The following is a 72,089-nucleotide window of genomic DNA, read 5'->3' as shown; positions in this document are numbered from 1 at the left end:
AGGGGAATGTTTCTGAAATTCATTAAGAATAAAATGTCTAGTGCAGAACAAAGTTATCGATGACGTTCCAGATGTGGTCGATGCACCCTGAAAGGATAGTATAAGTATGGGTTGAAATCGGTACAACAAGAATAAATTGAGGATTTTCACCTTGAAAGCTTGTGCCAGAGTAGTGGCAGCAACTGATGGAGTGGCCTCACTTGGTGGTCATTTTCTTAAAGTGGACTCCTCGATGCATTAGAGCTTCTAGGTTGGGGGTATTGTGGCCGATCAGAGAGACCGAAGATACTGGTTGGATATCGAACGGCCGCCCACTTTTGCTCATCGATGGTGCCGGATTATCAACCTGTCAAAATAAAGAAGTAAGTTGCGGTAAAAGCTAGAAGTTGATAAAGTTAGAAGTGAAGAAAGAGTTGATTATCGGAAGGAAACTTACAACATCATCGGGAATTTCATGCTCGGAGTCGATCATGTTCCGGTATACATGAGCCGATGCTGTGAACAACTGTTCTTTCCATTCTTCCCACCAAGACTTGTAGGATTCGGTGATGAAGGAAGCTGGAACCCAAGCCGATAAATCAATATTTGCTGTATCAGCATCTGGTGGAAGTTGAGCTACCCTGATCCACTCAAGGCCGTTAGTGATTGTTTCCCTTGGCTTAATCACATCGGCGTAGCAGAGTTTGATTGGTAGTTGACCGAAAGCCAACTGACGAGATAATACCAATGGGTTGTAGAATTCGTAAGTTGTATTAGTATTCTTTCCACTGCCAAAGGTGTTCACTGGAATTGCCCTTGGGGTGATAATGGCCATCATCAAGTCATTGTCCTTGTTGAGTGCTTCATCGGCAGGATGAAACAGGAGAGGGAATCTAGACTCTTCATCTACATAAGGCTTCCAAGCCTGATGATCCCGGGAAAGACCATTGTAGAAGGTTTGAAAGAATCTGCCGATCTGGTTCTCATTTGCATCGGTCACAGGAAGGACTATGATGGCCTCGCCGAAGTTGAGGGGCGAAAGAGTTGTCGATTCATCTTCTGCCAACTCGTAATCCTCAGCAATATCTTGTGGAAACTGCTACGCGAAGAAGTCCCATTGCAGGTGCTTGTGCATGTGGGCATTAAGCCACATATTAATAAACCACCAGGGGCCTCCCAAATTGCCGATGGGTTCACCCAGCAAAAGTTTCTCGGCCACTTGATGAAGGAGATGATAGGCAGAACTCAGAAGGTATCGGCCAATGAGGAATCAGGCGCCATTGGCTAATCACTCGGCAGCTGCTAGGTAAACACTGGTGGGCCCTACTGATCGTCCGCAAAAGATGAATTTGTCTAGCCACATGTTCAAGAAAATGGCATGCTCTCTTTGGCCAACTGATCCGGTTTGCCGATACTTCTAGATATATCCTGACCAACCACGGATGTTACGGGTGTCTACCCTGCGCTCGGATTTCTGATTGAAAAGGCTACCATCATCGGCAGTTGAGATATCTAGCCTAGTGAGCATAAGAACATCAGCAAGTGTGGGGGAAGCCGGGCCATGACCAAACATAAAAGCATTGAAGGTATCTGACCAAAAGTATGCGGCTGCTATCATCATCAACTCGTTTTTCTCCATATCAGCAATGGAGAGTCTGATGCACTGGTCTAATTTGCATTCTCCTCAGTACACCTCATTAGCTCCACTAACTCTCAAGAACCAGTCCTTCCATCCCTTAGTGGTTTTCGGCTAGGATCGGAAGGTGTCATTCCATAGATCTAGGGATAAGTTTTCACCTCTAAAAGGAATTCGATTGGTTTCTGTGTTTATTATGTCAGTAGGATCTAGATTGCCCATTGGACCCAAACACTGGATGTGAGGTTGCTCAGTGGGGATAACTATTTTTTCACTCAGTTCCTAAGTTTGGGGAATCAAAAGGCTAGAAGAAAACAAAAAGAAAATACTGAGTATATGAACTTGCAAAGGTGTAGAGAGCTGTGGTAAGAAAAGAAGGGATGGAAACAGGGATAACCTCGGGTACGTTGAAGTTGATGGGCATTTCTTCCAAGATGAGGAGGAGACTAGGGGCTTGGATATTTTGGCTTGAAGGTACGTTGAAGTTGATAGCCATTTCTCGCTGAAGTTCTGGGGTTTCTCGTCGAGGTCACCGCCGGAAGAGATGAGGATGGAGATGGAGAATGGCAAGGTAGAGGACGAGTATTGTGGAAGGAAGTATTTATAGGTTAAGATGAGTGGGGGTATTTTTGACTTATCTCCTTACCGCATCCATGAAATTCGAGGTTGTTTAGAGGGATATGGTAACTGTTCGCACGATAATCAAGGGATTGTGCAGGTGATTCAATGGCAAGTAATCATGATCTTGAGGATATTTCACTGTGCGCAATATTTTAGTAAGTCAATGGCAGCACATTTTGACATCAAGGTTTTGCCGATGGTCGGTTTTCCGTATGATTTGGTGTTAGACGGAGTACGGGTGGTTGAGAGATATAAGGTGTTTAATGAGATGCAAAAATCAAGGCTGAGTTTATCTAGATTTGGTAACAGATTTTTGTTAGGAAGAGAGATAATTGTGCAAAGATAATCTTTGTCCGGAGGAAATTTCGGAGTATTAGTGATTTTATACACCAAAATTGGGGGGCATGTGTTGACACCATTTCTAGAGACAGGTCAAGATAGTTGAAGCGAACCGATCGGTAATAGAAAGGTCATTGTATCGTGACAGAGGGATGCCGATGGGAATCAACAGGCAAAGATAGTGCCGATGATAAGGGATGATCAGTAGAAGACTTCTGATGGTTCAGAATTGGTATAAGGACAGAAATGTTGTTTTTGTTGTGATTGCTGATGTCGATGGAGGAAAGTGTAGAGGCTGTTGCCGATGGGGTAGGACCCGATGAAAACTTAAGGTAGGGGCTGATGAGGACTTTGTCGTAGCTAGGGGAATATGGCAATAGATAGTTATTATTTCTTTTTCTATGATTATTTAAGTTTACCTTATATGTAAGAGTCTTGTCTACTTTGTTTAGGTCTTAGTCGTATTCGGTGGCAACTTGTTCTTATTCATTCTTTAGTTCACAACTCAGATTGAGTGCTTTGATCTTGGTCATTACTTCGTTGAAGTAGTATTTCATAGTGTAGGTGTGGTGCCTAGGCTAGGTTTACTTGTGAATGTCCCCTGATCAGCCAGACAGTGGTAGTTCACGTAGGTAACAGCTACGTTGATTCCTCTATAGTCCACTTCCCATTGATAGGATTAATAGGCGCCCCCCCAGAAGTACCATAGGAGATTACTCTGTTTCTTCTCCTATTAGGTTACTTGCCCGATAAGACGATATTATACAAAGTTTACCAGAGTCGGAACGAGAGTGCATTAGCTATTTCCTTTTTTTCTTGATATGATCTAGACTAATTGTATGGTTAAGTCTATATACTTTGTCATCATCACAACTATTCCCTGTGGATACGATATTTAAAACCTCCAGGTAAAATGTGACACTGGTATGATATCTATGCGCTTGCGGATAATCCTACTTAAATCTATTTATATGGAGTGCAGTTAATTTATATCAACAAGTATTTTGGCGCCGTTGCCGGGGAATGGTTTGCTGATTTTTGAATTAGTTTAGCTTAATCTTGTATTATACTTTTATCTTATTCCTATTTTTATCCCAGTCTCTTCATTATTTTTGTGTTCATCCTTATGGATGCTTTTAATTCTATTGCTATTTTCTTTATGGCATATGCAAAAGCTTAAAACATAAACCTTATCATAATATCTATAAGCTATGCCCATGTCCACATAATATAATAAACCCTTCTCAAATATATCATGGGATCATTAATCCTGACCTTGCTTTGCTAGGCCCCATGTTTATTCAACATCTGGGTCTTATCAAGAGTTACAAGGAATCCCTTGACTTATCTTCTCAAGAGTCCTTTCTTATCTTTTAAAAACAAGACATATGCTCAAAAGAGTTGCTCTAGCTATTTCTGAACTCCCCAAAAGAAGAAAAGGATTTATTATCCAAACTAAAAACAGAAGTCTTGGTAGCTACAACACAATCATTTCATTCCTAAGATTTAGCTATCAATCCTAAACCCTTAAAATTTCACTTCGATGATTTAGATTTCCAATTAGCTAAGATACTCCTAAATCAATGCATATCAGATCTTTTTAGAAGAGTATCTTGGAAAAAGCATCATCAACTTCCTTTCCATCCTAAAAAGATATTGGGAAAAATTCAAGGATGGCATGCCAAGTGATGCCATAGAAGGAGAGCCAAGCCACTCAGAAATAAATTCTATCTTCTCCCCTTCTATGCCCATATTAAATGTCTTTGAACCCATCTCTAAACCCATCCTTGACCCTAATAAATGTTTTTATGCTCCTTCTACTAAACTTCATAATGATCCTAGAAATCCATCAAGACATCCTAAGAATAGGAGTCATGAAGATAATAGGAATACCTTAGAAGAGCACCGACAATAGCAGGAACGCGTAGAACATATTAGAAATACATATGCTATTGTCAAAGAATGGATGGAAGAAGATGAAGCTTTAGCACCAGCATCTAAACTTGGTCTAAATTCAAATGTTAAGCTTAAATCGATTTCTTTGATAAACAAAACTCACCCAAGTTTAGAGAAATCTTTAGACGAGACCAACCTTAGGGACATCAATTCATGGGAAATTCTAGAAAATAAAATATCTAATAAATGTCATAGGCATGAAATAATAGAGACAAACTTATTGCCTATATACAACCATAAAGAGACACCCTTGGAGTTTGAAAAGGGAGATCATATTATTGAGCATGTGAATTATTTCATTAAACACCCTATCAGACCCATGCTCATATGAGAAATCTCCTAGATCAATTAGTCTCTAATATTATCACACATGAGATCCTCAACCCCCTTATTCTATCTATTAATAAAATCATTAAGAGGGTGGTTGTAGACACATATGTTTACCATAAATATTGTAGTTCTCGTTGTAATACACTTAGAGTGGTGTTGGATGGGAAACCATTTCGCCAAACCACACCTTGAAGGTTTCCCAAGGACAAGCTTAGTGTCCTAAAACAAGCACTGTTTAGACCATGACATGAGTGTTCTTCTACTGTGCTACCCTTGTTAATTGAGCATAGAATTATAATTATGAAAATATTCCTTCGGGTATTCTTGTCACTAACCCTCCAAGATTAGAGCAAGAAGATTGAAGGAGTGACAAATGCAAGGTATGTCCAACCAATCATTATGCAACATTGAATTACTTTCATCCAATCTTGATTTTTGAAAAAGTCAATCTTGGGGGATATGATTTCATAGATACATCTCTTGCAGTTGCTATACTATCTTGGTTGCCTCTACTTTTAAGATATGCTCAATTTGCTAAACAATAATCATTCTCTTTCATCACTGTTGGAGTACATATCTATAATGCTTTCATGTCACCTTTGTTTGCTATAGTATATGTTTAGGTTTGGAGTAGTTTCATTTATGTCTTAAATAAAGCATGTTGCCTAGTTTAGGAGTGATCATCTTGCTCTCAAAGGCTTTTAATTAGACATGGTTAAAATGCATTCTTTAATCAAATTAGACGTGGTGTCTAGGTTGATTTTTGAGCCGATAGTATGTTGTAGTAGATATTGGAATATTTTGTTAGACTAACCCCTGTAGGAAAACTTCCAAATTCAAATTGAAAAAGTCCTGAGATAAACTCACACTAGAGATGAAGAGATACAATAATTTTGCACAAGGAAGATACAACTCACTCGTAGCTAAAAAGAAAGAAGGATTGATAAGAGAAGAGCATGCAATGTTCTGCACTCTCACCTCTGAGGTCGAGAAGGAAGGCCAACTCCTCTAGCTAATCCAACTGAGTCCTTCCTCATCGCTCCACACGCTGGTTTGCAATCTCTAAATTCACTATTACTTTATTTCTATAAGTTTGAGCTGATTCGTAATGTCTATATTTGAGAATCAAAACATAAGATGGGAAAATAAATTCAAACCCTTAGAAAGAAGCAATTGTGAATAATAAATGCGCTATGCTAAGTATGCTCAAGTAAATTCCTTTTTGTAGAATAGAAACCTTAGCTGTGTTACAACAATATCCTTGTCATTACTTGTATATTCCTTCAGGTATGTGTTGTCCACTAATCTGTTGCAGCCATAATGATAACTAGAGTGAAAAGAGTCAACAGATTAAAGAAGCAAAAGATAGCAAAAGAATGAGTACAGCAGAGGAGACAAGATGTGTGTGAACAACTCAAGATGCAAGAGGAAGGACCACCAGTCATTTACCCTTCATCAGTTAGTGTCATCACGCTCTAATAACAAAGGTAATATTCTAAGATAAGTGGTCACTCTCTTCTCTTGATCTTGGTGTGCACATAAGTTAAGACACAAACATATTAAAGTTACAACTTAAATTGATTAACTCAATATGCTTTGCTCTTTAAAATTGTTTATGGCACCATTCTCTTAATCTCAGCCTTAACTAAACAAGTTAAAGCATTATATTCAATCTTGGGAAGATGATAGTCATACTTATTTGAAAATTTATATAGAGATAGACAATCCTTCCATTGGTTAAGCAATTTGTGTTTGCAGATCAGCTTTTGCATCAACACATTCTTTTCTATCATGTGAACTTAAATGCTACATTAAATGCTTAATCTTTTGATCTTACTACTCATAAATAAATAAATCATGTAACCCAACTTTATCTTGTTTAATGTGCCTAAGGATGGAGAAAAATAAATAAAGAAATTGATTTGGTTCTGTTGGTGTTTTTTCACGAGCAGAGCCCATGCACTTAATCTCTACCTTAGTTTTGCAAATAGGACAACACATCAAGCAAAGTTTATTAATTCTACAAGTGAAAGTTCTGTGAGCATACACACTGAGCAAGATGCTGCCAGCTACTATTAAAGCTCTACTTCAACCTACTGACCAAATCAAAGAACAAAAGTGACATTACCATCACTAGAGGTATGCAACCATCAAAAACTCCATCTCTTGAGATGAAGAGATACACAAGAGTGGAAGAAGAAGTCCTTCAGTAAATTTTAATTTTATCCTTGCCATAAGGTAATATGGTAGTTATCTAATTAATTAGTATTCCTATCTCCATTAATAATTTCACTTTAATATTTTCATCTGCATAAATATAAAAATAAAATAAAATAAATCTCTATTGCTTCATTTACTACATCATAAAATATTAAAAGCTCCACAAGAATAAACTCATGGTAACCTTGTAGGAATATTTGTTGTGGTGACATAAAGAATAATAACAATAATAATAATAATAATAATAATAATAATAATAATAATAATAATAATAATAATAATAATAATAATAATAATAATAATAATAATAATAATAATAATAATAATAATAATAATAATAATAATAATAATAATAATAATAATAATAATAATAATAATAATAATAATAATAATAATAATAATAATAATAATAATAGCTTCTGCATTTACTTTCTTGCATTATGAAAAGCCTAAGCCCCATAAGAATAAAGATTCTCTGTGGAGGCATAAAAATACAACTATATATATCATGCGTACATATTTAATTTCTACATAATTAAACTAGAAAATCCTAAAAAAAAGAGAATCCTGCTAGAATCTGTCAATCAACTCAAAGAACAATCAATCACTTACTGGCTGACTGCTAACTCATTATTAAATTCGAGCCTCGAGTTTTGGTTTTCTTTTTGGAGTGTAATTATGCAGAAACAATATTATGACAAGGAGAGAGTCTATTAGTGGCACCCATCTAGAGCGCTGCCGGTTAGCTCACTCTCAAGATCATCAACACCAACTATTGCAAACATCTAGCTCGGGGGAGGAGCATCCCCTAGTTATCAGGTAATTATACCTAGGTGATTATCGAGTATATTTTATATAGTCATAAAATACCAAAAATATATGGGCACATGAAGGTCTATATCTTTAGAGTCTTCTAATTTTTATTTGACTCTCAACTAGACTGACTTTAGACACACTCTATGATCACACCTTAATATATATATATATATATATATATATATATATGAAATAGGTCTAAAATAATTTAATTATGTATTTTTGTGCTCATGAAAATATATAGAAAATAATATTTTTTATTAAATTAAAATTTATCATAGGGATCATGGTTGTGCATATATGCCGGTGCATATGATTTTAGGTAATATTTCATTGTTGCTCTTTGTGTGCTGATAGTAAGAAAAGTATTTAAAATACATTTGGTAGATCGATCTTCCTTGACCAGTAAGTCTTTATCTTTTTCTACAATCAAATTCCTTGTCTCTCAGCTCAAGATTTCATTCAGAGTCTCTCAGAATCTTTTCTTTCAAACCCAAGTCACTCCTTTCAGTTTCTCATCCATCAAGAGATCACTATAAAAATTCTCGAGAATTTTTTCGGCCTTTTTTTGAGCATAATCTAATTTTTAGATTCTCCAAATTATCTTATCACGAGCTCTAAATACTTCATTTAGATTCCTCATATTCTAAAGTGTCTCTAAGAATTCTCCCCAAATTTTTGGATCCTTCAGAGAATTTTTTTAGACCCTAAATATCAGTTCTAGATTTTTTAGAATTATTTTTATTCATGAAATTAATTAATTCCGAAAATAATAAAATATCCAATTTTTCCATGACGTCAAACCCTAACACTATATATATGCCGACGTAGCCCTTGACGCGCTGATTCCAAAAGTGTGACTACTTTTCCGAGCCGCCACTCTTATCGTCTTAGATCTAAAGCCGAAGTTTCAGAACCTAGAGCTCCGACGAACTTATGTGTTCCGGCGAAAACGGCGAAAACGAATACCAGTACTAGATTCGTCTCGTTATTCTCTTCATTGTAGTGTCCTTATTTACATCAAACCGACCCCGTTTGATAGTTTTCTTTTCGTTTTCTCTTTCCGATGAACTCTTCCGGTGAACTCACCTTGGATGCTCTTCTTCTTGTTGTTTTCTGCCATGTCCGTTCGCGGTCATGATCCTCCTGGACAGTTGCTTCTGCGGGCTCCAAATCATTGCTGCTAGGCCGTCCCATGCAGCAGCAGCACGTCGGCAGTGCCGCCGGCCGGCCCTGCTCCCTCTCCCCGTGTGCATGGGCTGGGTGCACTCCATCCACCGCACCAAGACCATCGGCCGGACACGCTATTGTTTCCACCCCTCGTCGGTCACCTGCATTGCTGCACAGCCCCTGCTTCATGCGGCCAGCAGACTTCCGATCGACCATGGTCATAGAGGCCACCACGTTCTGTACGAGCTGCTCAAGATAGAAGAAGCAGGTAATTACGGTTTTGCCACTCCTCGTTTAATCCCTGCCGTTTATTCGTTTTACAACCGATTTGAGTGGTTTAAGTTGTGTTAGATTCATATCGACGTACTCTATACAGTAGTATAAACTTTTATTGTGTAACTCAATTCTGAATTTATTGATTTAAATATAAATTATTTAATAGTTAATAAATAGCTTTCTAATGAAAATTAATCTAGGGTTATAATTATGTTTTCGTTGCGTTGTGACCACAGTCACCACACCGACTTTAAGGTATGAGTTAGCAACAATATTTGTCACGTATTTATTAAATAAAATATTATATTTCTTAATGTAAATGCAACTAGTTTTATTATTAAAATCAACTTAGTGTTTTCACATCGGATCTTTTATAAATACTTTTAATTTGATTAGTGTCAACTAAAATATGTTTTCCTTAATTATAGTGTGCAGTTCAAACCCCATTATAAATTCGAGTTAGAGGCTCACATGTTTTTTTTTTAAGTTGTTAAACTTTGAATGGATTAAATAATACATACATGTTGATAAACATATGACTAGTTTAACTTGGTTTTCTAAATTAAATATATAAGTTGACTCCCATTTGGATATTTCTCTAAAATATTTTATAGAAGCTTTTATTTTGATAAAATAAATGAAGCTTAAAGTTTTCTCTTTTATAAAGACAATCTTTCGGTAGTCTTTGCATCGTAGCTTCATTTACTGTGCTCTTTGCGTCTATGAAATCGTAGCGATGTGTAGAATCATTTTATAAACTTTTCATACTGTTTTTATATGATTGGTGTACTGTTCTAATTGTAGCCTTGTTTGCTTCGTGCATGTTATCTTCGATTGTTTGTGTGTTGATGATTGCTGATCGAATATAGACGGTGAGCTGTATTTTGGTGATCAAGATCAGAGCCTTGGCAAGTAAGACCAGCAGAATCAGCAAGATTAGCAGGAGCAATTGGATTAAGGCAAGTATAGCATTTGGATTTTATTTCTGTGACCATGATCATGTGACTAGATTAATGTTAAGTAACAAACGATAAAAATGACTTTTTGGCCACTTGATGATTTATCCGTAAGTGATAACCGGGACAAAGTACAACCATGAGGGCTATATGGCTCTGGCTTTAGCTCAGTATGGAGACCTTTTCTAGCTTGTTAGCGGTTACCCGAAAGGGCGCTAGAGGGGCTTGACTGACACGGGTATAGTGCGAGCCTCTGTCCTTATGTGTATAGGCTGCGCGTCATTGTGCCATTCGGAAGGGGGGTATCTATATCTGCTCGCCGAGGAAACCTTGCGGCCCTAACATGTTAGACAAATTTTTGAAAGGCTTCATAGTGATCCCTGCCGACCTTCCTTGGTAGTGGGTTAAGAGGTCGACGGGTCTCGGGCGAAAGGGTAAATCATGACTCATGGGTAAAGATGTACAACCTCTGCAGAGTGTTAAAACTGGTATACTAGCCGAGCTCACGGTCAGCAGCGGCCTTGGGGATTCTTGCATTAAGGGTGATAATTCTTCTTGTGTTAAAATACTCATTATTTATTGTTTAATGCTCTACATTATTTATGTCACATTGATCATGATATTGTGGGAGCTATACAATCTAGTTGCTATACTTGTGGAGTTCGACATGGACTCACTCTTGCTATTTCCCCTAAACCTCTAGAGAAGTTTAGACCTGTGATCAACCAGTCAGTTAGATCCTATGGAGTGAAGTTAATACCCGAAGTTGGAGTTATCTTCCGTGGTTTGCTGCTTAAGGTTATCTCTGATTTATTATGTATGTTATATAATTTATGCATTGTCTCTTCATATTACCCCTTATTTGTAGCTATATATGAGATTTGGCTTCTAAGACTCACATATGGTGCATATCTGGTTTTGTTCTTAAAATCGGGTATTATAGAGTCAAATAAAAATGAGAGAATATTAAATTTTGTCTTGGAGATGATGAATAGTTGCTCTACAATAATTCCTTTCAAGTGCCTAGTTTTCAACCATGAATTCTTCTAAGTTTTAGACATGACCACTTTAATATAAGAATTTACTCTGAATCTAAAATTTGTAATTTATGGAGGCATATGTTTAAGCTGAGTCTAGGTGATTGATATTATACATGAAGGTCTAAGCTGCTATTTATCTTATTCCTAGCATTACTAAGTTTTGGAGATTTATTTTCAAAAACCCAAAATCTTACATGATGAGCTCTTGTATGATAAAGTTTAATTTCTAACAAAGCCATATATGATACATTTAGAGTTAGGAAAACCTTTGTGCATTCATGCTGCTTGCTTTACATTGAGTTTATTCGACCTTTGTTGTATACCATATGAGAGTCTTGTCATGCTTTTAAAATCAAGATCATTCACGCACGCCACCTACATATGCATTGCTCCTACTCTAGGAGTAAGCGCAAATATTTTCCATTTCCATCCAGATCCACCTTAAAAATGTTTTTTTCTCCTGCACTAGAGTAAACACCCAAAAATATAGCCTATAGGACAGCCTCCATTTAATTGCTCTAAGTTCTTATCATTATCTCTTCGATTATTTATATTCACAGAATGCATGTGGCTATGCAAAAGTATTTAAAAAAAGGGGGAGTAAAAGATGGACAAGTGTCCCAGCAATTAAAACAATGGATACATCGATGCCCGCCTCCCACAGTAATGAAAAAAAGAAAGAGAAAGAGAGAATAAAGATAGCCCATGTTTTCCTCCAAAAGTTCTAAGGGGGAGTAATTTTCAAAGAGCAAAAGTAGAAATAGGATTAGCCACTATACTATATATGCACCTATCCACCATATTCCATACACATACACATCTTGATTTGATTGTATGCCTCGATTCTCTGTGGATCCATTGTTTGACTTTACAATATATGTAATGCAAGTATGCTCATCCTTGTTATTGCCACTCCTATAAGCTCCACTATATATATCCTTAGTTGTAGGAAGGCATAACCTCATTAATGCCTCAGTGAGATTCATAAATACTAAATAATAAGAGACTTGAGGGTGTCATACAATTGAGCTCTGAGTTTTATTTCGAAAACTTGCAAAACTCTAGAATATTGGTACTGTGAAGAATTTGAGACATAGTGCTTGACTTGATTGTTCTATCTTTCGATTACTCAAGACTTATACAAAAGCTGTGAACCTCCATGGTTAAAGGTAAAATGGGTAAGTTTGAAAGTAAGACAAGAGGACAGGATATGTTTAAAAGCAAGTGCACTTAAAGGAAATGAAAGTATCATACAACTCCTGATCGAAGTTTATTAATTAGGCTTGGGTTGTTTGCCAAGGGACTGGCAAAAGGTAAGCTTGGGGGAACTATTGACGGTCGATAAGGTCAATATTTATTAGAACTTTAGACACAAGGGAACACATGAAAATACATTAGTCTAGGGTTTAATCTGATAATTTCCACGAGTTTTGCATATTCTATATTTTCTAGGGTTTATTGCAGAGAGAGCTGAAAAGAGGGATTCTAGTGCATATTTACCATGAAACTCATCCACGTCGGAAAACATCACGAGAAGAATCAGAAAGGGTCGAGAAGACACTCGAAGGAACGAGAGCCACAGAGGAGAGAAGGTGGGGCCGGCCGGCCCCACCCTAGGGCCGGTCGGCACCCTACTTCACCCGATGCCCGTTGCCTTCTGGAGTCTTCCTCCCACACCTCCTTGGAAGTCAAGCAAAGTATCCCTCCGTCAATTTTAAGTTGGTTTGATCCGACGGTGCACACAAGATGAAGACGCGGATCGCTGATGTGGCGGTTCCTTGCCCCCTACTCCACCTCGGCCTATATAATGACGCCCAAGGCTCCCCCCAAGAGGCATTCTACACCCCAATGCTTCATATTCTCTACATAATTAGGGTTAGGGTCTCTCTAGTTGATCTAGTTCTAGTTCATCTAGTTCTTGTTCATCTATATGTAGCAATTAGGAGAGACTAGTTCTTCTAGATCTAGTCTTATTTAGAGATTAGAGAGATTAAGTAGAGGAGTAGAGATTCTATAGGAGTTTCGGCATGTCGGCACTTCTTCGTGGTTGTATTCTTCTGGATTCAGTTCCCTCACCCGGAGCTGTGTTCTGAGGTACTTTTCTACTTACCCTTCTGATTTAAGTAAGCAACTTGTTCTTATTTGTTCTTTGGTTCACAACTCATATTGAGTGCTTTGATCTTGGTCATTACTTGGTTGAAGTACTATTTTGTAGTGTAGGCGTGGTGCCTAGGCTAGGTTTACTTGTGAATGTCCCCTGATTAGCCGGACAGTGGTAGTTCGCGTAGGTGACAGTTGCGTTGATTCCTCTGTAGTCCACTTCCCATTGATAGGATTGATAGGCGCCCCCAGAAGTGTCATAAGAGATTACTCTGTTTCTTCTCCTATTAGGTTACTTGCCTGATAAGACGATATTATACAAAGTTTACCGGAGTCGGAACCAGAGTGCATTAGCTATTTCCTTTTTTCTTGATATGATCTAGCCTAATTGTAGGGTTAAGTCTATATACTTTGTCATCATCACAATTGTTCCCTGTGGATACGATATTTAAAACCTCTAGGTAAAATGTGACACTGGTATGATATCTGTGCGCTTGCAGATAATCCTACTTAAATCTATTTAAATGGAGTGCAGTTAATTTATACCAACAGAATGTTCTCATCTTCAAAGGAATTCAGCCGAGCCTACCAGGTTGCCAGAGGGTTTTTCTCAAAGAGGCCTCCCTTCTTGAATACAGGATCAAGCCTGGTCTCCACTTCTAGTTTCAATCTTGGATTCAGAGTCTACAATAGTTTGTAGGAGTAGGCTTATTTTCTTTATTTCTTTCTTTGTCTCCCGAACTCCCTGTGCTGCTGCTGGTCCGTGTCTTTTTTTCCTATTTCTGTTTTTGTGTTTTTTGTATGTTTTTGTTCTGAACCTCTTTTTGTTTTAATATATTTCCTGTAGGGACTTCGGTCCCTCCAGTTCATTCAAAAAAACAATTGCTAATGAAGATGACAGGAGATTGCAACAGGAGTTATCAATTAGAGTTGAACTGGTACACTTATAGTGGAAGTTGTTGGATTCAATATATTATGTATGTGGTTTGATCTTAACTTCAACTTTGGTATTGCTGTTCTGTATTAAGATTTGTTTCTTTGTCTGAAACTTTGTGTAGTTCAGCATGGATGCTGTTTGTTCTTTTTCTCTTGCTTTCACTTTGGTAAACTGGTATCCCCAGTGTGTAATGTAACACCCTAAAAATTCCCTTGTTTTAAATAGTTGAATTTGATTTATTGAGTCAATTTTGTGAGCATCAAAATATAGGAAAAATAATAATTTTTGGGAAATTAAAATTTACTATAAGATTAGAAATATATTGATGCATACATGCTGCAACATTCATTTTTGTGATGTGTGAAGTTTTGCAAAGAGAATTTATTCAAATTCAAATTTAAAAAAATGAGCTTTGAAAATTTATTGAAAAATAAAAAGAAAAATCCTATTCCCTCCCCCCCTCTCTCATTCCAGCCCGGCCCAACTCGCGCAGCAACTGCCAGCCCGCCAGCGCCTTCCCACCCCTCTCCTCTCTCTCCAGCGGCTGACGAGTGGGGCCCATCTGTCAGCTCCTCCTCCCACCTCCAGCAACCGCCCCTCTCCCTCTTCTTGGGCAACTGCGCATCCCACTCCCCGTTTCCCCACGTTCTCCCCGCGCCTTGCCCTCTTTGGATGCGCCCGAGCCGTGTCGTCTCTCCCCCGCTCTCATTTCAATTTCTCCCTGCCTCGATTCTCTCGCGCGCGTGCAAAAACCACCGCCGGAGCCGCCGGATCCACCGAGCAAGTGAACCAGCGCTCCACTGCTTCTCCTTCGCTCTTGTTTGTCGAGGTGAGCTCTCCATCTTCCCCGCTCTCTTACCGTCCATTTCCTGAGCTTTTTGGTGCCTTGTATGTCTGTTTCCTTCGAGCGCCGACGAGCCGGCCATGTCCCCGCCGCGGACCGCCATGTTGGCCGCCCTCTCTGGCCGCGCTATACCCTAGGGCGAGTCCGCCTTCGCTCCCTCTCTCTCCCAATGCCTTCGGCTTGGCCAATCGAGGCCTATAGCTCCCTAACTGGCTGCTCCAGCGAGCTTCACGCCGGAGGCCATGGCGGCCGCCGCCGCCCCCTCCCTCAACTCCAGCCACCGGCACCCCCTCTGCCCCCTTCCATCTTTTCTGGGCCACTGATTTCGAATCCGACGGCCAGGAGCGTCCCTTACCTCTTCGCCGATCTTATTTGCTAAAGAGTCCTTGCGCTTTTGCCAAATTAACCCGCAGTCCGTAAGCGTCTTTCGAGAATACGCTTTCACTATTAAAAGACGTATTTCAGTACGGTTTGATTCAAAATACGTTTTCTAGTATTTAAAAAACTGCCACTGAGTTTGTTTAGCACATAAAATATTCATTTTAGCTCCGTATTGACCCATTCAAATTGCGTTATGTTCGTCTTTGCGAGCTCTACATGTTAGTAATCTTGGTTCATCAGTTTGAAACTTTTTAATTTTGTGACCCTATTTAATTAATTACTTTTCTAAAGAAAATCTTAGAAAATTCATATATTCTCTGTTTTAGCTCTGATTCGATCCGTTTAAGTTGCGTTAGATTCGTAATTAAATTCCCTACATGTTAGTACTACTGTTACTGTAGTTGGCAACTTTTTAATTTCAGGGTTAGGTTTAATTAATTAAATGCCTATAGGAAATCGCTGTAAATTCGTAACTTGATCGTTTTTGTTCCGATTTTCGTGATCTTCGTATCTATGTGATCGTAGCAAAACGTAGATTCTGTTTTTAAACATTTTATTTTGTTTTTGATATGTTGGTGTACTGTTCTAATTAAAGGATTGTTTGCTTCGTGTATGTCTGTCTCCGATTGTTGTGTGTTGATGATCGATGATCGAGTCTAGTCGGTGAGCTTTACTTCAGTGATCAAGATCAGAGCCTTGGAAGCAAGTAATTTCAGCAGGACCAGCAGGAGCAATTGGATCAAGGCAAGTATAGCATTTGGGTTTTAATTCTATGACCATGATCTTGTGACTAGATTGATATAAAGCAACAAATGATAATAATGACTTTTTAGCAACTTGAGGATTTATTCGTAAGTGATAACCGGGATGAAAGTGCAACCATGAGGGCTATAATGGCTCTGGCTTTAGTCAAGTATGAGTAATTTTTCTAGCTTGTTAGAGGTTACCCGTGTGGCGCAAATGGGGGATAGCAGACCGTGGATTCCCTGCGAGTGGTAGAATCACACGGACTGACTACCGAAACCAAGCGGCCCTAACTTGTTAGACGAACCTTTGAAAGACTTCATAGTGATCCCTGCCGACCTACCTTGGTAGTGGGTTACGAGGCTGATCACCTCAGGCGAAAGGGTAAATGATGACTCATGGGTAAGATGTACAACCTCTGCAGAGTGTTAAAATACTGGTATACTAGCCGTGCTCACGGTCACGAGCGGCCTTGGGAACTCTTACATTAAGGGTGATGAATCTTGTGTTAAGAAACTCATTAATTATTGTTTAATGCTCTATATTATTTATGTCACATTGATCATGAGATTGTGGAATCTATATAATCTAGTTGTTATACTTGCGGAGTTCGTCTTGGACTCACTCTTGCTATCTCCCCCACACCTCAGGAGAAGTTTTGGGCTTGTGATCAACCAGTCAGTTGGATCCTGTAGAGTGAAGTTAACACCCGAAGTTTGGAGTTCTCTTTCGTGTTTGATGCCCAAGGTTGTTTCTGATTTATTATGTACGCTATATAATTTATGTGTTGTCCTTTGATATTACCCCTTATTTGTAGCTATATGTGAGGCTTGTCTTCTAAAACTCACATATGGTGCATATCTGATTTTGTCCTTAAAATCGGGTGTTACATGTAAGAACCATATAGCTTTATCAAAAGCGGAGTTAATCTCCTTTCAACAATAAAAAATTTGTGATTTGTTAACAACATATAAACATATGGTCAGTTTTTTATCTATACTATGTATGAGTAAACTAATATTCATTATCTACATGAAGTTGGTTTCAAATTCATTATGTGTATAAAGTTGGATTCAAATTGTGACAATTGTTTGAAGGGGCGTTGGGAATTGATACTTGGGCCAAAATAAAATATTGTGTGTATAATGAGTTATAATAATCTCCCAATGCAAGCAGTTCTCTAGGAAATGGGTTTAATAGAAAATTATAAAAAACAGGTTGGCCCTCAAAATGGACTTGGCCCAATCCAATTTTATGTGTGAAAATGGGCTAAGACCAAATAACTAATGATGATAAAATCAATCACAAAGTTTTGCCATATGACATGTCATGTCCCTAAGCCATGTCATTATCCATGTGAGAACAACTTAGGAAGTTTGCAATGGTGCTAGCTACGTGCCATCTTACGTGAAAGTGAGAGATAAAAATAAAGATTATTTTATACATTTTTATTTTTATGTACTATTGGACCCACATGCTTCTCTCTTGTATTCTCAGACTACGTAAAATAGATCAGCTATTTGTTCGTTGCTAGTGAGTACTCTCTCTTCTACTTTTTCCCTATCCACGTTATAATAGCTAACCAAATAGCTACTAGTTGTTGGGGATGCCCTTAGGCAAATAGGTAAAGACTTTTTTCCTTTATTTAAACTAGCAAAAAATGCCTTGCATCAGTTGTGTCTGCATGGTCATCAACTGCTCCACAGTCATAGGTTGGTTCAGAGGTGGAGCATTGGCATCAGTCCCACTATGGCCATTGTTGTCGTTGTTGTTGTTATTATTATTATTGTTGTTGTTGTTGTTGTTGTTGTTATCAGAGTGGTCATTGTGTCGACCATTGGTACCGCTTCTGGTGTTGACAGGCATCTGATGTACAAAAATAATATAATATAATCAGGTGTCGTTCATATGTGTAAGTCTGATCTAGGAATATAAATTGCAAAGATACAATGTTTTCTCATAGTGTAAGCTCATCTGACAGTAACTTCCCTTTTTCAGTTGATATAACATAATAATTATGTCAGATGAAATACGTAGATAATGAACTAACCATGATAAAGTGAAGCTGATATGATAAAGCGAAGTAACATGATACTTAATCTTGTTCTTGATGCGTTGTGGACATAATAAGTGAGACTGAAGATATCCCGAACTAACTAATTCATAATATCTTAAACTTAATCTTGTTCTTGATGCGTTGTGGACATAACCCACAACTCATCACACACATGACAAAGAGCCAAATCACACCAATAACACAATAATAAATCAAGTTCTCACAAAGACCAGACAAATCACACTAAGCAAACCAACTAAACACTAGACCCACCACCGACTCGCATTACTAAGATCGTGCTAACGTTCTAAGCGTGGCACTTATTTATTACACAAATGGGGGAATAACTCCTATTCAATCATAGTGCGTCCACTGGCTTTTCCATAGGCTGGGTCTTCACGGGGCGAGGAGAAGGCATGCCACTAGGGTGAAGGTGGTGATACGCTCATGATCTGAGCCTCCAACTGAGCAATCCACTTCCTTGCCTCATTCAATTCATATTGCACCTACTTCAGCTCCACTAGTGAACTGTTGAGCTCAGTGTGAGTGACCGCCACCAGCTTAACAGTCCTGTGCATGCGGGGATTCTATTCATCAGCAGTAGAAGCCACAGTCATCGCCAGCTCTCCACGGCGACGACGAGGGTAGTAGCGGCACGCATCCTGACTGATGTGCTCAAAGAAGTGATCCATGTAAGCATAGAGCGCCTAACGGGCAGCATCATTAATACCTGCCATCTGTGTAGATCTATCTGCAAGAGCTTCATGGATGGATATGATCCTCAGCACCCTTAGAGTCGAGTTATGTCTCTCAACATGCGCCCAGACTTTCCAATAAGCTAGGTAGTCAGGATGGCTCCAATGCTCACTACGGTACTCCACTGCGAACATCCCATGGCCCAACTGCTGATCAAGAAGGCGTGTCAACTCAGTGTGGAAGAAACACTCTCCACCATCATGTGTGCAGATCAACACAATCCACCTATCATCAGCATCAAATGGGCCTTCCTGTCCTCATGGTCCATTAGGTCCTCCAGGCCCACCGGGTCCACCAGGTCCTCTAGGTGCTCTAGGTCCAGGGACGTCCACTAGATCATCATCACCAAGAGGGTCCTCTCCTCCAGGACTCCAGCAAGGCGCCCTTCCATGCACCACCAAGGCCCGAGGTGTTTTCTGTTCCCCATCCTAATCTGGTACCATCATTCGAATGCTGACGACACTGGAATTGGATATTATTAACCCGACCAGTCAAGGGGAACTCCACGGCGCGAGTAGGCAGAAATGGATGCATCTTTTATAGCACGTCAAACGGCGAGTCATCTAAATTTATGCATAAGATCACAAACATGCAAGAAACGATTAATAGATCATGATGATGATAAACATGTGAATGAAATAAATGAGGATAATGGTATATGCATAATGAAAAAGAAACAAAATTCTTCAGTGGTTGGACATGAATAACAAATGAATTGAAGGCAAATGCACTTTGTGGTATTTATGGTCAGATATGATAATAGAGATTGATGAAGGAACAAAGTAAGTAAGGTGATGATATTGATGACATGGCAAAATTAAAAAATGATCAAGTAATAATGAAGAGTAATAAACGAGAAGGTAATACGGGTAAACTGGTAATGAAAACAAGGTATGAAAAGATGTTCAAATAATATGTAATAGAAATTGAAAACAAGAACATAGATGTGATATAAGAGGTTGAAAGTAATAGTTGAAGACAAGGTAATAAATGCAAGAATTAAGATAGTAAATGATGAACTGATAATAAATGCGAGGTAAAGCTAGAAGATAAAGTTTCATAAGAGATAGACCAATAAAGTAGATAATGGATCAGGTGGTGTAAAATTACCCAAAGGGACATACTAAACGGTCGTTTCTAACTAGGCTGCATGATCCTACGGTCAACACGGCTTTGATACCATTTCTGTCACACCCGGATGTAAGAGAGCATACGCGTGTCAATCACATGTGCGCTAGGATCTCAAATTCACACACATGCGTCGACATCATCAATGGTACAAAACACAGTGTTTAAACGAATAACATAAACAAGTATAAAAGTACCATTATTACAAGCTTTAATCAGAGTGCGGACGAAAACTTAAATTGAATCTTTCAATAAATAAATGTGAAACTAGAAAAAAACACTAACATAGCGGGACCACCTCACCACAAGAAGGTCGACGACATGAACACATGAGCCTAACACCCAGGTGACTCAAGGTAATCCTCAGGGAAGTCGAAGTTGTTTTCTTGATCATCTGAGCAACCTTTAATGTGATTATACCAAGGGTGAGTTCATGTCGAACTCAGCAAGCACAAACGGAAATTAATGACATGCAAAGCTTAAAACAAGGTAATAGCTGACACGGTTTGACTACGGTAGCTTTTTAATTAGTCTTTTTTATTATAACAACCTATTACTATTAGTGAGTAGTAAAAGCCCAATCCCTTATTTAATGAAAGAAATTACTAATATCTTTTAAAAGACTATCCTATCAGTTATTATAATCCAGGGATCAACCCCGATTAAGTACACTGAGATAGCCATCCTAGCCAACACGGAATAGCCATTCTGCCAAAGCACGAGGTAGCAACCTCAACCAAGATCCTTCTCCAAGTACCATGTGATTCTAATTTGCTCATCATGTGGGAGTCTGGGCCGCTCGTGACCGTGAGCACGGCTAATATATAGGTTTTACACTCTGCAGAGGTGTGCACTTTCACTCCAAGTCATGATTCCCTTTGCCTAGGGTCGCAACTCCCCAAAACACTACTAAGGTGAGCAGGCAGGGTTTCACTATGAGACCTTTTATAGGGTCCAGCTAATAGGATGCCACTCGTAAGTTTTGGCCAAGGCGCTCGGCAGTCGTGCCCATAGCCATGGTGCACCAAACAACCGACAACTTAATATCCATTACCCAAGTTACTTCCTTATGCCTACCTAGAAAGTAACACTCTACTAGCGGAGGTTCTGATAATTAGTCAAGCCAGAGCTATATAGCTTGGAGCTGCATTGTATGTCCCAGAGGGTCGCTCCATGACTAAGTCCTTACGGAGAGCAGAGATAGGTACGCCCGACAACCAGGCCAACCACCAGTACCTGCTCCCCCTGTCACCACCACCATCATGATGCTCGCAAGCATCCAACATCTCTATCACCGCAATGACCAATGTCCAGCACATATTAAACATCAAGTTAAGTAGAGATGGTTCTTTATTAATACCTTGTGTATAAGATTAGTGGAGCAGCTAAGCATTACTAATGTACCCTAGTCTACCCATACACATAACCCCAGGTGATCAAGGAATGATAAGTAAAACTAGTTGGGTCCTTAGGGTTTGCATTTATTAGACATATGCATGGAAAATAAATGACATTAAATGTATAGGATCAAAATGATCAAATTGTGTCTGCACTTACCTTGATCGAACTCGGGTTGCTCAAACTCAGCGGGGTCCTACTCCTCTTCCTTCACGAACGTCTCATTGGCTATACGTGACAATCATCACACATAGAAGCAATACATGCAAGCAAACAAACACTAATTAGGAATAGTACACCAAAGCAAGTGAAAATAGTAAACTGTTGCATAAGAGTAATCTACACGTCGATATGAAACTATAGGAACAAGAACCACCTAAATCGGAGTTAAAACGTGAAAGTTATGGCTAAAACAAGTTAGAGTGGCAATTCTGCACTATGAATGAACTAATTTCGTAATTTAAATAATTAAAAACTGAATTTAAAAGTGTTTGGATTAAAACTACAAATACCAATGGCGTCAAGGTCTAGACTGCAAAAATTGGGACCTAGATCGAATTACTTTTGAACTACAGTGGACCGCAGGTTGATTTCTAACAAACGCGAGGGCTTTTCTGCAAAATTGCTAGGGTCAACGGGGTGGACCGGCTGATAGGCCACGTGGCGGCTCGGGAGAGGGCCGGTCCATGGCGGCGCTGTGGACCGATATGGCTGAGGCGTGGTCAACCGGTCCATGGTGGACCGGGGAGGGGCGGTCGGTTTGCGCGCGGCGGAGGGGGCGCACCGCAGCGGCGGCGCCATGGCCGCGGTGGCCAAGCTCGCCGTGGCGGCGAGGCAGGGCACGGGAAAACACGACGAGGGCACCGGCGTGATGCGCACACTGAGGCAAGCGTGACGCGCTTGTTGGCAGCGTGAGAGGGTGGTCGAGGAGAGCGGGCCACGCGACGGGCGGCTCGGCGGAGGCGGGGAAACTCTGGCGAGGTCGTGTGTGCGATAGAGAAGGGGAGAAAGTGTGCTGAGGGCATCTACGCGCTCGTCGCGACCTTGCGAGCTCAGAAAGTGCCTCACCTTGGCGAAGAACGACGGCGAGAAGGCAGATGGCGGTGGTAGAATCTCGGCGAGATCGGGAGCTAGGATTTGGGCTCACACGTGCGGTGAGAGTGGCGGCTAGGGTTCTAGGGGGCACGTGGCGGCTGAGGGGTGCCATTCAATAGGCGAGGACAAACCTCGGTTCGCATGCAGCGCGGAAGCCGAGGTCAGGGTGGCGTCCTTCTCCGATTCGGCCGGAGGAAGGGGATGAGAGGTGGTTGCGGGGCCCACTCGTCAGTGGCAGCGGAGAGAGGGCAGGGCGCACGCGGGGCGGGAGCTGGTCCCGCGGTGCTGGGCTGGCGGCCCACGCGGGCGGCTATACGCGTGGCTTGGGCCGGCCTGCTTGGTAACATGGGGGAGGGAAAACTAGGGCGAGGGGAGGGAGAAGCCGGCCTAGAGAGAAAGAAATACCTTTTTCTTATTATCTAATCTGATTTTTGCCTCAAAATTAACTCAAACAAAAACTAAATATGTTGCAGCATGAATGTGCCAAACAAGGTTTCTACCTTATATTTATTTTTAGTTGTTTTTATAAATCATTCAATAATGCCTAGAATGCCAAACTCTATTGAATTGAAATCAAATTTAAATCCAAATTTGAAATTCAAAAATTGGAGTGTTATATGTTGCAACAAGATACATAACATATTGTACAGTTATCTAGACAATTTTTTATTTAGAGACTTATTTAACAATTGTGTCAATCTACTTTATTTTAGAATCGGACCAACAAGTGTTTTTCTAACTCGTATAAGCACATGTTACTCTTATTTTTACGCCTACCAGAGAGTGCGTGTCATTATTCCAATTCATCTTAGTCAGATTGTAGGCGGGGCAGGTTGTTAACATAACCCGCCCGCTCGCTCCGCAAAATTTAACTTCGTGGCTGTTGCGGACGGGCTGCAATTTTTTCGTGGCCTAGTGACTCCAACCCGCCAAGCCCGTTGGGCGAACAAGCAATCTCACAAGAACCCGCAAGAGTGAAGAGTAAATATATACTCCCTCCGTCCCTGAAAGCTGCAACTTCTAGAGTTGTCCTAAGTCAAAATTTTAAAACTTTGACCAAATTTATTGAAAAGAACGCTAAGATTTATAGTATTAAATTAATATCATTAGATTTATCATTGAATATATTTTCATAAAATACTCATTTTATGTTATACATATTGAAGCTCTTTTCTATAAAGTTGGTCAAAGTTAAACAAGTTTGACTGATACGGATTCTAGGAATTGAAGCTTTCAGGGACAGAGAGAGTACGTTATGTCTTTATTTAGTAATAATAACTTTTATTACAAGATATGTGTCCTTATTTCTATACATGTATTTCTTGATGTTGTTATATTTGAGAACGTACAATATATAGATAGCCGGGATATGAAAATTAAAATGATCAATGCAAAGTTGTATCATCTGTGTTCATTGATTAACTGGATATAAATGTTTAGCTTATAGGAGTAGATTCTAAATTCTTACAGCATATACGTGGAGAGAGACATCATCCACATAGTCTCCATGTAGTATAGCGGGTCTTGCGGGTTGAGCAGCCTAGTCTGTTATGTCCGTGAAAAATTTACCCGCGAAGTTTATAGCTTAGCGGCTGACTGTAAGCCCGCAGATAAACCTTTGCGGCAAGCGATGCGGGTTAGCGAACAGCCGCGAATGAGCCGCCTGCAACCTGATATCTTAGAATTTGACTCCAATACGCACCTGAATATGTTGAAGGTGTGGGAGAATATATATATATATATATATATATATATATATATATATATTCAACTAATTGCATGTTTTATGTATTAAATCAACTCCATGCATGTGAACGGAGCTCTTGGCAAATGTATTTTTGTTAACCTCTAGTTAGAGGCGCGGATTTTTGTTACATATGCTGGTGGAGATCGAATCTCTTCTTACAGTCTGGCACTTAGAGCAAGTATTATAGTGAGCTGTAAGCTGGCTAGATGCTGAGGTGGAGGAGAGAAGGGAGGAGAGAGAGGAGAAGCGGGCTGTAAGCTTACAGCCAGCCTGGGCGCAGGAACCAAAAAAACTTTGTGAGAGAGACAAGTGGGCCATGTATTAATAGTGAATAGCTAACTATTGTATGGGTGAGCTGGGAGGAGGCTGCAAAGAACCTTACAGCCAGCAAGTGGGCTGTATTATTAAACTCGCTCTTAGGGCACTCACAATTAAGACTCTATCACGGAGTCCAAGATAATTAATTACATATTATTTATGGTATTTTACTGATGTGGCAGCATATTTATTGAAGAAAGAGGTAGAAAAAATAAGACTCCAAGTCTTATTTAGACTCTAAGTCCACATTGTTCGAGGTAATAAATAACTTTAGACTTTATGATAGAGTCTGCATTGTGAGTGCTCTTAGTCTGACAACATTGGACACGGCAAAAGTTGACTGAGACATGCCTGTCCTAGTGGGTTTAAAGTAGATTAAGGCCTTGTTTAGTTCACCCCGAAATCCAAAAAGTTTTCAAGATTCCCCGTCACATCGAATCTTGCGGCACATGTATGAAACATTAAATATAGACAAAAATAAAAACTAATTACACAGTTTGTCTGTAAATCACGAGATGAATCTTTTGATCCTAATTAGTTCATGATTGGACAATATTTGTCAAATAAAAATAAAAATGCTACAGTAGCGAAATTCAAAAAATTTTCGGAGGCCTAGTTTAATCTGTGATATATGGATAGGCTAGACGAAAAAAATCCAAACAAAGATTTCCTCTTTAGTATTAGTTATATATACATTATAGATTATAGATATAGATTATGACGATTTTGTGCATCATAGTATCATGACCATCATTTGCTGTCTATATATTTGTAATTTGTATATATACTCCCTTGGTATCGGATTTAAAAGTCGTTTAGGACAGCGGCACGGTCTCCAAAGAACAACGTTGACCTCTTATTTTTTAAAAAAAATATTTAGAAAAAATGATATATGTATACTTTATGAAAGTATTTTTCAAGACAAATATATTCGTATAATTTTCACATTTATAAACTCAACAATTTAAAAGTTATTGATGATTTATATAATGTTTGATCCAAACATTGTCAAAAACGATTTTTAAATTCGACACCGAGGGAGTATAAAAATATATGGAATATAGTATTCCTAGGTCGTTCCTTAGTGGTGGTCCACTGTCACCTGCAGGACTAGACACCCGTAGCTCTTAATCTCTATGGACCCCTCTTAATTTTCTACGGATAGGGCGACCTTAATTAAATATGTTTAGCTAGCTTACAGTGAATCGGTACAACAATTCTGCACAAGAATGTCTCGATGATATCTAAAACATCCAACATATTTATACAACTTAATTAGCTTGGTTTTGGTGCCGTGGCACCAGCGTGGTTGATCAAATAAAATTGAGAGGTGTACTCAAGTATTAACTTTCAGCCACGGTCTCGACTCTCGACGCATTTGGAAGCCCAGTGAAGCTAGCGAAAGGGGGCCCAAAAACACCCTCTTGCTAAAAATTAACTTGACCCATCTCTAAAAGTATGTGCAGCATAAAAAAAAGTTCATAACTTTTATAAATGAAGACAAATAGAAGATGAACTTTGCGAACTGATCATAGATCAGCTGGTTCGGTTCTTTGTGATATGCCTACCCGGGTTTAAGTTCTTGACTTGACATAGGTGCTCGCAGTTTCATGAATTTATTTTAGAATTTAATGGTGCTATGCTTTCAGTGGTAACCAACGTCCCCATCGACAGCAAAACGCCTGTGGTGACTTTGTGAATCTTGTGATCTGTCGGCTCAGTCTTTTAGAGATGCTCATAGGGATAGGGTGAGTGTGCGTGCATTATGAGTGTCTGCGTTGTATTGTGTAATTCTGTCACACCCATATTTTAAGAACAAAATAGGATGCATAAAAGACTCATATGTGCCCCAGGAATAGTCGCACACATAAGTAGACAAATCTCAAATGTACCATTACAGTGTTTATTACATAGCGGAACATAATAAATCACATAGTCTTACATAAAAATGATAGCATAAAGTAAACAACGCTCTCGACGAAAGCTCCACACAGGGACACTATTGACTGGTTGACTCCAAACCTAGTACTCGTAACGGTAGTCCTCATTCCAGTCATCTTCATTATCATATCCTGAGGTGTTGGGAAATTGCAAGAGTGAGCACATATCGTACTCAACAAGTATAACCAGGGGTTCATGAGGCTCAAATAGCTGACACCGGTTTGACTGCATTTAGCTTTTAATGGTGGAAAGCATGTTCATAATTAAATAGCAATTGTCAAGGAAGCATAAATAATCCATTAATCACATGATCAAGTGTAAGCATAATTAACTCATAGCATAAACGATAATCAAATGAACATAATAACATAATAAGCTCATCATCTTAATGTAGATGTCCCCAAGGCCGCTCCTGACCGTGAGCTCGGCTAGTATACTAGTTTTAACACTCTGCAGAGGTTGTACATCTTTACCCATGAGTCATGATTTACCCTTTCGCCCGAGGTGATCAGCCTCTTAACCCAATACCAAGGAAGGTCGGCAGGGATCACTATGAAGCCTTTCAAAAGTTCGTCTAGGGCCGCAAGGTTTCCTTTGCGAGCAGATATAGATACCTCCCTTCCGAATGGCACAATGACACGCACCCTATACACATAGGGACAGGGGCTCGCACTATACCCGTGTCGGTTCAGCCCCTCCGCCCTTTCGGGTAACCTCTAACAAGCTAGAAAAGGTCTTCATACTGAGCTAAAGCCAGAGCCATTATAGCCCTCATGGTTGCACTGTTATCCCGGGTGATCACGTACAGACAAGATCTCATACAGTTATTTGTCATTCTTTTATGTTCATTGCATAGCTATTAATCATCTTACAAGATCATGGATTATATCAAGCACTAGCACATCTACACCAAATGCATATCAAGTAGGTAGCAAGGAATACAGGTAACAATCATCTATGATTTTGCTAAGGTCGACAAGGTGATAGCATGCATATGATATATATGTGTACTTAAGTGAATAGGTAACAAGGATGATCCCAAGTTATACTTGCCTTGATCAAAGCTCTCCTGAGCCCGCTGCTGGTCTTCAAAAGATTGACCTTGATCACCAACGTATCGCTCACCGTCTATAACCGATCATCAATCAGCAACACGCAATCCAATGTAGACAATCATACACGAAGCAAACAAGATATAATTAGAACATTACACCAACTAGTGGGAAAACAAAGATAAAAGTTTATGAAAATATTCTACGCAGCGCTACGATCACACAAACGTAAAGTTCACAAAAATCGGAATTAGAATAGAGAAGTTATGCATTTTCCAAGATTTCCTATAGAGAAATAATTAATTAACTAGTACCAGGAAATTAAAAAGTTTCAAAACATAAAACTAATAATTCTAACATGTAGTGCTCGTAAATACGAATCCAACGAAATTTGAACGGGCAAAAACGGAGGCACGGTGGCGCGCCATGGGCGCCACCGGGAGCTCGTCGGCGCACAGTGACTTCTCGTTTCCGAATACCGTTTCGAGAAAGAAAAACTCCGGGAAGACGAGCAGCTCACCGCGAAGTCGACTGCGTCCTTGGTTCGGTCCAAAAGGAAGTAGGAGGAGCGCGCGGCGGCGGGAGAGCTCACGGTGAGATCCGCTCCTAGGAAGAAAATATACGGCGATTAGGGCTCGGTTTCTCCACTTGGACGCAAAGAGGGAGCCGCGGGGTTGACCTATGACTTTATGGGGCTCGGTTTTGCGCGTGTTGGCAAGAAATCACGAATCGAATCCCCAGGATTGGATTCGGTAGTGCTGTGCCCGGCCTGAGTCCCGATCCTTCACGGCTGGGAGAAGAAGGAAGGGCTCTGGCGCGTGGGTCCCGCGTCGCAGTGAGAGATGGGGCAGGGCCCAGCTGGCAGTGAAGGAGGAAGGGGAAATTAGCGCGCGGGCTTCCTGGGCCGCGCTGGACCGAGGCGAAGGGGAAAGGGGATGCTCGGGCTGCGGCCTGAGAGGCTTCCTTTCTCTTTTTTTTCTATTTTCTTTTTCGAATAGAGTTTTGTGTGCAAAATAAATTCTCATAAAAAAAACAACAAGCATAGAATAAAATGTGCTCCAACATGAATGCAACAACATGTTTCTAAAACTTATGATAAATTTTATTTTTCACAAAATTATTTAAGTGCTAAATTTAAATGCTCTCAAAAATACTTAATTAAATCAAATTAAATCCTATTAATCCGAAATCAAATTTTGGGTGTTACAAATTCTCAAAAAAGAAGAAAATGAAGTTTATTTCAAAGCTATAGTTCTACAATTTTGTTGTTGATAACATTTTATTTGAAATTATTTAGGGTCACAAGTAGAGTTATCATAAGTCAAACTATTTTAAGTTTGACTATGTTTATAGAGAAAACTACCAACATCTTTCAATAAATCCACCATGAAAAATATGTTTCATGGTGTATCTAATAATTCTAATTTCATAGCATAAATATTTTTTTGAACAAACTTGATAGCATAAATATTGGTGCTCTTTTATTTAAATTTGATCAAACTTAAGAAAGTTTGACTCAAAACAATTTGAGAAGTTGATTTATTTGGGATGGAGGGAATGCATCTTAAGTTCATAAATTTTAAAAATTCACTCGTTTTCAAACAACCTATGATAGAGACACGTCCTATACCAATGTTGTAGTGCTCAATATAAGATTTGTAGAGAAGGCTCCCATGAAGAAGAGATCATGTGTCCAAATCTTAGAAAATGCACATGCACATATTTCGCACAAAAAATCATGTGACTTTTGCCTTGTGATGCACATCCATGCTCTTAGCTAGTAGGTTTCTTCTGAGATTAAAATTGTTGGCTATTTTTAGCTGATTTTTATTTTCTGGAAAATAATTTTATTTATTAGGAACGGGCCACACGTTACCATCCTAGAATCAGTTTCTAAGGTTCCGTCGTATACAATGATTTTCAGAGGCCTTGATAGAGTCGCAACCGTCTGTATTAATCTGATCTGATCATTGCCAAACAAACGGTGGCTATAACAGTGAGATGCATATGCCACTATAGCTGCTAGAGTTTTTCATTTATGTTTTTGCTTTGCAATAATAAACCTTCCTTTTGCTAGTGTCTTATTCGTTCCATAACTAATTTCAAAGAGAGAAGCTGGTGAACAAAAAATATCAGGAAAACAAATATTTTTTTTCAAATTAAAGCCAGTGAAAACCAACAACTTCACTAAAATAAGTTCAGTTCAATACAATCTGTATAGGTAGATAGCTAAAGCTAACCACGCTTCGTTGTCTAATAAATCAGTATTCCATGACTGCGAAAGGCAATGTAAGCAGTTACATAGTGCAGGTACTCCATATTGTGCAGAAATGCTCTGCTATCTAGCTAAAACATACATAGAGCTAACACTAGTCCTGTGGGTGACGATTTTTTCTTTGTTTTTTTGTATTATTCATGTTGAACACGTAGATAACTATATCATATTTGTATATATGATATATGTACTATTAGATCAGACTGATTCCATTATTGGCATCAAGTGTTGACTCCATTCTTGCTGGACTACTGATTTCTATGTATTATTTGAATGCTATATGTTTATGTGAAAATTATATTAAATGTATTATTTTCTAAGAGAGGTATATATATTGTGGTCTTGTAATTACTGTATGGACAATATATTTTAATATGTTGTTACTGTTTTACAATAAATTATTTTTCCTGTGCTTTTAACTCTCTTTTCTATGAGGATGACTACATAGAAACATTATTCTTAATCTAGGCAAAAAAAATTATACGTGAGTTCACCTAAACCGACAAAAATATATATATATTTTCTATGTGTTTATTTCTTTTTCTTGTGTTTGGATATCCATATAGAAAAAATATTTTTAAAATAGGTGGATGTAATTTTTCTGACGTGTAAGACTGACAGAAAAACTATTTCTAACGGTGAACCGACATAAAAACTTGCTTTTCTGTGGGTTATTTTCTTTCGGTACATTGTCAGAAAAATAGTTTTTTTTATCACGACACGTATTTTTCTGTGGGTTTTTGCACGCACAAAAGTTTTCAAGTTTCCAACTGCGCAGATGACTCCGAATGCTCCTTTTTAGACAATGGACTTCAATTCTTTGTGACTAATGGATGGAAGAAATGTTTGAGATATATATTTCCATAGAACTACACATGCATCAAGCGGGATATATTATCAGAAATCTTGTCTTTGCTGAGTGCTAAATTGTTTGCCGAGTGCAATATTTTAGACACTCGGCAAACAAGATCTTTGTAGAGTGGAAAAGAAAACACTCGGCAAAATCTTTGCCGAGTTTTTTTTTCGCACTCGGCCAACTTGCTTGTTTGCTGAGTGTTTTTCTGCACTCGCCGAGTGTTTTTCTTTTGCACTCGCCAAACAACTGCTTTGCGGAGTTTTTTTTTTGCACTCGGCAAAGAGCTGCTTCACATATTTTGAAGCAGTAAATTAATTCAAATGAAAAAAAAAGTCTACTAAAAAGCTATATAACTTTTTAAGATCTATAACTTTTATTTTGGTCATTTCTTCATTCAACAAAACGATAGTAATGTTGTTTACAAAATCTACATCTGTCTCATAAGTTTTATGAAACTACAAGAGAGATATATATGGTTTCTGAACAATGTTAGAACCACCATGTCAGATGAATAAATGACCAAATAATCAAAATAAACTTTATAGATCTTGAAAACTTATAGAACTTTGTAGTTGGCAATTGTTTCATTTGAGTTTATCTTGTCATGCAAAACTACGTTTGAATTTTAGAAATTTAAATTTAAATTTTACAATGACCCTGGACGGAAAAAATAACCACAATAACAACTGTAAATCTCAAAAATTTATGAAACTTTGTAGTTGACAACTTTTTTATTTGAGTTCATCTTGTCATGCAAAACTAAGTTTGAATTTCAAAATTTTAAATTTTGAATTTTTCAAATGACCTTGGATTAAAAAACAACCTAAATGAAAATTTAGATCTCAAAAATTTATAAAAATTTATAGTTGACAACTTTTTCATTTGAAATCATCTTGGCATGCAAAACTACGTTTGAATTTCTCAAATTTGAATTTTAAATTTCATAAAAGACCTCGGATGGAGAAACCTCCTAAATAAAATTTATATGTATCGAAAAGTTATGGAGCTTTGTAGTTGACAACTTTTTGATTTGAATTAGTTTAGGTCCTCAAACAATCAATTTACACTTGATTTGGTATAATATGTGGGGAACCAAAACGAAATATAGACATAAGCAATAGTGTGGTGCCCTCGTTAGAGAGGGGGACATGTAAGAGCAACTCCAGCAGGGCCCTTACTTAAGCTCTCATCCTACTTTTGAGAGCTAAAGTCAAAAAAACTTACTCCAACAGAGTCTCTACTAGAGTCCTCAAATTTAAGTGAGCCCTCATATCTTTCCTTTGGCCCTCAATCCTAGTGGGAGGTCATGGGTTCAAATTTCATCACCTATGTAGGTTGGTCAAACAATGAAAAATCTGGTCTTTTTTAGGTTTTTTTTCTGTTTTTTATTTTGCTGAGTGTTTTTTTGCAGTAAAAATTGTTTTTAAGGTTTTTTGGTTTTTTTATTTTGCTGAGTGGTTTTTCTACTGAGTGTCTTTTTAGCACCGAAAAAATAGCTCTTTGCCGTCAAAATGTTTGGCGATTGCTCTTTGCCGAGTGCATTTGTGGCTTTGCTGGCCAAATTCGGTTATAGGAGCTAGCTAATCACTCCTTGAAAAACATCTGCACTTATTGAAAATTCTATTTGTACCGATAGAGAAAACTTATGTTCACAAAAATAAATTAAATCCTTAAATTTACATTCACACCAAAACGATAAATGCTTATGTAGTTTCGCTTACAAAGTTTCCATTGAATTTGGATACTTTTTCCTTTTTTTATTGATTGTTGGAAAACTGCATAGTTCCTCGTAGGTTGATCTAATTTCGTTTATATAGTTCCCATAGCTCATGAACTGTATAATATGGCTAATTGACAAAAATATAATCTAGATAATCCACTAACGAATTGCATATACCTTATGGAAAGTCATAAAAGCTGGTTTTGCAAACAACCAAGAGACGGGTCCAAAGTGGTGATGAGTGGTAAGCTGTGCTTAGCCAAAAACAAGTCCAACTTGGCTAAATGCATGTATCTTCGAGACATTACTTAGGCGGTAGGTAATTTAAAAAGACAAGTGTACACAATTATATTCTTGTTAAAAACATAGTCTAGTCATGCCTTAGACTGAATATAACCATGATACAGTTATGATATCTCAACTTGGATTAGCAATTTGAACTACAATCACATAAGAGGTACACAAACAGCTGAAGAGTACAAGATTCGATGCAAGCAAGATAGGCAAACAATGTGATTAGATTCTCGATGATTTATCATGAGATCACTCCTCAGTTATTAATTAGCGGTGTCGTTACTCCCTATGAAGTGGTCAAGTGTACTTTTGTTTGAATTAATTCATTGTATACTTATGTGACACTATTGGCAAATATGGTATGTTTTTACAAAATTTCAAGGGCGGTATATCTACTTTCTCAGTAGTTGAATGATTTGATATTGGAGAACACCCGTCTATTAAATTTTGCATCTTTTAAGGCTCGTTCAATGGCCGATGTTGTAGTTTATTCGTTAGAATGAATCATATTCTTTCCTCCCGAGCTTGTTCACATCCACCTTAATTCACATATGTTATAATGAATTGGGTAGAAATTGCCTAGTCTGCACCCAAACAAGCCCTTAGAGAAAAATAGAATTTGGTGAATTTCAACATTCAAATAACTGTAACTTTGCAAGAAGTATATGAAAGTTTGAACTCAAGTTAGTTCCTGATCGCGACCAACATCTTTCTTTTTATCTATGAATGTAATTGCATGAATAGTTCCTACAAAAATATTCAAAATTCCATCTCTCAAGCACTAGATGTTAGTTCTTTATTCCAACTCTTATTGGATTATATATTATAGTAAAAGTATTGCTGAACTCATGTATTTTGAACAATTGTTCTGACGTACACTACAAATAGGCTTGTGGAGACAATATACATTTGCCTTTGTGAAAGACATTTCTTTGTTTCTTATGTGTGCAACTATTGTGCTGTATATTTCAACTGTTGTGGATTCTTATTTTTGAGTTACATATGTATAAGTGGAGCTTGTTCTAGCAATATATTTATTTATCGTTTCAAATGACTTTCAGTTCAATTACAGATAGGTATTAACTACTGTCACACCCATATTTTAAGAGCAAAATAGGATGCATAAAAGACTCATATGTGCCCCAGAAACAGTCGCACACATAAGTAGACAAATCTCAAATGTACCATCGCAGTGTTTATTACATAGCGGAATATAAAATATCACATAGTCTCATACAAAAATGATAACATAAAGTAAACAACGCTCTCAACGGAAGCTCCACACAGGGACACTGTTGACTGGTTGACTCCAAACCTAGTACTCATAACGGTAGTCCTCATTCCAGTCATCTTCATTATCATATCCTGAGGTGTTGGGAAATTGCAAGAGTGAGCACATATCGTACTCAACAAGTATAACCAGGGGTTCATGAGGCTCAAATAGCTGACACTGGTTTGACTGCATTTAGCTTTTAATAGTGGATAGCATGTTCATAATTAAATAGCAATTCTCAAGGTAGCATAAATAATCAATTAATCCCATGATCAATGTAAGCATAATTAACTCATAGCATAAACAATAATCAAATGAACATAATAACATAACAAGCTCATCATCTTAATGTAGATGTCCCCAAGGCCGCTCCTGACCGTGAGCTCGGCTAGTATACCAGTTTTACACTCTGCAGAGGTTGTACATCTTTACCCATGAGTCATGATTTACCCTTTCGCCCGAGGCCCGTCGACCTCTTAACCCACTACCAAGGAAGGTCGGCAGGGATCACTATGAAGCCTTTCAAAAGTTCGTCTAACATGTTAGGGCCGCAAGGTTTCCTTTGCGAGCAGATATAGATACCCCCCTTCCGAATGGCACAATGACGCGCAGCCTATACACATAGGGACAGGGGCTCGCACTATACCCGTGTCGGTTCAGCCCCTCTAGCGCCCTTTCGGGTAACCTCTAACAAGCTAGAAAAGGTCTTCATACTGAGCTAAAGCCAGAGCCATAATAGCCCTCATGGTTGCACTGTTATCCCGGGTGATCACGTACAGACAAGATCTCATGTCGTTATTTGTCATTCTTTTATGTTCATTGCATAGCTATTAATCATCTTACAAGATCATGGATTATATCAAGCACTAGCACATCTACTCCAAATGCATATCAAGTAGGTAGCAAGGAATCCAGGTAACAATCATCTATGATTTTGCTAAGGTCGACAAGGTGATAGCATGCATATGACATATATGTGTAGTTATAAGTGAATAGGTAACAAGGATAATCCCAAGTTATACTTGCCTTGCTCAAAGCTCTCCTGAGCTTGCTGGTCCTCAAAAGCTTGGGCTTGGTCACCAACGTACGGCTCACCGTCTAATCCCAATCATCAATCAACAACACGCATTCCAATGGAGACAATCATACACAAAGCAAACAAGGTATAATTAGAACATTACACCAAACAGTGGTAAAACAAATATAAAAGTTTATCAAAATATTCTACGCAGCGCTACGATCACACAAACGTAAAGTTCACGAAAATCGGAATTAAAACGTGAGAGATATGAATTTTCTAAGATTTCCTATAAAGAAATAATTAATTAAATACTACTGCAGAATTAAAAAGTTTCAAAACAGTAAACTAATATTTCTAACATGTAGAGATCGTAAATACGAATCCAACGGAATTTGAATGGATAAAAACGGAGTTAAAACGAATATTTTATGAGCAAAACAAAATCAGTGGCAAACTTGTAAATAGCAGAAAAAGCATTTTTTTTTAAGCGACCGTCACCAGCTCCGGTGCGGTGGCCACCATGGCCGGAGAGCCGAAGCTCGCCGGAGCTCCTCGACTTCTCCTTTCCGAGCACCGTTTTTTGAAAGGAAAATACCGGGATGAAGAGGAGCTCACCACGATCTCGTCTAAGCGCTTGGTTGGGTCCGAGAGAGAACGGAGAGGGCTTGCCACGGAGAGGAACAAGATCGGCCACGCCGAGATCCGAACTCCAGAGAATACGGCGACTAGGGCTCGGTTTCACAACTTGGATGCAAAGAGGGAGCCGCGGGGTTTACCTAGGGCTTTATAGGGGCTTGATTTGCACAAAAGGCAAGAGAATCCCGCTGTTCCCGGGATTGAGTCGGCCGGTTCGTGAGTCCGGGTCGACTACGAACAGAGGTAGGGGACGAGCGTTTTTTTTTTTTTTTTTTTTTTTCTCAAATTTTTTTTTCAAAAAGGATTTTGGGGACAATTAAATACAAACCAAATACAATCAACACAAAATAAACTATGTCTCAGCATGAATGCACATAATCATGTTACTAAGCTTATGATAATTTTTAATTTTCACAAAAATTGTTTATTTGCTACATTAAATGCTCACTAAAATTCTTAAATAACTCAAATTAAATCCTATTAATTCCAAATCAAATTTTGGGTGTTACAAACTCTACCCCCCTTAAAAGAATCTCGTCTTCGAGATTGAACGGTGCTTACTCGAACAGATATGAGTATGACTTCCTCAGATCATCCTCTCTTTCCCAAGTTGCCTCCGCTTCCGAATGCCGATTCCACTGTACTTTGCACATTCTGATGACCCGACTTCTGGTGACTCTCTCTGCTGTCTCCAATATTTTGACCGGATGCTCTTCATAAGTGAGGTCACCTTTAACGGAAAGTTCTTCCAATGGTAACTGCCCCTCAGGTACACGCAAACACTTCTTGAGTTGTGACACATGGAACACATCGTGCACACCAGATAAACTTTCCGGCAATTCTAACCGATATGCTACTTCTCCACGCCTTTCTAAAACTTTAAACGGACCAACATACCTTGGAGCTAGCTTTCCCTTCATATTAAACCTCTTCACACTCCGCATAGGTGACACTTTCAGATAGACATAATCACCCACTTCAAAAGCCAGCTCTCTCCTACGCGTATCTGCATAGCTTTTCTGACGAGATTGAGCAATTCTCAAGTTATCCCGAATAGTCCGCACTTGTTGTTCTGCATGTCTAAGCACATCTGTCCCAAACACCTGAGTTTCTCCCGTCTGATTCCAAAACAAAGGTGTCCTGCACTTCCGACCATATAGGGCCTCGAACGGTGCCATCTTCAGACTTTGCTGATAGCTGTTGTTGTAGGAGAATTCTGCATATGGCAAACTCTTGTCCCAACTAGCCCCATACTGCAAAGCACAAGCTCTCAACATATCCTCCAATATCTGATTGATCCTCTCAGTCTGTCCATCTGTCTGTGGATGATATGCTGTGCTGAAATTCAACTTGGTTCCCAATGAATCATGCACTGCTTTCCAAAAGTGAGATGTGAATTGAGTACCCCTATCTGACACAATCTTCTTAGGTACCCCATGCAAACAAACAATTCTCTCCATATACAGCTCAGCTAGGCGTTCTCCAGTGTACTTAGTTTTAACGGGTATGAAGTGAGCAACTTTGGTCAAACGATCTACTATCACCCATATTGAGTCATACCCTCTCTGTGTACGTGGTAAACCCACTATAAAATCCATACCCACTTCTTCCCACTTCCATTCCGGAATCTTCATTGGTTGCAACAGTCCAGCTGGCCTCTGATGTTCAGCTTTCACTCGCTGACAAGTATCACACAAAGCAACATACTCAGCTACATCTCTCTTTAAACCATACCACCAGTACTTCTGCCTCAGATCTAGATACATCTTGGTGCTACCAGGGTGAATGGAATATGCTGACTCATGAGCCTCTCTCAGAATCGTATCACGAATAGCCTTCACTTCCGGAACACATATCCTTTTTCCAAACCACAATACACCATTGTCATCTATTCTGAATCCTGGTGCTTTGCCTAATGCCACATTCTGTGCTATCTCCTTTAGTTTCTCATCTTCCAACTGTCCTTTCAATATCTCTTCCTCTAGAGTAGGAGTGACCTCAATTTCCATAGCATTCACTACAATTCCCAAGTTCAAATGTGCAAATTCAGCACACAACTCCTCAGATTCAGGTGTCGCCTGTAGCTCATTAGCATATTTCTTTCTGCTAAGTGCATCAGCTACGACGTTCGCCTTTCCAGGATGATAATGCACTTCCAAGTCATAATCCTTTATCAGTTCCAACCATCTTCGTTGCCTCAAATTCAGATCTGTCTGGGTGAAGATATACTTCAAACTCTTATGATCAGTGTATATGTCACTCTTATGCCCAATCAAATAGTGTCTCCAAATCTTCAATGCATGAACCACAGCTGCTAACTCCAAATCATGAGTAGGATAATTCAGTTCATGTTTCCTCAATTGTCTAGATGCATAAGCAACAACTCTACCTTCTTGCATGAGAACACAACCCAAACCCAGACGAGAAGCATCACAATAGATAGAGAAACTCTTACTCAGATCTGGCAAAACCAACACAGGTGCAGTAGTCAATCTCTTCTTGAACTCCTCAAAACTAGCTTGACACTTATCAGACCATACAAACTTAGCATTCTTCTCTAACAGAGCTGTCATAGGCTTTGCAAGTTTTGAGAACCCTTCAATGAATCTACGATAATAACCAGCCAAACCAAGAAAACTGCGTATTTCACTTACATCAGTAGGTGGTTTCCAATTCAACACATCTCTCACCTTACTAGGATCCACTGCAATACCACCATTAGAGACAACATGACCAAGAAAAGAAACTTCCTCCAACCAAAACTCACATTTACTACGCTTAGCATACAACTTATGTTCTCTAAGTTTCTGTAAGACCAATCTCAGATGTTCAGCATGTTCTTCCTTGGTTTTAGAGAATACCAGAATATCATCAATAAAGACCACCACAAACTTATCAAGATACTCCATAAATACTTTATTCATCATGTACATAAAGTAAGCTGGTGCGTTGGTCAAACCAAAGGACATAACTGTATACTCATATAACCCATACCTTGTTGTGAAAGCTGTCTTTGGTATATCTGAATTCCGAATCTTCAATTGATGATAACCAGAACGCAAATCAATCTTAGAGAACACACAAGCACCTCTTAACTGATCAAATAAGTCATCGATCCTAGGCAAGGGATATTTATTCTTGATAGTGACCTCATTAAGTGACCGATAATCAACACACATCCTCTGACTACCATCCTTCTTATCAACAAAGATAACCGGTGCACCCCATGGTGATGAACTAGGACGAATGAACCCTTTATCTTGCAATTCTTTAATTTGTTTCTTAAGTTCTTCTAGTTCATTAACCCCCATTCTATATGGTCTTTTAGCTATGGGTGCAGTACCAGGTAGTAATTCAATAATAAATTCAATGTCTCGGTCAGGTGGCATACCTGGCAATTCATCTGGAAAGACATCCGGAAACTCATCCACTACCAAATTCTGAGGATCAACATCTTCATTCAGTTGGTTCACCTTGGCTGTGAGTGGTGCTTGCACTGTTACATTAACACTGATTCGTTCTCCCTTTGGTGTTGTCAGAGCCACTACTCTCTCTTTGCAATTAATATTTGTTTCATGTTGCTTCATCCAATCCAAACCCAAGATCACATCTATGCCTGAAGTTCTCATAACCATGGGACTGATAGGAAAATCTACCCCCCTTAACGAAAGACTTGCCGAGGGGCAACATAAAGAAACTGGTATAGTCCCACCCGGTGAATTAACTAGCATAGGAGTTTTCATTGCAACTAGTGGAAGGCTATGAACTCTAACAAATGCTTGTGATATGAATGTATGCGAAGCTCCAGAATCAAATAAAACTGTAGCAGGGATAGAGTTGATGCTGAACGTACCCATCATGATTTCGGGTCCCTCCTGAACAGTTTCTGCTGCCACGTTGTTCACCTTTGCTGAATTAGGAGTGGATCTCCGGTCGTTGTACTGCGGATTAAACTTCTCTGGGCAATCATAGGACATATGTCCTTCCTTCCCACAACGGAAACACCTGGTAGGAGTGTTAGAGGCACTTCTTTTTGTGGAGTTGGCATTTGGGTTCCCTGGGCGAGGTGCCTGCTGGCCATGCTGCTGTTGATTATGGTTACGTTGTTGGAATGGAGGACGTTGGTTCCCACTCTGTGACTGATTCTGGAAACGCTGGGGTTGTTGGTTGCGGTTCCACTGACTAACTAGTCCCTGGAACCTCTGCTGATGACCTTGATGAGAACTGAAACGCTGACGGTTGTTGCTCCCAGAACCTTGTGCCAGCATCCTTCTCTTCTTATCCTGACTCTTCCGCATATTATCAAGCACGATAGCACGATTCACAAGAGCCTGGAAGGTAGGATAGGTGTTTCCAGCCAACTGCAACCTGAGTTCATAGTACAAGCCCTTCATGAATAGACGCTGCTTATCAGCATCTTCCCTGACATCATTCGGAGCATAGCGAGCCAACTGTTCAAATGTGTCATGATATTCTGCCACAGTCATGGAGCCCATCCTGAGTGATCTGAATTCTTCTTGTTTGAGCTCCATCACTCCTTCATTTATATGTCGAGCTCTGAAGTCCCTACAGAATTCCAGCCATGTGACAGGAGAAGCATTGTTGGGGCGAGCAGCTTGATACGACTCCCACCATGTCTGAGCTGCACCTTGAAGCTGTCCAGAAGCATACAACACCTTCTCCAAGTCGTTGCACTGTGCTATGTTTAGCTGCCTCTCCACAGCACGTAACCAATCATCTGCCTCCATGGGATCAGCTGAGTGTGTAAATACCGGAGGTCTTCCCTTCATAAACTCTCCACGCTTGTCCCTCACATGAATAGGTGGTGGTGTCGGTGGAGGTTGTTGCTGCAGGTGCTGCATGAAAACGTGCATCATCTGATTTTGGGTTTGCATGAGTTCCTCCACGGTGATTGGGGCATTGCCACCATTACCATTGTCATTGCCATTGCCACGGCCTCTGCCTCTGCCTCTTCCTCTTGCTGCCATCTGCATTCCAAGGTATATAAACACATCTTAGTAATGTCCAACATGACAATTACAAGAGTTAACCGAATCTGAAATTTTCTGGGTAACATCCAACGTCAGCAGGTCAGAAAATCAGTAATATCTCGAGTTCCAGAATTCAAAAGGATACATACTGTACACCGTTGGAAAGATAAAGAAATTGTCTACAACTTTCATTTAGATCATATCACCAGATTCCAACGTGAGATTAACCAAAAACTGGGTACAACCGAAACTGTTCCAGAATTCCAGACTGCGCAGAAACCTCAACTTTAAACAGTCATAACTCACAGCTCATAATAGATAATATGGTCATTCTTGCGGCATTGGAAATATATGAAAGTCTACTTTTTCCCAGAAAAATTTGATGAACATTGCACGAGCATAATTTGATTTATTCCAGAATCATTGCAGACTGGTCCAGAAAACAGCAAAAGACAGAAACAGGATATGACCCCAAACTACTATTTATTCATGTTCTTACTTAAGGTTCTTAATTAGAGAACTTGTGGACATGCCCACAAATTCCCAGCACTCATTACAAAAATCCAAATCACACATATTCATAATAACAAATCAGCAAGCACACCAAGTTCACACCACACTAGCAAAAGACTCTAAATAACTCGCAACTACTAACGTTACTATTACATATGGGTTCTTTTCTATTCTTCGGGTGCAGCATCCTTCAAGATGGGTTCAACATGCAGCCTCTTATGAAGTTTGGGGCGGCCTAACTCCGCTCGAAGGTCATCCGCTTCCCTTTGCTCTTTCTCCAGCAGCTTCCTCTCACGGTGTAGTTCATTCTCCAACTCTATCACCTTGAGTGTCAGCTCATAAGTCAACTCCACTTGTGCTTGAAGCTTTGGTTGTGAAGCATCTGCAACTTCTATGGCCCAAGTCATCTTCTCTGGTACAAAGCGAGGATAGTGGTATGTTGCATTGTACTGAACATCCTCAAAGCGTCTACCACGGTAAAAGATCAATGCCTGGTAAGCTGCATCTGCCATGCTCTCTCTCATCGTGTCCCGGCTGATTCGAGCGAGGTGTTTTGATTCCACCTTTCGAATCCCCTTGGTGGCATCCAGTGTCTTGACTATCAGCTCTGCAACCCAAAGTGATCTCTTCAGCGGGTGTTTGTGCTCAGTGCAGTTATACTCCAGTGTGGCCTGCAAATCCGGGTAATGGTGTTTCAATGTCAACACCAAATTCTCATGGAAGAAAGCCTTGGGATCTGCCTCTGGAATCCACAGCTCAGTAGTCCATCCCATCCTTGCATTAGCAGACTGTGATGGAGGTGGATCTTGCATCTCCTCATCTTCAGGCCCTTCCTCCTGAGCTTCCACCCTTGATTCCTCATCTTCCAGCTCAGGAACTCCATCCACACGTTGTCCTCCTAGGTTGAACATGGCACGGTACTCCTCAGCAGCCATGCGTGCAGCACTGCGGGTACGAGGCGGCATCTACAAAAAGTTTTTAGACATAGATCAGATGGATGCAATAATTTCACAATAGAGCAAGATAGAGAAGCATAAATTTTTAGCAAATAACAAGACCATAGTGGGAAGCATGAAGTAAGTAAAATAAGGACCTAAGTTTTTGACCTTTTGCTAACTAGGTTTGCGTCCTACAGTCAACAAAGCTTTGATACCAATTTGTCACACCCATATTTTAAGAGCAAAATAGGATGCATAAAAGACTCATATGTGCCCCAGAAACAGTCGCACACATAAGTAGACAAATCTCAAATGTACCATCGCAGTGTTTATTACATAGCGGAATATAAAATATCACATAGTCTCATACAAAAATGATAACATAAAGTAAACAACGCTCTCAACGGAAGCTCCACACAGGGACACTGTTGACTGGTTGACTCCAAACCTAGTACTCATAACGGTAGTCCTCATTCCAGTCATCTTCATTATCATATCCTGAGGTGTTGGGAAATTGCAAGAGTGAGCACATATCGTACTCAACAAGTATAACCAGGGGTTCATGAGGCTCAAATAGCTGACACTGGTTTGACTGCATTTAGCTTTTAATAGTGGATAGCATGTTCATAATTAAATAGCAATTCTCAAGGTAGCATAAATAATCAATTAATCCCATGATCAATGTAAGCATAATTAACTCATAGCATAAACAATAATCAAATGAACATAATAACATAACAAGCTCATCATCTTAATGTAGATGTCCCCAAGGCCGCTCCTGACCGTGAGCTCGGCTAGTATACCAGTTTTACACTCTGCAGAGGTTGTACATCTTTACCCATGAGTCATGATTTACCCTTTCGCCCGAGGCCCGTCGACCTCTTAACCCACTACCAAGGAAGGTCGGCAGGGATCACTATGAAGCCTTTCAAAAGTTCGTCTAACATGTTAGGGCCGCAAGGTTTCCTTTGCGAGCAGATATAGATACCCCCCTTCCGAATGGCACAATGACGCGCAGCCTATACACATAGGGACAGGGGCTCGCACTATACCCGTGTCGGTTCAGCCCCTCTAGCGCCCTTTCGGGTAACCTCTAACAAGCTAGAAAAGGTCTTCATACTGAGCTAAAGCCAGAGCCATAATAGCCCTCATGGTTGCACTGTTATCCCGGGTGATCACGTACAGACAAGATCTCATGTCGTTATTTGTCATTCTTTTATGTTCATTGCATAGCTATTAATCATCTTACAAGATCATGGATTATATCAAGCACTAGCACATCTACTCCAAATGCATATCAAGTAGGTAGCAAGGAATCCAGGTAACAATCATCTATGATTTTGCTAAGGTCGACAAGGTGATAGCATGCATATGACATATATGTGTAGTTATAAGTGAATAGGTAACAAGGATAATCCCAAGTTATACTTGCCTTGCTCAAAGCTCTCCTGAGCTTGCTGGTCCTCAAAAGCTTGGGCTTGGTCACCAACGTACGGCTCACCGTCTAATCCCAATCATCAATCAACAACACGCATTCCAATGGAGACAATCATACACAAAGCAAACAAGGTATAATTAGAACATTACACCAAACAGTGGTAAAACAAATATAAAAGTTTATCAAAATATTCTACGCAGCGCTACGATCACACAAACGTAAAGTTCACGAAAATCGGAATTAAAACGTGAGAGATATGAATTTTCTAAGATTTCCTATAAAGAAATAATTAATTAAATACTACTGCAGAATTAAAAAGTTTCAAAACAGTAAACTAATATTTCTAACATGTAGAGATCGTAAATACGAATCCAACGGAATTTGAATGGATAAAAACGGAGTTAAAACGAATATTTTATGAGCAAAACAAAATCAGTGGCAAACTTGTAAATAGCAGAAAAAGCATTTTTTTTTTAAGCGACCGTCACCAGCTCCGGTGCGGTGGCCACCATGGCCGGAGAGCCGAAGCTCGCCGGAGCTCCTCGACTTCTCCTTTCCGAGCACCGTTTTTTGAAAGGAAAATACCGGGATGAAGAGGAGCTCACCACGATCTCGTCTAAGCGCTTGGTTGGGTCCGAGAGAGAACGGAGAGGGCTTGCCACGGAGAGGAACAAGATCGGCCACGCCGAGATCCGAACTCCAGAGAATACGGCGACTAGGGCTCGGTTTCACAACTTGGATGCAAAGAGGGAGCCGCGGGGTTTACCTAGGGCTTTATAGGGGCTTGATTTGCACAAAAGGCAAGAGAATCCCGCTGTTCCCGGGATTGAGTCGGCCGGTTCGTGAGTCCGGGTCGACTACGAACAGAGGTAGGGGACGAGCGTTTTTTTTTTTTTTTTTTTTTTTCTCAAATTTTTTTTTCAAAAAGGATTTTGGGGACAATTAAATACAAACCAAATACAATCAACACAAAATAAACTATGTCTCAGCATGAATGCACATAATCATGTTACTAAGCTTATGATAATTTTTAATTTTCACAAAAATTGTTTATTTGCTACATTAAATGCTCACTAAAATTCTTAAATAACTCAAATTAAATCCTATTAATTCCAAATCAAATTTTGGGTGTTACAACTACTGAATAGTACTCTCCTCCATTTTAAATTACAAGTCGTTTTGGCTTTTCTAGATATATAGTTTAGTTAGAGTGTAGCTCCTTTCCTCTCAATATGTATTATCTAATATGTATCTCGACCTAATGTATATTTAAGTGTGTAGCAAAATTTTGTAGCTAGAAAAAACAAAATGTTTTATAATTTAGAAACGGAGGGAATACTACATCCGATTCTCGTTTATTTGTGTCTATGCATCTTTCTAGCTTCACCCATCTCCTCAATTCGTTTTGCAGTTCTTTAGTACACATTCTCCTCTTGTTTTCACGTAATGGTGATGCATATATTGCTCTTGATTTTTCTCATCGATTTACAAATTATTTTGATTTCAATGTGCTTAAAGAAATGCTTTCAAAATATTGGAGAAAAATTAATCAAATGAGTTCACCACCGTGATTCAAAATATATTTTCCTTCTAGTAAAGAACAAATTGTTAGGCATGCTTACGTCATCAATAAAAAATCATAGCATGAAGGTCCCAAACTTACTTTTAGCATCTTCGCTGCTGTTGAATAATCCTAACAATATTTTGCGTGATAGGTAGTTAGGTACCTATACGGCTATAACACAGGCCATGTGGGAAAAGTATATTATGTGAGCTGAGCTCATCATCAATCTACTCTCTACTCTCTAGGTCATCAATAATTTCCCTCCTCAAAAACTATTCATTGGTATCCAGGTTGGTGTCCAGAGTAAGAGATCCCTTTTATTAATTTCTGCAGAAGTCATGAACTTAGATTGTGTGCGCGTCATTATATAAAAGAAAACGAATCCTGGGAGCACAATTGAGTTCTAACTTAGAGCGCCTCTAATGGTGAGCTTAGAGCTAACCAAATTATTATTTTTTTGGTAACTGAATAGTGCAAAAGATAAGAGACTAACGTGGAGCTACAAGATTATACATCTGTCAGGATCACAACGCGACAGTCAAGGTTGTCTATATAGTCTCTTTCTCCATCAGTTTGAGCTAATGTTGGCTCATATTATTAGAGACGTCTTAGAGAACGTGATAAAGAAAGATACCACTATTTAAATGAAGATTAAGTGTGGACATCGTTGCACAGTCTAGCAGATAGTCTTTGTCTTTTTTCTTATCGTTGAGACCTGGGAGGCATCCAAAATTTTGAACGTATTCAAATTACAGAAGTTTAATTTAACACTACAGCCCATCTTAAATTATAGTTGATTGTCTAATTAAGTCAAATAAATCTATATTTGACCAAACTTTTAGAAACAAATATAGTAGCATCGACAAGTTTAAATAATTACACTTTAGACAAAAAATATTCTGTGAAGAATTAATGAAATAAATTTGATGTTAGAGATGCGTAGTTGATGCGTTTCTCTATAAATTTGGTTAAAATTAAAGAAGGATAGTTGAAGACAAAAGCTAAAGTGAACTCTAATTTAAAACAGAGGAAGTAACTTATACTCCTTTCACAAAAAGTCCTAATAAACGCTTATTTGTAGCCAAACAATGTAACAGCTGGTTGACTGACTCACAACTCACAAGTCACAAGGGTTGTTTAAGAAACATAGTCTTGTTTGCGAAATATATGCTCACTCGCTCCTTTTGTTGGGCGTAGACGACTGCAATCTCCTAGCACCCATCTTTCAAACAACCAAGTAGCCACCAGGAAACTATAGCTCTATTTGTCTTTTTGTCCACACGCATTCTAGAATCCAAAGGCATGTTGGTAACAAGTTGCGTGTGCATCTGACACTCAGGCTAGTTTCAATGCATAGTTTCATGGCATAGTTACCAAGACTATAAACTAAGTAACCGAGCCACAATAGTTTCATGAGGATGAAACTCCTCTCTCATCTGATGAAACTCCTTCATTTAATGACCCTACCAAGTCAGCAATTTTGCTTATGTGGCACCATATTTAATGTGCATGACATTCTCATGAAACATACATTGAGACTGGCCTCATAAGGTCACTCACAATGCAAGACTCTATCACAGAGTCCAAGACAATTAATTACATATTATTTATGGTGTTTTGCTGATGTGGCAGCATATTTATTGAAAAAAGAGGTAGAAAAAATAAGACTCCAAGTCTTATTTAGACTCTAAGTCCACATTGTTTGAGGTAATAAATAATTTTAGACTCTATGATAGAGTCTGCATTGTGAGTGCCCTAATGCAGACTCTATCATAGAGTCTAAAGTTATTTATTACCTCAAACAATGTGGACTTGCCCTAAGACCAGTCTCATGGACAGTGTTATTGTACGGTTTCACATACCAACACGTCATCAAGATTGAAATGAAATCATCTATGAAATAACTCCAGCAATGAAGCATTTCACTTTGTTGTTTCCAAGGCTAAGCAAAGCGTTTAATTGCTCCAAAATGATTGGATCACATGTAAGATGGTGGAACGATCTAGCCCTCAGTGAGGATTTCATCTCGTTTCACCGCGTGAGAAACAACCCCCGCGGAGTTTCACCGTGGTGAAACTACTTCCTTCTCTCTCCTCTTCGTTTCATACAAAAAGTACAGTTTTGCTGACATGACGCTCTAATAAATATGTTTGATATCCTGGTGAAACCCTCACTGAGACTGACCTAAATAAGATTTGAAGTCTTATTTTTTTCTATCTCTTTCTTCAATAAATATGCAGGCAGCAAAATATCATAAATAATATGTAATTAATTGTCTTAGACTCTATGATAGAGTCTTGCATTGTGAGTGACCTTATGTATGCCGTCTTCCAAGCATAGCATGCATTTTTTTCTCCCTGACTTTTGTAGCCTTCTTCTTGGAAGCTCATCACTAGGGATGAAAACGGTACGGATATTTTTCGACCGTATTCAAGATCGAATTTGTTTAGAGAGGTTCAGATTTATCCGTATCTGAGTCTGAATATTCAACATCCGACACTGTATCCGTATCCGAATACTTAAATCGTATATTTATGATGTCGACATCCAATTGTATCTTATTCAACATGATTGACATTATCCATATTCAAATTCAAATTCGACTAAAAATATGAAAACAAATATGATACCATGATATACTTCGATATCCCATCGGTTTTCATCCCTACTCATCACGGCAGCACCACGGTCTGTCCCCTTCAATCTGCCCAGATTGCCCGTTCCCATTGGTGGAATTTTAGGCCAAAAGTAGCAGCGGGCACGGGAGGTTGAGAGCCATCATCATCAGTAAAAAAAATGAGAAAAGGCCTGCCGCATTGGTACTTGGTGCTCGGTAGGCGCGCAGCCTTTTTGCATAACGTGACTCCATTATTCCGAAATGCTACACCTTGTTTATATACATCCGGAAACTTTTTAAATTTAAACACTGTAGCACTATCGTTTGTATTTGACAATTATTATTTAATTATGAACTAACTAGGTTCAAAAGATTCGTTTCGCAAAATACAGACAAACTATATAATTAGTTATTTTTTATCTATATTTAATACTTCATATATACGCCGCAAGATCCGATATAATGAAAAATCTTGAAAAGTTTTTAGATTTTGGATGGAACTAAATAAAACCTAATGGTGTTACGAGCTTATGTAAGGGCTTCCAGATCTAGATAATATGGGTCCCATTTCTACTAAGTATCTATTGTTACATGTAAGGTTGGTTTCGGTGGATGTTTTATCTATATTAAATGCGCTGTTATGTAGATATTTTGAGTAAATAGCAACATTTTTAAGGAGAAAGAAAAAAGTATGTTTTATTTTAGATAAAACTCTCTTAGAACATTTATAAAATTTATATGAGTTATAAAATGAAATATCTACGAAATGATAGAATAAAACTATGCATTGAGGAGGAATGATTCATCCTAGTTTTATTTCGTAACGTCATGTGACAGTTTCAAAAATAATACTATAAAACTCTTCACCTATGAGTGGCCTAGGGTCTTCCTATACAATATCAATGGTTCTCTCTACTTGCATTACTTTATTGCTTAATGGCAGGCTCCAGTTTCTTATTCCTAAGGCTTGGTGCTAAAGTGTATAAGCCTACCTCTAAGCACCGCCACATATAGGACTTAGAGCATCTCTAACAGTTTGTCATCCGACTTTTCCAACCTTAATTTTTTAGTAAAATAAGAAAAAACTCTTTTTGCATCTTCCCTCTCCATCTTTTTCAACCTCACAAAAATTTATCCCAAGCGCGCATATATGCGCGCGGTCTAAGAGCAAGCATCTGGAGTTTTTTGGCCTATCTAGTAAGCAGGAAGAAAGACAAGTTTCAGGTAAGAAAAACACAAGAAAGAAAGATCTAGTGGAAGGTCTAAAACACATAAAGAAATAAATTCAGGGTTCCTGGTACAAAATATAGGACTGGGTCATAAACGCGTCCAGAAACATATTTAGGGTTCCTCATACAAAATATAAGACCAGGTCGTAGGAAAAAGTGCCAAGAAAAAAATTAGAATAGAAATATAGAAAACTCTTGGAGATGATTTTTGTTTTCCTCCTCATACCAATTTAGAGATTGGAAAACACAGTATTTTAGGAATAAAATATGAGGATCTCTTGGAGATGCTCTTACGACCTTATTTTTTCTTCCTATATGGGAGTCCAAAGGATGGATTCCTGAACAGAATTATCCAATATAGAGCATCTCTTACTAAACTAATCAATTTAGCAAGTTAATAAAAGAAATAGCAACCTTAATTTTTGTTCTTCTCCAATAGTCTCCTATAATAACTTTCTAAAAGTTATAGTAGGGTCCACATTTAATTATTTTTTGGTTTATTATGTTGTTCATAAAAAATTGAAAAGAAAATTGTATCCTCTGTTAGCAGTTATCACCGCACTAACACGAGTACCAGCTGTGTATGGCCAGCAAGCTGTACCTAGCTTCCATGCCTTCAAGCCAATGCAAGCGATGAGCAAACATGAAGATAGCAGACCATGCATCTGTGAAGGAAGCATGTCATGCTTTCGGACCAAAAATGAATAAACACCCGAGGAGGCAAGCACGGGGCGACAACGTTGACCTATAGGGCGGCAGTAATGGATGCTGGTATATACTAGCGGCGGCCGGACCAGAGCACTATGCGAGAAGTGCCGTGAAAACAGATGTAAGAAGAAGAGATAGAGAGTTCTCTCGACTTTGGAAATTTATAAGTTGAGGAGGATATTTGACAACTTTTTATTTTTAAGGAAGCTCTTTTACCAAACTGTTAGAGAAGGTTTTTTTTACTTTTGTTAAAATATTAATATATAGAGTTATTTTACCAAATTTCTGGAGGTGCTCTTAGGGATGGTGATGGATTTGTACCCATGGATATCACCCACCCATGTCCATACCCATCAGAATTTTGTAACCCATGAAGAAACTCATACACATGTGCGAGTGCAATTTTGTGTCCACACCCACACCCATGCCTTCGCGGATGGCCCGTACCTAAGAAAAATGTAACACATGCACTAAACTATGACTATATGAGCAAATAATAGAATAACAAATATGTAACAAATGTAATAAATATTTTGCCTTCTTATATCACACTAGTGGACAATATTTTGAATTACCCTAAGTTCGGGGATGGCTTTGAATTATAGTTCCATATCGAGTATATATACCCCCATGAGTTTATGGATTCGGGTAGTGCAGAACCATACTCGTATCCATGAACCCAATGGATAAGGAGTTTTGCTCATTAGCATACCTATTGGTATATTTTAACACACACAGAATAATCACATAGAAAGATCCGCAAGCATATAGATACCGTTGTAGCTTTCACTCAGAGGTTTTAATATCATATCTACAGTGAAACGTGTGAGATTAACTACGATCTAACTCAGCAAAAAGGGTGATAAGTGGGTAGAGATGTATGATAATTTAGAGCAGCAACAAAATTAGGATAAATATGAGAACTATGAGTCCTCCTCCACTTCTAACTTGGGTCAACTATGTATTATATTACCCAACTTGGGTGATGCCTTATAAAGAATATATGAAATTTCTTCTATATAAGCACCATAAAACCTATCAATTATATAACGGGATGTGGAATATAAAGAAATTAATAGGTATGTCACACTCGTGAACTACCATGATCCGGAAAATAGGGGACTTTCACGATTAACCTAAGCCCAAACACCACACCTACACTTATGATTAATACTCTACTCCCTCTAGTTGCAAGAATAAAGCACTCAAAAAGAGTCGCAAATAATTGAACAATATAAACAAAGTAAACTTAGATCAAAAGTTTATTACCACAGAAATCTTGAAAACAAGTTCAATTAGAACTTGGATCCACTGAACTACAAGCCACAGAGAGAGCACCGACAGGCTGACACCTCCTCCAAAATCTTCCCTCACTCTTTATCTCTCTATTTTTATTCATAAGACTAGATCATATGGAGATAGGAGATCTAATCTTCTCTTGATGGCTAGCTTTAGGAGGTAGATCCTTTCATGGGACCCCTCTCTTGATCCTCAAAGGGAAAATATGAATTAGGGTTTTGAGATAGCTTCAGGAAGGGGTAGGGGTCTAATTATATAGCCTGGTGGGATGGACGTGAGCCGTTACATCAAACCGACTTAACGGATGACTTAGATGCATCCTTAGAGATGGTGGAGGAAGCTTCCAAAAGACAGAGGTGATCGGGCTCTAGGCAGGGGCGGTCGGCCCTAGGCCTAGACCGACCAGCCCATTATGGTGGCCGTTCGGGCCCATCTTTGGTGGTTTGTCCTCTTTTGCCTTCTAGAACCTTCTCACATATTTTTCGCCGCGGATTTCCCTTTCTTTTGACAAATAAGTCCCCCTTGGTGATTTCCTGGATAAATTTCACATAAAATAATAATTCACCAAAACTCGTGGAATCTGTCAATTTAAACCCTAAATCTTTATTGGTGATCTAAAATATGTCTCTATGCATGTTTATTTAATTATAAAATATTAACGTTAACTACTGTCAACAATACCCACGAAAATGCCAAACAAAACAGACACAACACACCAAAGGAAAATTGACATAATGACAGTAAAAAATCAAGTGCCGGATAGTTTGAGATTTGCTAAAAAAATATGACTTACTACCATTCCAATTCCTTTTTAGCAAGATTATCTTTTGTCTGTATAAACCCCTTCTTTACGAACCAAAGGAAAATCTAATCTTTAGAGGCACTTTCATATGTCAATTTTCCTAGGTACATCCACTCCTCTGAATGACGACCATTGTCATCCCAGCCTTGGTACATCCAACTACGGACATGTCTAGTTACTGTAATAATAAACCCCTATATTTGGGTTTCTTTTTTTCTTTTCCCTGTATTTTGGTTTCTTTTTTCTTTTCTCTATTTTTTTGCATGTAATAAGAACTCTAAATTGACTTCCAAGCAAAATAAATATTCCTATAAGAAAATATGTATTCCTGTAATGACAATCGAATCTGTCTATTGGAAACATGGGTGATTTAAAGGCTCCTGTCACTCGGGTGACAAAAACAATTAAAACGCTCAGTTATCGTATGAATTACAAAACAGGTGACACATGGAAATCATACACCCGAATTTGAAAACCACAAGATCTACATCTAACGTACCATATAAAAAACAAAGGATCCAAATAAAAAACAAAGGATCCAAATAAAAAACAAATTAATTATATGGAGGCAAATTTGAAGAAATTCAAATTAAAAAATAAAAACACAAATTGTAAACACAAATTAATTCTATGGAAGGACAAATTAGAAGAAATTAAAATTGAAAACATATCAAAAACATAAATTACAGAGATAGATTAATTCTATGGAAGGCAAATAGGAAGAAATTCAAATTGAAAACATATGAGAAACGCAAATTTCAGAGAGCAGATAAAAAAACCATATTTACACCAATAAAAAAATAAATTTACACCAACATAATCAATGTAAAAATTACAATATAAGACTGTAAGAGAGAGACATGAATTAAAATAACACATGAACAAGAAAAACATATTGACACTAATCTGCATTTTATTTGAAATCTAGACAATGAACAAAACAGACTTCTAACATAGAAGCAAAGAAGAAAGAAAGGACCAGATCAAATAAGAGATGGATCTGATGGCCACAAATCCGGGTGACAAAAAAGAAAAAATTGCCAAGGCAACATACAGATTTACCATTTAGAATTCACTTACCACCACGGATGTTTCTTTTTCTTCCACTGTTTTAGCAGTTCCTTCCTGGAAGATATGCTTCTCCTGATTATGTGTTTTTTTAAGTATTTTATATTGCAGTCGAACAATCAATCTGGTCGTTTAGACCCTGTACGAATACGTGCTTGAGTTTTTATTTTATTTCGTTAGTTGCCTCTCCTGGTCTCCGTTTGTTTGTTTGTTTTATTAGCCGTAATTTTTCTATCAGCCAACAATATTTTTCTCTTATAATAAATCATCAAACAGTATTTTTTAGCCATGGCTTTTCAGACCAACATATTGAAATTTTGCACTTTCCTTAGAAAAGAAATCGGCCAGGAAAAATGTAATAATTTTTTGTTTATGATACAAAACGTTTTGGAATCGGACACCGTATCACGCTATATAAGTCCATATAAAAAAAAATTCTTCACTATCTGGTAGTTAAAAGTACATAGACTAAAAAAATAGATAGACTAAAAAATAGACTAAAATTTTATCTCTTTATTATTAGATATAGATATAGGTGTGTGCTCATACTAGTGATGCCTAAACTCAACCATATCATTGGCACTTTTGAAGTAGTTATGGTCAGGTTTATACATTATCCGGTCCATTTTATAAAGCATAGTCAAATATGACACATATAGTCTAAAGATTACACTTTAATCATTTATTTATTATAATATTAAATTATTTAAGATTATAAATTTATAATTATTGGATATTATATCTGATTACCAATCTAAAGTATCAAGTTTGTACTACAATAGTTAAATTATTGATTAAATTACTGATCAAAGATTAGGCATTTGCTGTGATACACCTAAATAACTATGAACCGTCGATCTTATTATTTTTTTACCACATATTACTACATAAGAGGTAATAATAAAACTATATTTAATTGTTTTTAGTTTTGGAAAAAAATGAAGTGTTGAAATATGTTGTCTACTTATTTTTGGAAAGTTTTGTATTAATATATTTTTCAGGGTGATGAAATCAGCAATGATTTTTTAAAACATGACAGAACGTGGTATACACAAAGTTGTGTACGACATCATAATTTAATGTGTGATTTTTTTACAATGTGATCAAAGGCAAACGTGTGTTATTTGCTTCGATCTAAAATTTTCAAACAAAATAATTCTAAATCCGAGGTGCGCGACAACTTTTATTACGTGTACTAGGTAGTATTAGCTTTTTTTTTTCTTTGCGTTGGTCTAATCTCTTTGTCACACCCTGTTGACACCGTTTTTGGGCACGTGTCCAAGATCGCTAGAGTATAGATCGGCAGGACAAGGCAAAGATAGTTGGTCCGCAGGAGAGTTGCCGATGAGGGTGGTTGCCGATGAGAAGACGGCTGGATGTGGCTAAGTCCATGGAAGGTGATTTGTCTGTGCCGATGGTCAGCATTAACCTCTACTAGTGATTGCGGTGAAGAATCTGCCGATGACGCGGGAGGAAGACTTGGATATTGCCGATTGGTCTATGGTGGTGTCCCAGGCTGTCACAGGGAGATAGTTTTATGTTTTTCCTTAGTTATTTAAATCGTTCTGTATACGGATTCTGTTTAATTTGGAATTCAAGTTCTAGTCGTGTCTGGTTGTAGCTCTTTTGAGCAGGGTATAAATATAGACCCTAGGGCCTTGTAATCGAGACACTTATCAATCAATCAAACATAAGTTTTTACTCATATTCGAATACCTACTTTTCGACGACTTCGTCATACTTTTTGCTTTTTATTACGAGTTCTCAGAAATTCGTCGACTTAAGCTCGACGTGTTCTCAAGTTCTGCGTGAATACCTCTTGGCCGTGGCATCCGGGCGCATCGCTGTTGTCGGGACCAAAGTATTCGAGTTACCACCTTTGCCGATAGTAAGGTCAAATCGGCTGGCACGCCTTAACATTTAAATCAGGTATTAGCCCTTTGTGTTTGCAGATCAGCTTTTGCATCAACACATCTTTTGGCACGCCCAATGGGACCAGATTCAAGATCAAGATCAACATGTCGACTACTGAGTTTGATCAGGAGAACATCATCCCCGTGACGGAAGCCAATCTCAATGATGAGCAGAAGCAAGCTATTGCTAAAGCCATGGAGGATTACAAGCAGCAATGCCTGAAGTCCTTCAACATGAACAGGAGCGGCGAGGTGATCCAGAAGGATGCGCTGCCGATGCCTCGGCAGGTTACTTTTGATGCCAATCCTGGGAAACTTCAAGACATGGTTGATAATGCTATTAACCGTGCTTTAATCAATCAAGCTGGTGTGCTGTCCAATACGGTTTTCAATGGCGTGGCTAGAACTTTCAAAGAAGGACAGTTGCCACCAAATTATGTGGGCCCTTCTCATCATCAGCCAGGATCACCGGTGGTCACAGCTCCATCGGCTGCTACAGCCGCTGCGGGCACGGAAATTCCTGTCCCCCCAAGCACGTTAGGAGTCACTAATGCGCAATCTACGCCGATGACAACTAATCCACCGACTTCAGATGAACAGATCAAGCTCACTACAGATCTACTGGCATCGGCAATGTCAGGACCAGTTCCTCCTCCTAACTGGTGGGGTTTCGGTATGCCCCCGGAATACTTGAAGACACCTGGCACATCTCAGGCAACTGATATGAGAGGCAAGACTCCTATGGCATCGGCACCTCCAAATATGCCGATGAACCAGAGTCCCCAGTATACTACAACTACTACTACAAGACCTCACACTGGGAATTCTCAAGCTCCAATGTTCCAGATGCCTAACGCATCGGCAGACTCAATGCTGAGGCAACAGAGGTTTATGACTCAGCCAGGGTATGTCAATTCGATGATAATGCCCAATTACCAGTCATCGGCAGGACCTATGCCGATGAATGCTAATAGTGGATGGCTTGGGCAGCAAGTCTTTCCGCAAACGCCCCAACAGAATCATCAGGCTACAGGGTTCCAGCAAGGCCAGATCTACCTCGGGTTCTATAATCAGGGACCGCCCAACTAGCCAGTGAATCTTGGGCAGCAAATCGGTGGACAGCAGTTTGGTGGTCAGCAGGTGGGTGGCCAGATGATTAACCCAATGTTCCATGCAGATCATGCACCGCATAGACACGTGGAAGCTTACCAGCAGGTGCCGGATCCGCAACTGCCTCATCGGCAAGATGCCGATGCTTATTGGGCCGATAAGATTGCTGAAGTAATGAGGGATCAATTTGGGATAAAAGCCCAAAGTCAACACTTACTCTTATCGGACACCGTATCCTCCCGCATATGATTTGATCCCGCTTCCAAATCGGTACAAGGTACCGGATTTTACTAAGTTTTCTGGGTAGGATGACACGTCAACCATGGAGCACGTCAACAGGTTCATCATCCAGTGCGGAGAAGACGAGTTAAGGGTTCGCTTATTCTCATCATCATTGTCTGGATTGGCTTTCACCTGGTTTATATCATTACCTCCCAACTCAGTGAATACTTGGGCCGATCTAGAGAAGCAGTTTCACAAATACTTCTTCTCCGGAGTCCACGAGAAGAAGATCACCGATTTGGTCAAATTGAGGCAACGCAATGATGAATCGGTTGAAAGTTTTGTGCAGAGGATATGGGAGGTCAAGAGCAAATGCTATAGCCTGGTTCTGGATGATCGGCAGCTAGCTGATTTGGCTTTCCAGGGTTTATTGCCGCACATAAGGGACAAGTATGCATCTCAGGAGTTTGAAAGCTTAAGTCATTTGGTGCAGAGAATTTCTGATCAAGATATCAAGCCTTTCGAGCCCAAGAGAGCATGGAATAAAAAGGTATCATTTGTGGATGAAGCGGCAAGCTCGTACTCTGATGAAGAACCAGTCATCGGCTTGGCAGAATGGGTAAAAAATAAAAAGCTGATGTCTTGTCCTTTTGGACATAAAGAGCTAGAGAAGTTTGCGTTTGATATCACTAATGCCGATAGGATATTTGACTTTCTACTTCAGGAAGGTCAGATCAAGCTGTCACCTAATCATGTGATCCCATCGGCTGAAGAATTAAAAAGGATGAAATATTGCATGTGGCACAATGCGACTTCTCATGACACTAATGAGTGTAAAGTTTTTAGACAGCAGCTGCAATTGGCTATAGAATCTGGGAGGATCAAGTTTGACAGCTCCAAAACTCAGAAGCCGATGAAAATTGATCAACACCCTTTCCCTACGAACATGCTGGATGCCAAAGGATAGGCCAAGGTCTTAACATCAGAAGCAGCTGAAAGAAGTGCATCGGTGGATCCTCAGCATCACGTCACTACTGCCGATGCGGAAGGAAAGGGCTTGATCCAGGAGGGAACCAGCTCAGGAAGGCCTCCCCGATCTAGTATCGTTATAACTCACAGAAGTCCTCGGGAAACTTGGTAGCAGCGTGAGGATCGGTATCGGCGCCAGCAAGAGGATTATCGTTGGGAGGAAGAAAGACGTCGACAGGAGTGGAATCGACATAGGGATCACTGGAATTGCCCGTTCTTCATCCATTGTTGGGAGGAGAATATCAAGCTTCCCACTGTCAGAGATTGTCCTGAGTGCAACAGTTATGATCGGTATGACAAATCCGATCGGCGCTATCACAATGATGATCGGCGATTTAATGGGTCAATTAGGGAAAGAGCGTCCGTTCATGATCGACTGGGGGGCAGGCTCAGTGTGCATGACAGGCTCGGTGATCGTGCTGGGTATTTTCCCAGGAACAAGGAAGAACTTGAAGAGATGGCTAATGTGCGGGTTCCCAATGAGTTCATTTTCTGTAGGGATGCCAATACTTATCGGATGGAGTCGAGGGAAAATCGTCGCCCATCGGTAAGGCAGCAGCAGCTTCCTCCCTGATGTCCAGAAGGGTTGACCAGGACACAGAAGAGAAGACTGCAGCGTGAAAGGCGAGAAGGGCTAAGCAAGGGTGAGAACTCTAGCCAGTCTGGGGATCCGCAGCAATCAGATCCCAAGGGGAGAGGTCCATCGGCAGATGTCAACATGGTCTTTATGTTGCTGATGGAGTTCCTTGCGCCATCCAGCGATGATGAGTTGGAGTTTCCTGACTAGATAGCTCAGTTAGCCCTAGATCCGATGACAGCCATCTTCGAGAAGCCTGCCGATGATGAAAGGCAACATCTTAAAGCTTTGTTTGTCAAAGGAAGAGTGGATGGTCAGCCAATGACTAAGATTCTGATTGATGGTGGAGCTGCTATTAACATCATGCCTTATGCAGTGTATCAGAAGCTTGGGAAAGGAGATCAGGATTTGACCAAGACCGATATGATGCTAAAGGACTTTGAGGGGAATGTGTCTCCGGTCAAGGGGGCAATATGCGTTGAGTTGACCATCGGCAGCAAAACCTTGCCGACAACCTTCTTCGTGATCAGTGGAAAGGGGGCTTATAACTTGTTGCTGGGAAGAGATTGGATCCATGCCAATTGTTGCATCTCGTCTACAATGCACCAGTGCTTGGTCCAGTGGGTAGGTGACAAGATTGAGATTGTCCCGGGAGATTCTTCCTATGTTATTGCATCGGCAGAGGCAGACACCTACGAAAGGACTAGGTGTATTTCAAGAGAAGTTTGGGAAAAGGATTTTCTCAAGGTTGCCGATTATGGAATTCCACCGATCCAAGAAGTCGGTTCTGACGAAGGTTTTTAATGGATAGGTTCGCCGATGATGGAAAGTTAGGCCAGGGATTCACGTCGGCCGATGATTTGGTAGAAGTAGATATAGGTAATGGTGATAAGCCTAGGCCTACTTTTATTAGTGCTAAGTTGAATTCTGAGTGTAAGCAACAGTTAACTGATTTGTTAAAGGAATATAAAGATTGCTTTGCTTGGGATTATACTGAGATGCCTGGTTTGGACCGATCGATTGTTGAATATCGGTTTCCTATCAAGTCTGGATTTCGGCCACATCAACAGCCGGCTCGCCGATGTAATCCTAATATTCTCCCTGATATTAAGGCCGAAATAACCAAATTTATTGAAGCCAAATTTATTTAGCAGTGTCGGTATGCCGAGTGGATATCCAATGTTGTTCCGGTCTATAAGAAAAATGGGAAGCTTCGGGCCTGCATTGATTTCAGGAATCTTAATAAAGCTACACCGATGGATGGCTACCCAATGCCAGTTGCCGATCTGCTAGTTGATGCTACGGCTAGGCATCGGATTATCAGCTTTATGGATGGCAATGCAGATATAATCAAATATTCATGGCTGAAGAGGATATTCCGAAGACCGCATTTAGATGTCCTGGTCATGTTGGATTGTTTGAATGGATAGTCATGACCTTCGGCTTGAAAAATGCTGGTGCTACTTATCAGAGGGCTATGAATTTTATATTTCATGAATTCATCGGCAAGTTGGTGGAAATTTATATTGATGATGTGGTGGTTAAGTCTGGAGACTTTACAAAGCATCTTGTCGATCTACGAAAGGTGTTGGAATGCACAAGGAAGCATGGTTTGAAAATGAATCCCAATAAGTGTGCATTTGGTGTATCAGCAGGACAGTTTCTTGGTTTCATGGTGCATCAAAGGGGGATTGAAATTAGTCGAAGATCTATTGATGCCATCAACAAAATAGTCGTCCCTACCAACAAGACTGAGCTCCAGTCCTTGATCGGCAAGGTAAATTTTATCAGAAGATTTATATCTAATTTGTCTGGTAAAATTCGTGCTTTCAGTCCTCTTCTTAAGTTAAAGGCCGATCAAGAATTTGTTTGGGGGAAAGAACAACAGTTGGCTCTGGATGAAATCAAGAATTATTTAGTGAATCCTCCAGTTCTGATTCCACCGCAGCAAGGGAAGCCCTTCAGATTGTATTTGTCTACCGATGAGACGGTCATCGGTTCGGCTTTAATTCAAGAATTTGAAGGTAAAGAGCATGTGATTTATTACTTAAGTAGGAGGTTGATTGATGCTGAGACCAGGTATTCGGCTATTGAGAAACTATGCTTGTGCCTGTATTTCTCTTGTATCAAGTTAAGGCACTATTTGCTATCGGCCGAATGCACTGTTATTTGCAAAGATGATGTGGTCCAATACATGCTATCTATGCCGATCATGAGTGGCAGAATCGGTAAGTGGATTTTGGCACTGTCAGAATTCGATCTGCGTTACGAATCGACTAAAGCGGTTAAGGGACAGATTATGGCTGATTTTGTGACCCAACATTGTGGTATAATAGAGACTTTGGAGATTGTACCTTGGACGCTCTTCTTTGATGGATCCATGTGTGATAGGGGGGCAGGAATCGGCATCGTGTTAATTTCCCCTCGAGGAAAGAAGTATGAATTTTCCTTGCCGATTGTTGCCACGTCGACAAATAATCAGGCTGAGTATCAAGCTTTAATAAGAGGATTGGAGTTACTAAGAGAAGTTCATGCTGATGCTATTGAGATCTTTGGGGATTCTATGCTAGTCATAAATCAATTGGCTGGAAGCTATGAATGCCGAAGTGAAGTTCTCATAACTTATTACGAAAGGAGTATGCGACTGCTAAAGGAATTCAAGGATTTCCGATTAGAGCATGTTCCTCGATTGCATAATGAAGAGGCCAATCGGTTGGCTCAGCATGCTTCGGGATATCAGCCTATGATTAATGCAATATCGGCAATCGGTGCCGATGATTGGAGAAAAGAAATCATTGATTATTTGAGGGATCCATCTAAGAAAGTTGAGAGATGGGTTCGGTTTCAAGCCACCAAGTATGTGCTCCTCGAAGATGAATTGTATTATCGAACTATTGATGGGATTCTTCTCTGATGCTTAGGTGATGATGAAGCTAAGACTTTGATGGGAGAAATCCATGAAGGGGTATGTGGAGCACATCAGTCGGCTTTTAAGATGAAGTGGATGATTAGGAGGAATGGATATTATTGGCCGACTATACTTGAGGATTGCTTTAAGTATTTCAAAGGGTGTCAAGGATGTCAAAAGTTTGGCAATATTCAAAGGGTGCCTGCATCGGCTATGAATCCTATTATAAAGCCTTGGCCGTTCCGAGGGTGGGCTATTGATTTGATCGGCTAGATTTATCCACCATCCAGCAAGGCGCATAAGTTCATCTTGGTTGCCACCGATTATTTCACTAAGTGGGTTGAAGCTCTTCCTTTGAAGAAAGTTACATCGACCAATATGATTGATTTTGTGAAGGAACACATCATTTACCGATTTGGAATTCCTCAGACGATTACTACCGATCAGGGCACCATGTTCACCTCAGGGGAGTTTGATGAATTTGCAATCGGTATGGGAATTAAAGTATTAAATTCTTCTCCTTACTATGCTCAAGCTAATGGGCAGGCCAAGGCGTCTAACAAAGGGATTATCAAGCTTATTAAACGAAAGATTGAAGAAAATCCTAGGAGGTGGCATACATTGTTAAGCGAAGCTCTATGGTCATATCGGATGGCTTGTCATGGATCGACCAAGGTTTCACCTTATCAGTTGGTATATGGGCATGATGCAGTGTTGCCTTGGGAAGTTAAGACTGGGTCTAGGCGGCTATCTTTTTAGGATCAGTTGACTGTCGATGACTATGCTACTTTGATGACAGACGAGTTGGATGATCTAGCAGGGTATTGGCTAAGGGCTTTGATGAGTATAGAAGAGAATAAAAAGAGAGTTGCTAGATGGTATGATAAGAAAGTAAAGGCTAAGGAGTTTGCCGATGGAGACTTGGTATGGAAGTTGATCTTACCGATCGGGACTAAGAGTTCAAAATTTGGGAAGTGGTCTCCCAATTGGGAGGGTCCCTATGAGATAAGTCGATTGGCTCCTGGTAATGCCTATATTCTAGAAACTCTCGAAGGAGTTGAATTTCCCAGAGCATTAAATGGCAAATATCTGAAGAAATACTACCCAAGCATATGGGTCGATGCATAAAAGTTTAAATGCGGATAACACTCGTATCGGCTGGATCAAAATGTGTCTGGGGCCGGACTTAATGTTTTAAAAGATGCCGATAACAGTCCTATCGGCTAGACTAAAATAAGGAAGTTTGGAAAGCAGAAAGAAGCAAGTATATTGCCGATGAAGGGTTCACATGTTCAGCAACGCCTGGATCGCTGATATAGCACGAAGGCGGATCTGGTTGGCTGCTTCTATCTCTTTGATGTCTTCATCGGCAAAGCCTTCCACTGGCTTCAATTTCTTCTTCAACTGCAGCGCTTTGCGGCCATGGACATTTCGCTCTTGCTCAAGGAGTTTGATCGCCTCGGGCAGCTGGTTTTCCTCTTGTTGAGCTTGGGACAGGGCTTCTTCCACTTGCTTAAGTTCTGCCAACAGGGCTTCCCTTTTTGCTGACAGATCAGAGATCTTGTGCTTTAGTGCATCTCCTGAGGACTTCAAGGTGCCGATGTTCTTATGCTTTTCATCGGTAAGAAGTTTTCCTTTCATCATCTCCTCAGAAAGCTGAGTCTGAGCGGTTCTATCGGCAAGGCGCTAGGCTGCCCTCTGGTACTGCAGTTGATGGCTCTCCAAATGTGCTGCTTGGAAGAGAACTTCTTCGGCATCGGCGGAGATTTGGCCTCTCAGGGTCTTGAATAGAGCCTTAGCCGGATCAGAATCATCGACTAGTTGGGCTATGTCTTGGTGGAGGAGAGCCGATAATTCTTCCAGCTTTGCCCTGACCTCTGCCGATGTGATCCCAACTGTCCGAGAAGAGCTTGCTTCTTCGCCTTCATCTTCAGAGATGTCGATGGCGAAAGAGAATAGGCTGTCGGGAGAGTCCTGCTCTTGAAGAAGAGTTAAAATGAGTTATTCTATGGTCAGGTATTGATAAATAATGCAGACGGGGACTGGATAATTTACTTGTTTCAGGGCAATCTCTCGCCTCTGACTAGAGGATGCCGATGGAATCACAGGTTGATCGGCTGAGGCTGCCGATTGAACTATGTCAGCTAAAAGAATAACAGAAATAATTGTAAGACAGAAGAGATGAGTTCATCGGCAATGATTTCATAGGAAGGGTATTACCTTGAGGAGATGCAGTGCTTGTCTGGATCGAAGAGACTACAGATGATATGATTAATCCTGCTGGATCGGTAGCCTGCTCGCCCATATCAGCCGATGTATCTTCTGGCTGAGGCACTTCTGGCTGGGGTTCTTCTGGGTGGAGTTCTTCTATTTGAGGTGCTTCTTGCGGTTGTGTCTGTGTTTCTGGAGAAGAAGAAGAGGATTCCACCGGAATTGGAGATACCGGAGGAGGAGGGGGCGTTGCTACTCTCTGGCGCTTTGTTTGTGCTCGGGTACTCTTGACACCTTTTCTCTTCTGCTGACTGGACTGGGGGGCATCGGTACTTTTGCTTTTGGTCCTTGCCGATGCGCTGGTGTGCTGATACAGAAAGGAAGATTCGTAAGTACAAGTGCAACAGATATAAGAGTGAGACCGGTATAAAAAATTGAAAATATACCTTGAACGCCTGTGCCAAGGTAGAGGCAGCTACCGATGGAGATATCTGAGTTCTCCTAGTGGTAACTTTCTTGAGGTGTACACCTCGATGCATGATGGCAGCCAGAGTGGGAGCGTTGTTGCCGATTGAAGAGATCGGACCCGATGGGAACAGATCAATCGACTTGCCACTCCTGCTGACCAATGGAGGAGTGTCATCAACCTGCAACATAGCACAGAAAGTGAGTTACTGATGAGAATGAGAATAAAAAGAGTAGAGCATCGGTTTGGAGGTACTTACAGCATCATCAGGGACCTTGTACTGGGGATCAATCATGCTACAGTATGTAAGGGCCGATCTACAGAACAAGTGCTCCTTCCATTCTTCCCACCATTGCTTGTATGCCTGAGTGATAAAGGCGGCCGGAACCCACTCCGACAAATCTGCATCTGTATCGGCACTCGATGGCAGTTGGGCTACTCGAATCCACTCGAGAAGGTTAGTGATGGCTTCCCTGGGCTTTATCACATCGGCATAACAGAGTGCAATCGGCAGCTGGCTGAAAGCTAATTGACGAGCTAGTACCGATGGGTTGTAAAACTCATAGGTTTGGTTGCAGGTTTTCCCACTACCAAAGAAATTTACTGGTATAGCTCTAGGAGTGATCAGTGCCATCATCACTTCATGATCCTTGTTGAGAGCATCATTGAACGGGTGGAAAACCAGAGGAAACATGGTGTCTGGATCGTCATAGGGCAACCGTGCTCGCTGCTCTCTGGTCAAGCCTTCATACAGGGTTTGGAAGAATCGGCTAACCTGGTCTGCATTACCCCCTGTACCAGGCAGAACTATGACAGCCTCGCCGAAGTTTAGGGGAGGGCGTGTTGCCGATTCTTCTTCATCCAACTCATGATCCTCGGTTATATCTCTAGGGAAGCGCTGTGCGAAAAGATCAAACTCGAGGCGCTTGTGCATGTGGAGGCTAAGCCACATGTTGATAAACCACCAGGGACCCCCCAAGTTGCCGATGGACTGGCCGAGCAGGAGTTTCTTAGCTACTTGGTGGAGAAGGTGGTAAGGTGCGCCAAGCATGTATCGGCCGAGGGGAAATCGGCCACCATTGGCTAATCTTTCTACTGCTGCTAGATAGACGGAAGTTGGTCCTGCCGATCGACCACAAAATACGAATTTGTCCAACCACATGTTCAGGAAGCTGGTCTGTTCTTTTATGTTAACAGGGCCTGTTCGTTTGTATTTTTGGATATACCGTGACCAACCGCCGATGGCACGAGTTTCTACCTTAGCACTGGGTTTGGTGTCGAAAAAATGGGTGCTATCGGCAGAGGATACATCTAAGCCAGTGAGTATGACTACATCGGCAAGTGTTGGGGAAGCAGGGCCATGGCCAAACATAAAGGCATTGAGTGTGTCTGACCAAAAATACGATGCAGCTATCAGCAGTGACTCATTCCTATGCATATCGGCAATGGACAGCCTGATGCATTGGTCCAGTTTTCTCTCACCCCATTGGACTTCATTTGGGTGGCTAACTCTCAAGAACCAATCCTTCCATCCCACGGTAGGACTAGGCCAGGAACGAAAGGTGTCCTTCCACAGATCCAAAGAAAAGTTATCGACTCTAAAAGGGATTCTGTTGGTTTCTGCATTAATAAGGTCGGTAGGATCTGGATTCCCTAACGGACCAAGACATTGGAGATGTGGTTGATCGGTTGGGATGATGATATTATTGGACAGATTCTAATGGTTTTGAAGGTAAAAGAAGAACAAAGAAAGGAAAAGAAAAAAAATGTTCAGTAAAATAAATTGCGGATGAACAGAGATGCGGAAAAAAGCACAAAAGGTGGAATGAAGAACTAACCTCAGGGACAGTGAAGTTTGAAAGAGCATCTAGGCCCGTAGTGATTTCGGTGATTAATGACATTGTTGATTACTATGACTAACGTGTGTTTTGCAGAGGCAAATTCATAGGTAAGGTCATGGTACATAGGTACTCGATGGACAGGGACGTACATGCCTACTTAATAGTGGAAATCGTTTCGTTTTTCAAAGGATGGATGGACATCGTCAAGACTAGACTAGGTCTAAGTGCCATATGGTGAAGAAGGGCACTTAGAGTAGTTTAGGACTTTGTTTTCCTTTGACCGTACTATTAAGAGGGGCTTTGATCTAGTAGCTTGACTTAGGCAAGGCTTTAGGTTTAGGTGTGGTGCACACTTGGTAAACCTAGCACTAGGCAGCTCAGAGATAGTCCTTAGATCGAGAGGAACCAACTTTGTTTTGGAGCGATCGCGTTTCGACGAAGTTTGGGTGCCCACAGGGGCACCGGACGCTCTGTGAGTGCGTCCGGTGAGGTCCTTAGCTGTTAGAACAGGCCAGTGCTTAGGGTTAGGCACCGGACGCTAGCACCGGTCGCACCGGGTAGCGTCCGGTCCCTTACCCAGGGAGCTTGCAAAGTTCCCATGAGCACCGGACGCTAGCACCGGACGCGCCGGGTAGCGTCCGGTCCCATGCGCAGGGAGCATGTAAAGTTTCCCCGAGCACCGGACGGTGCACCGGATGCTGGCAGTTAGCGTCCGGTGACCTGTCAGAGAGCAGAGCAGGTAGCCGTTATGTCGCACCGGACGCTCGGTGCAGTGCGTCCGGTGCAACATAATGTGCGTCCGGTGACCCCGTTTTCAGTGGAAAACGGTTGGCCGACCTTTGGACTTCGTGGATAGTATTTATACTCCTCCACCTCGTCCATGAGATCTCTCTTGCCCATTTGAACATCAGTGAAACTTGTTGTGGAGCAAGAGAGTTGCAAAGAGCCTAGAGAGGATTGAGATTTGAGTGATTTCTCGAGAGAATCCTCCTCTAGTGAGTTCCAAGAGTCAAGTGTGCATCCACCACTCTCTAGTGCCTTGTTTGGGTCAAGTGAGAGTTCTTTGCTTGTTACTCTTGGTGATCGCCATCACCTAGACGGTTCGGTGGTGATTGGAGGCACGAAGATCACCCGGAGTTCTTGTGGGTGGCTCGTGTCAAGCTTGTGAGCGGTTTTGGGCGATTCACCGTGACGGAGTGTCGAAGAATCAGCCCGTAGAGAGCACTTGGTTCTTGCGCGGACCAAGGGGGAGCAAGACCCTTGCGCGGGTGCTCCAACGAGGACTAGTGGAGAGTGGCGACTCTCCGATACCTCGGCAAAACATCGCCGAGCACTTTCTTCCACTACTCCTTTACTTTCTAGCATTTACTTTGTGCTTTTACATTCTTAGAATTGCTATGCTAGAATAGGATTGGAACTAGGTTGCAAAACTTTTATCCGGTAGCTCTCTAAGTCACACTAGGCACAAGGGGTTGAATTGGAGCTTATAGGTTGCTTAAATTTTTAGAGAAGCCCAATTCACCCCCCCCCTCTTGGGCATCTTGATCCTTTCAATTGGTATCGGAGCCTAGTGCTCATTATTTAGGCTTCACCGCCTAGAGAAAGATGTCTAACGGGGATGGACCGCCACCCATGTTCGATGGGGATGACTTTCCGTATTGGAAAATACGGATGGAGTCATACCTTGAGGCATGCGATGTAAAGTGCCTAAAAGCCGCGACCGAAGGGTTTGCCCCTCCGGAAAGAGCCACCGCTCTTACTCCACAAGAGCAAGAAAACGAGAAGTGGAATGCAAAGGCCAAAAACCACATCTTTAGAGGTCTTTGCAAAGAGGTGTTCAACCGTGTTCGGAGCCACAAAACCGCCAATGAACTTTGGAAGGAACTTTGTGCGCTCCATGAGGGAACTAAAAGTGAACACGAGGAACGCTATCACCTAGTGATCAACAAGCTTAATACATTTGAAATGCTTCCAAAAGAAAATGCTAATGAAATGTATTCTCGCTTGAATGTCATTGTAGAGGAGCTAAATGGACTTGGGCTTACACAAATGAGTACGGCGGATGTAGCAAGGAAGATACTATGTGTGCTTCCCATTGAGAAATATGGGCACATAGTAACCGTGCTTCATCAAGGCGATCTTTCCACCGCTACACCAACCCACCATATTGGGGAAGATCAATGCTCATGAGATGTACATGCACATGAATCCTCAAGATGGCTCCTCGTCGACCTAGAAAGAAAAGAAGGACTTGGCTCTCAAAGCTTCTCACAAGGGCAAAGCCAAGAAGATTGAAGTTGAGTCATCAACTTCAAGTGATGATGATGCATCTATTGCCCTCTTGGTAAGAAGAACCACCAAGATGTTGAAGAAGCTCAACAAGAATGGAGTCAACTTTGACTCCAAGAAGAAGAAGTTCTTCACAAGTAGCAAGAGGAAGCCCATCTCTGAGATGGATTGCTACAATTGTGGTGAGCTTGGTCATCTTGCTCATCAATGTCCAAAGCCCAAGAAGGACAAGTACAAGAAGAAGAACAAAGAGCAAGATGATTCAAGTGATGATGAGAAGAATGACAAGAAGCAATACAAGAAGAAAGGTGGCAAGAAGAAGGAGCACTACAAGAAGAAGAATGGCAAGGCTTATATTGTTGGTGATTGGCTCACCGACATTGAAAGCTCAAGTGGTGACTCCTCCGGCAATGAAAGTGATGATGAGAAGGTTGCCGCTATCACCATCGATGCTCCATCACCATCATCTTCACCACCATCTACATCCTCTACACACATATGCCTTATGGCCAAAGGTGACCGGAAGGTACAAAGTGAGGATGAGAGTAGTGAAAGTGATAGTGAATATGAATCACCCTCTTATGATGAACTTGTAAAATTGCTAAACAAATACACAAAAGTCATAAGAAAGACTAGAAGTGAAAATGAAAAGCTTGAACTTGAAAATGATACACTTCTAGCAAAGCTTAACTCTAGTGATGAGCTTAGAGAACAAAATGAGATCATGACCACTAAGCTCAAGGAGCTCAAACTCTCTCTAAAAGAGCTCAAAGAAAAACATGATAAACTTGAGAGTGTTCATGATGAGCTTATCACTAGATATAGAGCAATGAAAGAAGAACTAACAACTCTAAAAGCAAACTATGACAACCTTGAGATTGCTTATGAACTTGCAATTGATGAAACACATGTTGCTACTAACAATGTTGCTAAGCTTGATGTAGCCACATCTTGTGATGACTTACTTGTGGAGAGCACAAGCAAATGTGTTGATTGCAAGGGCAATAAAGTGGTAGTGGCCGAGAGTTATGAGGACACTATCAAGCTCAAGGATGAGATTGTCATGCTCAAGAAAGAGTTGCAAGAACAAGCCAAGCACAAGAAAATTGTAATTGAGTCACTTGATCAAGACAAGAAGCTTGCATATGAGAACAAGTTACTCAAGGAAGAAAATCAATATCTCAAGCTTGGTTTGATGTATGACAAGCAAGAAGAAGAGGAGACATTCAACTTGAATGAGTTAGCTAGCAACAATGACCCAATCATCAAGAAGCTAACTCAAGAGAACAACAAGCTAAAGAAAGAGAAGGAACACCTAACCATGGGGTTAGCAAAGTTCACAAAGGGAAAGGACCTTCAAAGTGAGCTTTTCATGAACACCGTCATGAAGATGGACAAGAGTGGGATTGGCTATAAGGCTCATCAAACAAAGCTCATCAAGTCTCTAGTCACTCATGATCAAGCAAGCAAGCCAAAACCAAAAAGATGTTTTGAGTGTGGTCAAGAAGGACACTTTGCTCATGAGTGTAAGGCACCACTACCACCACCCTTGCCCAAGCATGCAAGACCATTTGCCTTCAATGCTCATTACATTGTAAGGAAAGACAAGTGTGGCAAGGTCAAGGTTAGCTTCATGGGGCCACCAAACAAGCAAAGGCCAAAGAAGATTTGGGTGCCAAAGCAACTAGTAGAGAAAGTCAAGGGCCCTAAGCAAATGTGGGTCGCTAAATCTCAAGCTTGATCTCTTGTGTGTAGGTGAACTACAAGACCGGTGGATCACATTGGGTAATTGATAGTGGTTGCACTCAACATATGACCGGAGATCCCCGGATGTTCACCTCTCTTGATGAAGATGTTGACAACCAAGAGAAGATCACATTTGGTGACAATTCAAAAGGGAAAGTTAAGGGACTAGGAAAGGTTGCTATTTCAAATGACAACTCCATCACCAGTGCTCTATGTGCAATCCTTGAGTTTCAACTTGCTCTCGGTTGGACAACTTTGTGATCTTGGATTTGAATGCCTATTCAAGAAGAAGGAAGTAATTGTGACCAAGGAAGATGACAATGAAGTGATATTCAAAGGCTTCTGGCACAACAACTTATATGTAGTTGATTTCTCATCAAATGAAGTTGATGTCAAGACTTGCTTATTCACCAAGACTTCACTTGGGTGGTTGTGGCATAGAAGGTTAGCACATGTTGGAATGGGCACACTCAAGAAATTGATGAAGAAAGAATTGATTAGAGGCTTGAAGGATGTGACATTTGAAAAGGACAAGCTTTGTAGTGCATGTCAAGCGGGCAAACAAGTTGCAAACACTCATCCAACCAAAGCCTATCTCTCTACTTCAAGAGTGCTTGAGCTACTTCTAATGGATTTGTTTGGACCAACCACATATGCTAGTCTTGGAGGCAACAAATATTGCTTGGTCATAGTTGATGATTTCTCCCGGTACACTTGGACATTCTTCTTGCAAGACAAGGCCGAAGTTGCATCAATATTCAAGAAGTTTGCAAAGAATGCCCAAAATCAATTTGATGTGAAGATCAAGAAAATAAGAAGTGATAATGGCAAAGATTTTGATAACACCAACATAAAAGAGTATTGTGATGAAGTGGGAGCACACCACAACAAAATGGGGTTGTAGAAAGAAAGAACCGGACATTGATCACCTTGGCAAGAACAATGCTAGATGAGTACAACACTTCGGAGAAGATGTGGGCCGAGGCAATCAACACGGCATGCTATGCTTCAAACCGGCTCTTTCCTCACAAGTTCCTAGAGAAGACACCATATGAGTTGCTCAATGGGAAGAAGCCCGATGTCTCATTCTTTAGAGTGTTTGGATGCAAGTGCTATATCTACAAGTAGCGCCAACACTTGGGAAAATTCCAAAGAAGATGTGACATTGGCTACTTGGTTGGCTATTCATCAAAGTCCAAAGCATATAGGGTCTTTAACCATGCCACAAACATGGTTGAAGAAACATTTGATGTTGAATTTGATGAAACTAATGGCTCCCAAGGAGCAAGTGATAATCTTGATGATGTAGGTGGTGAACCATTGAGGGATGCCATGAAGAACATGCCGGTGGGAGATATCAAGCCTAAAGAAGATGATGATGATGTGCAAGTCATTGAGCCACCATCCACCTCACAAGGTCCACAAGATGAAGACAAGGATGTGAGAGATGCTCATGAAGACACTCAAGTCACTCATGAGCAAGCGGTGGCACAAGCACAAGATGTTGATGCTCCCCAACCAACCCCTCAAGTGGCACCAAGAAGAACATCACATCTCCTCCAAGATCACTCTCAAGATCTCATCATCGGGAGTCCATCACATGGTGTAACTACTCGTTCTAGACATGCTTTATTTATTGAACATCATGCTTTTGTGTCTCTTGAAGATGAACCAAAGACTATAGAGGAAGCTCTTCGTGATGCGGATTGGATCATGGCCATGCAAGAGGAGTTGAACAACTTCTCTCGCAACCAAGTATGGACACTTGAAAAGCGACCCAAAGATGCAAGAGTGATTGGAACAAAGTGGGTCTTCCGGAACAAGAAGGATGATCAAGGCAAAGTGGTGCGCAACAAGGCAAGACTTGTGGCAAAAGGCTTTTCACAAGTGGAAGGTCTTGACTTCGGTGAAACAGTTGCACCGGTGGCAAGACTTGAAGCAATCCGTATCCTACTTGCATATGCATCTAGTCATAATATCAAGTTATTTCAAATGGATGTGAAAAGTGCCTTTTTAAATGGTTATATTAATGAGCTTGTCTATGTTGAGCAACCCCCCGGTTTTGAAGACCCTAGGTACCCCAAGCATGTCTACCGGTTGTCCAAGGCTCTCTATGGTCTCAAGCAAGCTCCTAGAGCTTGGTATGAGAGGCTTAGGGACTTCCTCATTGAGAAGGGCTTCAAGATTGGGAAAGTTGACACAACACTCTTCACCAAGAAAATGAATGGGGAAATCTTCATTTGCCAAGTTTATGTTGATGATATTATTTTTGGCTCTACTAATGAAGATTTTTGCAAGGAATTTGGTGATTTGATGTCCAAGGAGTTTGAGATGTCCATGATTGGTGAGCTATCCTTCTTCCTTGGATTTCAAGTCAAGCAAATGAAGGAAGGGGTCTTCATCTCTCAAGAGAAGTACACTCAAGATCTTCTCAAGAGGTTCAAGATGATGGATTGCAAGCCAATCAAGACTCCCATGGCATCAAATGGGCATCTCGACTTGGATGAGGGAGGTAACCCTATTGACAAGACTCTCTATCGCTCCATGACAGGAAGTCTACTCTACCTCACCGCATCTAGGCCCGATATAATGTTTAGCGTGTGTATGTGTGCAAGATATCAAGCAATGCCTATAGAATCTCACTTGATTGCGGTCAAGAGAATTCTTAGGTATCTAAAATACACACCTTGCCTAGGCTT

This window comes from Sorghum bicolor, chromosome 5, assembly GCF_000003195.3.
Source record: "Sorghum bicolor cultivar BTx623 chromosome 5, Sorghum_bicolor_NCBIv3, whole genome shotgun sequence".
Taxonomy (NCBI): Eukaryota; Viridiplantae; Streptophyta; class Magnoliopsida; order Poales; family Poaceae; genus Sorghum; species Sorghum bicolor.
This window is presented reverse-complemented; position numbering follows the sequence as displayed.